General features: G+C 42.2%; 1 protein-coding gene and 1 long non-coding RNA gene across 4 annotated transcripts; one reads left to right on the plus strand and one right to left on the minus strand.

Annotated features, from left to right (window-relative positions):
- Nucleotides 1-17,627: 17,627 nt before the first annotated feature.
- On the plus strand, nucleotides 17,628-21,971 carry LOC141498344 (uncharacterized). Its single transcript, XR_012471614.1, has 3 exons — nucleotides 17,628-18,031; nucleotides 18,738-18,792; nucleotides 18,946-21,971. It is a non-coding gene; the product is annotated as an uncharacterized LOC141498344 (long non-coding RNA).
- Nucleotides 21,972-36,754: 14,783 nt separating this feature from the next.
- IRAK1 (interleukin 1 receptor associated kinase 1) lies at nucleotides 36,755-55,457 on the minus strand. Of its 3 annotated transcripts, XM_074208427.1 has the most exons (14): nucleotides 55,242-55,457; nucleotides 53,765-53,932; nucleotides 53,083-53,241; nucleotides 52,419-52,519; nucleotides 51,064-51,252; nucleotides 50,799-50,863; nucleotides 50,067-50,181; nucleotides 48,168-48,286; nucleotides 44,621-44,828; nucleotides 44,073-44,138; nucleotides 41,570-41,797; nucleotides 39,664-40,099; nucleotides 38,261-38,389; nucleotides 36,755-37,823 (listed from the first exon to the last, which is right to left on the minus strand). In XM_074208427.1, exons 1-14 carry the CDS (start codon nucleotides 55,375-55,377, stop codon nucleotides 37,762-37,764), a joined length of 2,181 nt encoding a protein of 726 aa, XP_074064528.1. In that variant the 5' UTR covers nucleotides 55,378-55,457; the 3' UTR covers nucleotides 36,755-37,761. The 3 variants fall into 3 exon arrangements, with proteins under 3 accessions (XP_074064528.1, XP_074064529.1, XP_074064530.1); XM_074208428.1 differs by lacking the exon at nucleotides 53,083-53,241; XM_074208429.1 differs by lacking the exons at nucleotides 52,419-52,519; nucleotides 53,083-53,241; nucleotides 55,242-55,457 and having other exon boundaries at nucleotides 53,765-55,050.
- Nucleotides 55,458-60,948: the final 5,491 nt, after the last annotated feature.

The following is a 60,948-nucleotide window of genomic DNA, read 5'->3' on the forward strand; positions in this document are numbered from 1 at the left end:
TTTCCTTGATTCTGGGCTGCCAGAGTGTTTCCCCCTCCCTCCCCCTTTCAGGAGAGCAAGTTACTTCAGGAAGAATTAGTAAAGTAATTGGGTTAAAAGGGATGTTATTTTGAAGTTAAAGAAACAGCAAATACCACCAAATATGTTAAACAATGAAATCATAGAAAGTAATGCTATTTTAATTTGAAAATAGGGAAAATAAATTTCAGAAAGACAAGAGAGTTATAGTGTATAATGTGTTTAGGTGTTATAATGTGGTTACCAAGATATGCCAGTATAGGGGAAACTAAATGTTAATCTTTTTTCAAAATGATATGGCATCATTAGAGCTTCAGGAGTTTATCGATATAGATTCATATATTGTTAGTTGTTACAGAAAATTATGGGACATGTAAGGATTGAAGAATAGAAGACCAACCCCCCCCCAGAAAGAATCTAGGATGGTCTCTCTATAAAAGTTATTCAGTTTATTCTATTTGAAGAAGGGGGGCAGGGAATATTCTAATTAGGCTAAGGAATTTTTGAATGACTATTTGCCTTTTCCAGGGTTTTAGCAGTTATAATCAAGAAATGATAACTATTAAAAGCTGGGGATGGAATCATATCTGTGGTTTATATAGCTGTATAAGCTATGTGACCCTAGTTCAGAATAGTATGAATTAAAATAAAGAAGAGCTAATGAAAAGGAATGGTGGGAATGTGAGTTGTATAGTTTGAGTAAGAAATTCTGAAAGTCCTAGAAAGAAAATCCAGACATAGAGACAATTGGGGTTTCTTTTAAACCATTTGTTAAGTATGGAAAGTGGTAAAAGTATGGAGACAGATGGTTTGAGCAGGGTTGACTTTTTACACCAAAGATGGATTTTGGGAACTTTGGAAAATAGTGTACAAATCATTATAAGAAAAGAAGAAAGCATAGAACTGTAAGTCTATAGGGAGATATCTGTTTATATGAGGTTGGAGTGATTTAAAAATTGGTCCTTTTTGCAATGTTTGGCAAGGAATTGATTGAAAAGTAATAAACCCCATACAGTGAAAAGTTTGATATGAAAGCAATTGCTAGGTAAATATTAATTTTATTATGTTATTATTGATCCTATAAAGTGCTAATGTAAAGAGACATGTAAATTAAATTAAGGGGTTCATAAAAATATGTTTGAGTTTGGATTCTGATGTTTTATGGCCCCTCCAGAGTCATGGGAGTCAGGACAGACCTGTGAGTTATGTGTTCTTAAGCTTTAGAATAACTAAACTACACTGATTGGGATGTAGTTCATATCATTGGGAAAAATCTGGAGTAAGTGAGTAATGATAAACAATAAAGGTAAAGAATCAGTACATATCGTTTTGATATCTCAAATTGTGGGGACTCTCCAATTCCCAGAACATAGAATGTTCTAATAATAAGAAATGTTGGTCAGTGAGGATAGAAAGCTCTTATAAGTGAGAACACTGAGAAGTTAGAATTGCGCTGATGAAGAATTTGCAAACTTTTTAGACTTTTGGAAAGAAAATGATTTAAGACTAATTTGAATATGACTTTTGGAATTTAAGAGAAGTATGAAGAAAATCTTGTAGTCATAAGAGGGATTTTTTGCAACAATTGGTCTGAATTCTTTGTATTTTAAAGTTTTAGAGAATAAAGAAAACATACATGTAATTGAAATATGCTGTGTACAATTAGTAAGCTTTGTATAAGAACAATTTAAGCTATACTTTTTGAGATTTTAAAATTGTTTTGTAATAACAAACGAATTGAAGTTTCACCTATCACATTTGTAAAGATTTTGTTAAGAAAAAAAAAACTAGAGAATACTTTGCCAATGAGTTATAATTCTCAAGGTCTTTTTGGCCCAGAAAATTTGTGAAAGGCTTTGTTTTTCACCTCATGTTTATGAAAGGGAATATTGATATGTGAGATCAATGTAGTTTATTTATTATCTGTTAAAAAGAGAAAATAATACATATAACTGTAACACTGTCATGGGTAATAAGTGTACATTGGGCTTTTGAAATTATTGTATAAAACTAACATTGATAGAGGACATTATTTTCTTTGAAAATAGAAGTGTATTTGGAAGAAGCGATAAAATAAGTTATGAAGCAAAATTCAGAAGAGGTTTGTGTGTAAAAGATTCTTAATTATAAGGTTAACTTTAAGAGAACCTGTTGTTTTATGTTGCTTTAAGAGAATGAGATGTCAGCATGTTATGTTTCATGTAGGTTAAGAATTTAATGTTGACATTATATCTTAACTGCCAGATACCCTTTCCAATGATATTGAATAAATGTGAGGGGCTTTGGTAAATGATTAGGAAATTACAAATTATGTAACCCTAGTTAGATGACTTATCAATAAGATTGAAAGGTGTTGTCAAACATGTGATCTGCTTTTGGAAATATAAACTATTTTACTGTAATGATGTCAAAGCTGGAATTAATGACTGCTAATGAGGGAAATTATCAAAGCATGACCCTCTGGCTTCCCTGAAAATTTTAAATGATGTGTTGGACCTTGCTCTAGATCTGTAGGTCCAGGTATAAATGTAATAATAGAAAGATTATTTTGTGAAATCTAGCTCTTAATGTGTTAAACTTATTACTGTTTTGTTAAATTTAGAGCCCTCAGCCCCTTAATTTCCAAACCCCATCCCCCCACCTGTCACCAGGTCCTGTCTGCTCCCCCTTGGAAGATTCCTTCCCTAGATCAAAAGGGGGGAATACAATAGCCGGGAAGGTAATGAACATTCCTAGACCTGGCTCCCCTTCCCCCTGAACCAGTCTACTCCGATCTCCGAAGATTCCTTTGCTGAATAAAAAGGGGAGAAGAGGGTAGCAGGAGGATGGTGGGGAATTGGCAGAAAAAGTCTTATCTCAAAAACAATAGAAAGACAGGAGAGCTCAAGTACTTAAGCCTCAAAGGGAAAGAGGACCCCTCCACAGGTGTGACGTGTGATTAGGAAAGAAAAAAAATCTAAGATCCAGGGGTTAAGAGACTCATTTATAGAAACGAAATCACATTTAATGAATATCTGCTGGCCATGAGGTCTGAGTGATGGTTCTCATTGTTTTCAAAGTTTCTGAACTAGAGTTTTGGGAAGTGTGCTGAGGGTTTTAAAAGAGGGCTATTAGTGTTGTAACATTCTGACAAAATTTGTACAGAATGGAAGTAATTATTTTTTTATTTTTATTTTATTTTATTTTTTTAAATTTATTTTTATTAAAGATATTATTTGAGTTTTACACTTTTCCCCCAATCTTAGTTCCCCCCCCCCACGGAAAGCAATCTATCAATCTTTACTTTGTTTCCATGTTTGTTGTACCTTGATCCAAATTGGGTGTGATGAGAGAGAAATCGTATCCTTAGAGAAGAGGTCTTAAGAGGTAACAAGATCAGACAATAAGATATCTGTTTTTTTTTCTAAATTAAAGGGAATAGTCCTCCACATCTCCTTATCTGGATACAGCTGGCACTCTCCTTTGCAGACAGCCCAAAATTGTTCCCGATTGTTGCACTGATGGAACGAGCAAGTCCATCAAGGTTGATCATCACCCCAATGTTGCTGTTAGGGTGTACAGTGTTCTTCTGGTTCTGCTCATCTCACTCAGCATCAGTTCATACAAATCTCTCCAGGCTTCCCTGAATTCCCATCCCTTCTGGTTTCTAATAGAACAACAGTGTTCCATGACATACATATACCACAGTTTGCTAAACCATTCCCCAATTGAAGGACATTTACTTGATTTCCAATTCTTTGTCACCACAAACAAGGCTGCTATAAATATTTTTTGTACAAGTGATGTTTTTACCCTTTTTCCTCATCTCTTCAGGATATAGACCCAGTAGTGGTATTGCTGGGTCAAAGGGTATGCACATTTTTTTGCCCTTTGGGCATAGTTCCAAATAGCTCTCTAGAAGGGTTGGATGAGTTCACAGCTCTACTCACAAAGTAATAGTGTCCCAGATTTCCTACAACCCTTCTAACAATGATCATTATCCTTTCTGCTCATATTGGCCAATCTGAAAGGTGTGAGGTGGTACCTCAGAGAAGCTTTAATTTGCATTTCTCTAATAATTAATGATTTAGAGCATTTTTTCATATGGCTATGGATTGCTTTGATCTCCTCATCTGTAAATTGCCTTTGCATATCCTTTGAACACTTGTCAATTGGGGAATGGCTTTTTGTTTTAAAAATATGACTCAGTTCTCTGTATATTTTAGAAATGAGTCATATGTCGGAATCATTAGTTGTAAAGATTGTTTCCCAGTTTACTACATTTCTTTTGATCTTGGTTACATTGGTTTTATCTGTGCAAAAGCTTTTTAGTTTAATGTAATCGAAATCAGAATGGGAGGAATTAAATAACCTTGATTGTTAAATTAGTTTGGGATTAAACTATTTTAACACTATTGTAATTTTTGCAAGGAGTTATGTGGTTTGGGATTTTAAACTATCGTAACACCTTTGGGTTAAAGAAAAATGGTATTGGGTTACTAAGAAGAGAAATACCTAGGTTATCAGGGAAGTTTACTGATGTCTTTTGGGGAAAAGCTCTAATTGGTTTTAATGTTAAGTTGAATAATGCTAACAACTGTATTTTTATTTTGGATAGAGTATTTGGAATGTGAGTGCTAGATTCTCTGTACAAGGTACTCTAAAGTTTTTATTAAACTAAGCTGTTGGGAAGTTAATTGAGTTGTAATTGCAGTGGGGTTTTAAATGTGTCATATGTATGAGATTGGATTCTGAGCATTTGGGTAAAGAGACAAAAGAGTAAAGCAGATGCAGGGTGGCTAGGTGGTGCAGTGAATAGAGCACCGGCCTTGGAGTCAGGAGTACCTGGATTCAAATCCCACCTCAGACACTTAATAATTACCTAGCTGTGTGGCCTTGGGCAAGCCACTTAACCCCATTGCCTTGAAAAATCTAAAAAAAAATATTAACAAAAAGAGCAAAGAACATGGGATATTCATTTTGCTCTTGTTCTAAGGGAAATGAGATGCTTAAATAAGAATCTTAATGTTTAATGTATATTAACAATGTATGTTTGAAGAAGTCAAGAATGTGGATTTCTCTCTTGGTAACTGCAGACAGCTGATGGAGGGCTCTGAACAAATTGCAATTGTGGGCCCTATTGTAAGGTAACTTATTGATGAATAAAATGTTTTTATCAGTTATGTGATGTTCTTTTGTAACTGCAAAGAGATAATATTTGCAATATTTAGCTATCAATTGTGAATATATTTTTTAAATACTGTATTGTTAAAGCCTGGGATTAATGTGATTGCTTTGAAGAGCAATAAGGAAAATATGAAAAAGTATGACCCTTTCTGGGATAGATCTGTGGGTTCATGAATAATGTAATAATGGAGGAATTGCTTTGTACAATCTAGTGATTTGTGTGTTACTCTGTTACTCACAGAAATTAATAACGCATGTTGGAAATTTAAAGCTACCTAAGATGTTTTAATGGTTTTAAGGAATTCTGAAAAGTAATTTGTATGTTAAGGGGCAGCTAGGTGGTGCAGAGGATAGAGTGCTGGCCCTGGAGTCAGCAGACCTGAGTTCAAGTCAGGCTTCGCTTAGTGATTGTCTGGCTGTGTGACCTTGAGCAAGTCACTTAACCTCAATTGCCTTGCCAAAACAAAAATAACTATTTGTATGCTGAGGATGGCTAGTAGGTAAATGAGTTTATATATTGTTTTCTTTGAAGCAAAAGCATGTAATATGAGAAAGATAAACACAAGATAATTCAAGATTTTTCTATGCAATCTCCTGGTCAAAGGCGACATTTATTTGTTGTAAGATAACAACAGGCTAGAAGGAGGTTTCTCTAGCCAAGGGGAATCTGATATACCATCTTTATATACAGATAGAGGAGAAATGATTTCAGACAAAGGGATATCTCTAGTAAGAGGTAGGAGACAGTCATAGTCAGAATACCTGGTTTTAGGCAAAGACCCAGGAAGGATAATCCAAGCTTTAGGTAGGGGGTTTCATTAATTGGGACTCCATTAAGATTATAATTGGAATTTAGTGAATTGTATTCACTGGAAGTTCTAACTAGATAAAACAACCATTTTAGATAGAAGGACTTTTAATTGAATTTCTCTTATGTCAGATACCAGGATGGTCAACAAAAAGGAAATGCTACTGGGTAAATGTCATGTTCTTGCAGTCAAGGAAGCCAAGGATGTCAGGTGACTGGGATGGGCAGCTAAAGGGGAGACTTCTGAGTATGGCTGAGGTTGGACCCCCTTTGAATTGATTTCCCCAAAATGACATTTGGATAATATCTTACCTGGAAGAATAAATCTGGCCTAAGACATTTGACTTACCCAAATGACCTCTGCCTGGACACTGACGTTCAATACTTATATCTGTAAAGGAATTTTCCTTTAATGTCCTGGATATTTATAGTTAGTTACTAAGCAAACTAGAAAAAGAAATTTTAGGTAAATTGGATCTAATAGCCAGAGATAGGTTAGGTGTGTTAGGTGTGTGGCTCTAACATCTGCTAACAGCTACATGTTAAGATAGGAATTAAATTTCTTTAATTTTTAGAAGGGATATTTAGGTAAGAAGAAGAAGAATGGGAAATTCTTAGGATAATTACAGTTTTAAGGCCTAGCTTAAGGAAAGGAATGTGAGTCAGATAAGTATATCAGGAAAAGGAAAATCAATGGTATATTTGAGAATATTTTGAAAAATTTCATTTTGGTTAAGGATGTTTGAGCCCTTATTATAATAAGAGCAAAGGCTAAGATTGTTTTATTTTTAAACCATACGCTGGATACTCTGAACACTAATGAAAGTTTATTGTGTTAAAGTGAAGTATGTGCATCAAAATGGCAATAAGGAAAAATATAAATTGCAATAAGCCCCAAAATCTCATTGTCTTGTGATGAAAATATGTGTTTTGATCTGAGTAAAATGTTAAGCAGTTTCTTTACCAGAAGACAAAGTCTCAACTAGTCACCTGAGCTGGAGAGGACTTTTTGGAACAGATTCAGAAGATGCAGAAGGACATCGGAGGTCTCCAGAAGAGAAGAGAAGAAAGGAGAGACACTGGACCAGTTTATCTCTACCATTTCTCACCAATGTTTACGTTGTATACTCAAGGGATCTGTGTTTGTAACCTCCCCTTGATAATGTAAGTGTGACACCCCTACTTATGCCCTTCTCCCTATGAAAAGGAGGAGAAGCAGGGTGCAGATGTTCTCCAGTGAAAGAAAAGGAGGGAGAGTATTGGGTGGTATGTTTATATCCTATCTAAGGAGAATCTGATCTCTTGATGTAGCTGGCCTGTACAACTTAAAGAGAAAAGTTGATTGAGATGTAATGATGATACCTGTATCCTTTCTAAAGATGTTTGTAGTTCATGCTTATCCAGGTTATGAAGATGGTAACTCAAGAGTTTGAATTATTTTGAAAAAAAGTGGGGAATGAAGTACGATATCAATGTTTGTGAAATTCCTGTATAGAAAGGGGTCCTTCGCCTCCTTCTGGGCCTTGAGAAATTCCTTAGAAATATAACTTTGGCTAGGTGCCTTTGGGTCTGAAAATAGTCTGATAGGACCCAAGGGGTCACAGATATACCATAAAATTGTCTAAAGATTTACAAAGCACCCTTGTTAGCCTAATTATCTTGCTTTATCTCTAAGATTCCTGCTTCCTCCCAGGACTGCCTCCCCTTCCCCAGATGCAGCTGGAACCATAAGATAGTAAATTTAACTCCCTGAAACCTGTGGGAAGCCAGTGAATCTTTGACTCCCTCCATCTCAGAAAATATGTTCAAACATTACACAAAGACCCTGACCCCTTCTCACCCCTATCTATATGGAATCCTATGTTTACATATGTATATGTCAACATAATATATCTAACTGCTGTCTTTGCTTCTCTGTATCCTGCTTGTTCTCAGTACCCCCCCCTCAAATCACTATAAAAACTCTATCCCCTGAACACTTATGTGCTGTCTGATTTGGGTACTCAATCCCCACAGTCCCCAGGAATAAAGATCTCCAACCTTATCAAATTCTGGTCTCTGTCTCGATCTTTGGGTACAACAAACAATGTAAAAATTAACAAATTGCTTTCTGCGGGGGGGGGGGGGGGAATAAGATTGGGGGGGAAATTGTAAAACTCAAAATCAATAAAATCTTTAATTTAAAAAAAAAGAAAAGTTCTTCTGACTTCAGGTCTGATGTTCTAACCACTTTATTCACCTAGCTTGGCTTTATTTGTGAATTCATTCTTTTGGGGAATGCTGAACAAATTGTCATGCATGAATGTCATAGAATATTATTATATGAAATGAAATATGTGAAGAATTAAAAGACCATGAAGACATATGAACTGACGAATGATACATATGTGAACCAGGCAGAGAATCAAGAAAATAATACAATGATGTTTTTTAAAAAAATAATACTATGTTATAATGACTTAGGCGTGGCTCTAGAGAAGTTAGAAATACCTCCCTTCCTTGCAGGGCTGGGAAACTAGATTTGGGAATATTGAACATATAATCAATGTCCTGGTTAGTTTTGCTCAATGTATTTGTTTGTTTTGTCTTTATAAGAAAAGATGACTCCTGGGGTACTCCAGGGCTGGGGAAGGATATATAAAGAAAAGGAATCAACAAAAATAAGATAACAATAAAAAACAAATCACTTAGGATTTTTTAGGAAGATTGTTTTAAATGATATTGTATCAGCTGAATTAGAAGCCAAAAGTTAGAAAATGCATAAAAGTCTACACATAAAGTGATAAAAACCTGACTAGACTAGGTGGTAGCAGTGAGACTGGAGGAGCAGTGGAGTCAAAGAGCACTGAATTTGCAACTGGAAATCTTGTGTTTGAATCCTGGCTCTATGACATACTAATCATTTCAATGGGGATATAATGTGACTGTAGAAGGGTTATTTAATTCAAGCCTCATGTTCCTCACCTGTGAAATGGAAATCAGAATAAATATTTCTCAGATTTGTTGTGAAAATTGTTGCATAAATGGACACAGCTAGTAAACCCAGAGACCTGCTCCCAGTTTGCTGCCCCTCCCCCAGCTTTTATTTCTTTCTCTTCTCTTCTCTTATTGCTATTGCTAGTATTTTCAGAACTATATCAAATAATAATAGGAAGAAAGGATAGTTGTGCTTTACTACTATGTTTATTGGAAAAGTTTTGAGTATTTCCCCTTTGCATCTGATGCTTACTTTTAGCTGTAGATATTTTTTATGATATTAAAAAAGTTCCTCTATGTCTGTACTTTGTAGAGTGTACTTATCAAAGACTGTTTCTCTCTTTATCAGTTGAAATAATCATGTGGTTTTGGATGTTTTGGTTTTTGATACTATTACGTCAATTGTTTTACTAACATTGAACCAACATTGTATCCTTGATATAAATCCAACTTGGTCATAATGAATGATTTCTTGGACAAATCGCTATAGTCTGTTTTATTTTTTATTTAAAATTTCTGGATCAGTAATCATTAATGATATTGACTTATGTTTTTCTTTTTTTATTTAAATTTTTTCTGTTCTCTCTGATTTAGGTATTAGGATTATATCTCATAAAAGAATTCTAATAGGGTGCTTTCTCAATTTTTAAGAACAAATTATAAAGTATGGAACTAATTGTTCTTTAAAAATTTGATAGAAGTATTTTTTGAATTCATGATGACCGGGAGTTTTTTCTTTGGTAGTTCCTTTACATCTAATTCAAGTTTCTTTTCTGAGATTGAATTATTTATTTATTTTAGTGGGGGTGTTTTTGCAAGGCAATGGGGTTAAGTGGCTTGCCCAAGGTCACACAGCTAGGTAATTATTAAGTGTCTGAGGTCAGATTTGAACTCAGGTACTCCTGACTCCAGGGCAGGTGCTCTATCCACTTAGTCACCTAGCTGCCCCCTGAGATTGGATTATTTAACAGCTCTAGCTGGTCTTCTGATAGTTTGGTTATTTTATATTTTTGAAGGTATTTCTCTATTTCTTTTCTGTTCTCATTTACATTAATATATAACTGTATATACTATGTTTTGATTATTATTTTATTTCTTCAGGGTTTATTGTGACTTCATCTTGCTCATTCCTATTTAATTGATTTGATTTTCTGTTCTTTTATTTTTTAATCAGATTAGCTAGCTAAAGGTTCTTGGTTCCAATTTACCTAGGCTTTGGATGTTGGAGTTTTGACTTTGTTATCTTTTTCTGAGTGTGTTTTGATCTTCCTTGTCACCTGGTCAGATTTTTTCTGTTGTTTGCACATTTTTTCCAGACTTTTTAATTGACTTTTAACTCTTTTCTAAAGTGGGGCTCTACTTCCAGGGTGAAGGGAGCACTGTCCCAAATTTCAGGAGTTTTGTGCAGTTGTTTTCAGAGATATTTCTAGGGACCTGTAAGTTTTCAGTTCTTCCAAGGCGATATGATCTAAGGAGAGGTCCTGGCCTCCTTTCTGGTCTGTGAGTGACTGCAATTACTGTCTTCTGTCATGGAAATGTGGTGAGGGTCCTCGATCCACTGTGGCTGCAAACTCGTGTGTGCTAGTGCTCCTCCTCACTGTGGGACTATAACCCAGATCTGAGTATGGGTAAAACAAGAGTCCTGTTCTCAGTGTTAGCAAAGAGACCTCTGTAATCTTCTGATCAGTTGTTCAACCCCTTTACTGTCTGTGGGCTGAGAGCTCCAGAAGCAGAAGTTATCACTACTGATTGAGTGGTTCTAAGGCCTGCTCTTGATTTGCTGCAATGGACTGTGTTCTACTCTCACCCAGGTGTGACTGACCTTTCCTGCTGAACTTCTAAATTGTTTTGGGATGGAAAACTATTTTACCCTTCCTTTTGTAGGTTCTGCTGCTTCAGGAGTTGTTTTATGGTATTATTTAGAGGTGTTTGGAAAGGTCTGAGGAAGAGCTCAGGTGAGTCACTGTCTCTTCACCATCTTGGCCTTACCTTCCCTGAAGCTATTTCTTTTTTTAAATTAATTTATTTATTTTGAATCTTACAAATTTTCCTCTAATCTCGATTCCCTCCCCCCACCCCCCACAGAATGCAGTCTTTACATTGTTTCCATAGTATACATTGATCTCAGTTGAATGTGATGAGAGAGAAGTCATATCCTTAAGGGAAAAAATAAAGTATAAGAGATAGCAAAATTATATAATAAGATTACTTGTTTTTAAAATTAAAGGTAATAGTCTTTGGTCTTTGTTTGAACTCCATAATTCTTTCTATGAACACAGATGACATTCTCCATCGAAGACACCCCCAAATTGTGCCTGATTGTTGTACTGATTGAATGAGCAAGTCCATTAAGTTTGATCATCACCCCCATGTTACTGTTAGGGTGTACAATGTTTGAAGTTGACTATTTCAAACCTAGTCTTCTGAATAAAAGAAATGGAAAATGCCTTTCAGGGTTTCTCTTTATCTTATCCATGGTGTTTCTCTCTTCAACTGGGAGATCACATGAGATTTAGGGGGTTGAAGGTCTCCAAAGGAGACAAAGTTCTAATAATTCTCTGGCATCCCAGTGATGTATAGGTTCTTCTGAACCAACTCCAAGTGAAGCCTTCAGTCACATCCTGGAATAACACTGATTCAACTTTTTTTTTTAATTAAAGATTTTATTTGAGTTTTTGAGTTTTACAATTTTCCCCCCAATCTTACTTCCCTCCCCCCACCCCCCCATGGAAAGCAATCTGTCAGTCTTTATTTTGTTTCCATGTTGTACATTGATCCAAATTGAGTGTCATGAGAGAGAAATCATATCCTGATTCAATTTTTCTTAAGACTCAGCCCCAGCTGGACACATTTTGGGTTTAGACCAATCTTCCACACCTACATATATATCTGTCCCGCTGTGTCCACCGTCACCTTTGGGATCCACCCAAATCCAACACTCTCTCCCTCCTTCTCCATCAGTGCAATCAATGCACACTCATTCCATTTCAATGTTGAACCTAAACTGCTAGGGGATTGGCCAGAGTCAGTCGCAGCCTAGAACATGTTTAACAAATAGTTTTTTCAGGGGAAGTGCTTATTCATAGCCATTAACCATCTAGCCATTGAGGAATGGCCTAAAATACTGTTTGATACAGACAAACCCATGATAGACAAAATTAAATAGTACACCTGTGCCCAGAGAATTCCAATCTAGACTCTTTAACCTGATTTTCAAGGTCTTCCCCAATCTGCTACCCACTATTCATTCTTGTCTTCCATTACTTTCCTTCTAAAACTATGCTTCAAACCAGTCTCCTGATTACAAATCCAGCAAATGTTGAATCCTTAATACTTACTTAGCACAGTGCCTAACACACAATAGGTACTTAATAAATGTTTACTATTGTTTACTGACCGTGCATTGCTCCCCTAGAAGGAACCTGATTAATATGAACAATGAATCTAGTCGAATGGTAGCATGCATTCAACTTCACACTCTTTGAAGTTATAATGATGTAAAATATGGTCACTTGCTCTAGACCTTTTGAATAATGCAAGCACTTCAGATGACTCATCACATTAACTGGGACATAGCTATATATGAATACTTTTGCTATTTACTCATGCCCCTTGCTTGGAATGCTTTCTTCTCCTTTGCTCATTTTCTTTTGTTCCTTCAAGAACTTTACTCAAGTTTCAATTCTTTCTTGCAGCAATAGTTAGAGGTCCTGGGTTTCTATCCTGGTTCTAATAGTTTACTACCTACCCATGTGACTTTGGAGCAAGTCACTTTCATTCTGTCTCAGTTTCTCAATTTTTTTTAGGTTTTTTTTAAGGTTTTTGCAAGGCAATGGGGTTAAGTGACTTGCCCAAGGTCACACAGTTATTAAGTGTTTTAATTCAAATTTGAACTCAGGTCCTCCTGACTTCAGGGCCCATGCTGTATCCACTGTGCCACCTAACTGCCCCTAATTGCTGCATTTTACAGAGGAGAAACTCCTCCTAGGGAGGGGAAGGGACTTGTCCAAAGTCACACATAGAACCCTAAATCTAGAACTGGAAGAGTTCTCAGAGACCCTTTGGTCCTACCACCTCCTTTTACAGAGGAAGAAACTGAAGCCTAGAAAGGGGAAAGGATTTGCTAAGGGTCACACTGCTACTGCCTGGGGCAGAATTTGAACCCGGGTCCAGAACATTCCCCACTATACTGCTAGGTGGAAAAATCCTTAGGTAAGTTCTTTTCTTTATTCAGGCTATTTATGCTTTGGAATGGCATAGTAAAAAGGCCTTAAAATGTGGCTGAGAGGGAGAAGTAGCAACATCCTTTTCTCAGCCACATTCCTTGAGAAAGTGTCTCTAGTCAGTGTCTCCACTTCTCTTTTCACTTCCTAGGTAGGGACTTCATCAGTCAACTGAAAGTGAATGTAGAGCCACCAGTGAACTCTGAATTGCCAAATCCAGTGGTTTTTTCTTAGTCTCTCATCCATCTTGATCTCTCAGCAGCCTTAGAAGCTATCATTGACCTTCCTTTTATGTATGAAATGAATAAGTATTCTTTCTCATTTTTCATGTTCAGGTCTGAGAAAAGTCCCCAATTATGGAACAGAGGCACTCGACACAATGGAGATGCAATAACAAGGGTTTATTAAATTAGCTCCAGCTAGGGTTCCGTCCTAGGACAGGGCTAGGATTCTGGAACCCTGAATAAAGTGAGGAGAGACCTTATATATTGTTCAGTAGGGGAGTTCCAAGCATCTGCTGGTTGTCTGGAGATAGTGTGGCGTGTAATCATTGAATGCAGGTCCTCGGGGAGGTTCCCCTGTTGCACGGTCAGATAGATGACCAGGCAGAAACTTAGGAGTAGAATTTAGGCAAAAGTTCACAGGTTTCCACACTCAGGATCTTACAGGCAATCAGGCAAAAGTTCACAGGTTTCCATACTCAGGGTCTTACAAGATCAATTCATTAAACAAAGGAAAAAGGCTCCAGAAGACCATGCCTTTAGCATTCTATTGTGATAATAACTAACATTAATAGTTCACATTTATCTTGCATAGTATGAAGGGGAGTTGTAGCTTGACTGGCCCTGAGAGAGAAGTCTAGTACAGACATGCTTCACTTCTAAGGTTACCTATTATTGGATTTACATATGTCCTATATCTCTAGGTGTGCATATTTTCTTACTCCTTGAGGGCAGGGACTATATTTGCCTTTCTTTGTAACCCTAGCATTTAGCACAATGCCTGTAACATAATAAAGACTTGAAAAAAATGAAAGATGCTTTTCAACTGGGGAATGGTTAAATAAGGTAATATATATGATTGTGAAGGAATTTTACTGTGATACAAGAAATGATGAGCGGGCTGATTTAGAAAAACAAGAAAGATCTGGATCTATGAAGTGACAAAGGCTACCTAGAATATGATTTTAACAAAAAAAAAACAGAATAATGTTCCTATATTTCTTATTCACTAAGTCTACAGTCAATCATGCATGAAAGGGAATGAAACTGAGTTCATAGAGGCTTTTTTTGGGGGGGGAACATATTTATTTTTTTTAAGGTTTTTTGTAAGCCAAATGGGGTTGAGTGGCTTACCCAAGGCCACACAGCTAGGTAATTATTAAGTGTCTGAGACCGGATTTGAACCCACGGTACTCCTGACTCCAGGGCAGGTGCTTTATCCATTATGCCACCTAGCCAAGCTGGAAACATATTTATGTATTGGAACAGTCAGAAGGCAGGGTCTTCAGTAGGTGAGATTTTTGGTACTTGTCCATCAAAGGAATTCCCTGATGTGTTTTCAGTCAAGTCCATCAAGGACTGGAAGGATTGTTATCAATAACTTCATTAACTTCAGAAATGGTCTTTCCTGGGGCAGCTAGATGGTGCAGTGAATAGAGCACCTGCCCTGGAGTCAGGAGTACCTGAGTTCAAATTCGACCTCAGACAATAATTACCTAGCTGTGTGGCCTTGGGCAAGCCACTTAACCCCATTGCCTTGCAAAAACCTTAAAAAAAAAAAAAAGGTCCTTCCTTATTCACAAAGCAGCGGGGTAGATCTTATCTTGATGGGATCTAGGGAGATAAGAAGGCTAGCTTTCTTAAAGACAAGGTTCTACCATCTATAAATACTAATTTGATCTGATTACCAGAAGGCATTACCTGAAAGGTGAATTTATAATCACTTGTGTTGCAGAAATATGTTAAAAATATGTGTATATAGGGGTGATGATCAACCTCAATGGACTTGCTCATTCCATGATTGCAACAACCAGGCACAATGTTGGGCTATCTGCAATAGAGAATACCATATGTATCCAGGAAAAGAATTGTGGAGTTTAAACAAAGACCAGAGTATTGCCTTAAATAAAAAAAAAACAAACCTGTTATATTATTATGTAATTTTTTGCTATCTCATAGTTTTTTTTTTTCGTAAGGATATGATTTTCTGTCTCATCATATTCAACTTAGGTCAATGTAAAGAGTAACAGATGGACTTTTGTGGGTTGTGGGGGGAGGGAAGTGAGATTAGGGGAAAAATTATAAAATTCAAAATAAATAAATTAATTAAAATTTAAAATTATATGTATATATATTTTTTAAAAGAGAAAAATTCATTATTCACTGAAGGAAGATGCTGTCTATCTCCAAAGAACTGACAAAGAGAAATATGCATAGCATGGTCTTACATATGTGTTCATATGTATATATATATATGTGTGTGTGTGTGTATATGTTTATGGATATGTATTGTATAATCTGATATTCTTTAATTTGGAATTATTTGATGTATATATTTCTGATCAGAAATTAGTCTCTTGGGGCGGCTAGGTGTAGTGGATAAAGCACAGGCCTTGGAGTCAGGAGTACCTGGGTTCAAATCCAGTCTCAGACACTTAATGATTACCTAGCTGTGTGGCCTTGGGCAAGCCACTCAACCCCATTTGCCTTGCAAAAACCAAAAAAAAAAAAAAAAGAAAAGAAATTAGTCTCTTAATCTTTAACTATTAGTTATAAAATGTCAGTCTGCTATGTAAGGCCTGTCTCCTACCATGTTGATTTGGTTTGTGTCAATACTATCTGGTCATGTCAGTGTTAGCAATGATAATTTTTTTATCTGCTCAATAAACCTCAAGATAAGAGAATCCTATTGTTATTTTAAATATTCACTCCAGCATAAGTGGAATTCTTATTAATAGGAATTTTAAGACAAATATTAGATTTGAGAGAAATCATTATAAAATCATGTCATGTATGTGAAATCTCATTGATTACTTAACTCAATTTTTATGATTCTTTGCCCTTTCTGTATAAAATATTCACAAAATTTTGTATCAGTGTTGGTATTCACAAGGATGCCATCTACCCATGGGTTTTGGTAAGTATTAGATTTCGTTTATAAAAGTAACTTTTTTGTTTTATTTTTACTTTAAGGAAAATATGATTAACAATGTATATATATATGTATGTATTTATGTATATGTGTTTAATTGTAGCCTTTTCTATGGTGTGGGGGGAGGAAAAAAATGAAATAAAAAGTACACAGCAGAGAACAAAGGAAAACATATATGGAAGCACTGAAAAATCGGGCTTCTTTGAAAATAAATTTACTGATAAGTTTTCATGAAATGGGAATTTGCTTTATATTCAATTTTTTCTTATTTTTGCTGTGTACATGGTAATGCTCTTTTTTTGTTTTGTATGTTTGAAATGAATGAAAAATAATAAAAATTATTTTGGTTGGACAAGAAGTTTAATTCAGCTGAAAACACAACTTTGGAGGTTGTAACATTTGGTTCATTATTCAGCTACTCAAAGTTTGCTCCCATTAAAAGCCGTGTGTGGGGGGTGGTGGCTAGGTGGTGCAGTGGATAGAGCACCGGCCCTGGAGTCAGGAGTACCCGGGTTCAAATCCAATGCTAGACACTTCATAATGACCTAGTTGTGTGGCCTTGGGCATGCTATTTAACCCCGTTTGCCTTGCAAAAAACAAAACAAAATGGGGAGAATAACCTTATTTGTACATCTCTTTTTTGCCTATTGGATAAGTCCCTGCCCGCCCCCAGCCCCTCAAAGCTGTCCTTTCTTCAGAAATGATGCCGGGTGTCCTATAAATAAATCATCCAGGGTCGGCTAGGTGGCGCAGTGGATAGAGCACCAGTCCTGCAGTCAGGAGTCCCTGAGTTCAAATCCGACCTCAGACACTTAATAATGACCTAGCTGTGTGGCCTTGGGCAAGTCACTTAACCCCACTGCCTTGCAAAAGCTAAAATATAAATAAATAAATAAAAATAAATTAAATCAATCAATCAATCATCCAGCAGTCTTTAAGGGCTTGCCACAGAATGTGTCAGATGCAATGCTGGGTGCTTGGAATACATAGGTCAAACATGTAACGGTCCCTGTTCTCAAGGGTTTGAGATTTGCTAGTTTCAGGAAAAGCTTTTCTATGTGTAATTCAGACTACGCATGTTAGAATTTACCACTCCCTTGCTAAAGGAAGGGAGCCTCTGCAAAATGGCTCAAGGCCCGACGACCCCCCAGGGTCACCCCCCCCATCGATGGCGCCCCCCCGTGCGTAAGGGATGTGTGTTCTGAAAACGCAGCTCCATATAGCCACAGCCTAGCTTTTACAAAGAGCTATTTCTTTCGGAAGTCATAATCCCAAATAGACAAACACACTTCCGCCTCTCACGTGGGAGACACCAAGTCCCTCCCCCTCGGCGCAGGCTGAGTCTGGAGGGAGGGGCAGGAAATTCGACAGTTCCCATGAGGCATCTCGGGGCTTCCGGGTTGGGCGGGGTTGGCCGCCACAAGCTCCGGCTGTCCTAGCTCCGAGACTGCCAGGGTTTGAATAGCAGAAAACAGAGTCACTCCGGCTCCTCTTCTTTTAGTCAGAGCAAGAGAGAAGGGAAGGAGTGCAGCAAGGAAATGAAATCTCTCCCTTCTCACTCGGGGAGACAGCGGAAGAGGGTGGAGAACAAGAGGCCAATAAAAAGGGGGAGAATTGGTCACGGCCGAAAGCAGCCAATCAGTGGGGCTGACCCCCACCACGTGGTGCGGGACGCAGCGGATTCTAGGTGAGCCAAACGGAGCATGCTCAACAGGCTTCTCAAGGAAACCTCCATGTTAGGAGAACCGGGCATGCGCAAATTTGCCTATGTTACATAAGGATAAAAATGTGTCGGGTTCACGATCAGGAACATGCTGGAGCCGCCTCAAAAAGGCTCTCAGGAGTTAAGTTTTCAGTGTGAACAATTAGAAATGAACAAATGTTGCAAATCGAGTTTGGTGGACGGTTTTGTCTATTGATGACTTAAGAAAGTGAGGGCAAAGTATTAAAAATGGAGTTTAAATTTAAAAGAGTATAGTTGACCCCCCCCCCCCCCCCCCCGCAGTGGGCTGGTTGTTTGCCAGCATCCTGTTGTCAAGGATCTCCAAATTGAATGATACCGATGCCCAGGAAGATGAACAGAATTTGAATATAACAGAAAGAATTGGGGTGGAGATGTAAATTGACTGGCAGTAAAGAATTATGGTTGTAACAGAACTAATTGTAATCATGGGTGGGGACCCTCCCCGTTTGGGACCCTCCCCGTTTTTTGTTTTTTTTTTTTTTTGCAAAGCAATGGTAGGTTAAGTGACTTGCCCAAGACCACACAGCTAGGTAGTTATTAAGTGTCTGAGATCAAATTTAAACTCAGGTCCTCCTGACTCCAAGGCTGGTGCTATATCCACTTATACAACTAGCTGCCCCACCCTCCCCATTCTTTTTTTTTTTTTTAGGTTTTTTTTGCAAGGCAAATGGAGTCAAGCAGCTTGCCCAAGGCCACACAGCAAGGTAATTATGAATTGTCTGAGACCTGGATTGGAACCCAGGTACTCCTGCCTCCAGTGCCAGTGCTTTATCACCCTCCCCATTCTTTAAGTATCATTGTTTAATGTAAAATTTTCATCCTGATCTCCTTGGGTTTTACTTTCTACCTAATTCCAGATCCAGTATAGGGGAAGGGAGTTCACCTTTTGCCCTCTGGATGAAAGGCAAGACAGAAAAACCTGAGCTGGACTCCAGTTCAGAGCCAGCAGTCTTCTCTCACCATGGCCCAGCCAAGGCTGCTTGGTTGTTCTTTTCTCTCTCTCTCTCTCTCTCTCTCTCTCTCTCTCTCTCTCTCTCTCTTTCTCTCTAGCCCTTCCTATGTAACCTTTTAAATAAATTTTCGTTTTATTTCCACCCATACTTTCCCAGTCTGAATAATGATTCCTTACAGGCAGAATCAAACCCAAGTAGCCATCAGCTACAATACCAAAAGAGATTCCAAATTTCTTAAAGGATGGCCTAGAAGAGCTGACTATTTCCTGTTTCAATGAATTAGGGAAAAAATCATATGGATTTGTTGAAGCTTAAATGGAGTTCCTCTTCAGCTTTTGTTGGTCCCAGGAAGATATTTCCTCTTTTTTTTTTTTTTAGATTTTTTCCTTTTTTTTTATTTTTTGCAAGGCAAATGGAGTTAAGTGGCTTGCCCAAGGCCACACAGCTAGGTAATTATTAAGTGTCTAAGGTCGGACTTGAACTCAGGTACTCCTGACTCCAAGGCCAGTGCTTTATCCACTATGCCACCTAGCTGCCCCTTTTTTAGATTTTTCAAGGCAATGGGGTTAAGTGGCTTGCCCAAGGCCATAAGGCTAGGTAATTATTGTGTCTGAGACCAGATTTGAACCCAGGTACTCCTGACTCCAAGGCCAGAGCTCTATCCACTGTGCAACCTACCCACCGCATGTTTCCTCTTCTTGACCAGGCCATAGAGGCATTCCAGACTCTTATTGAGTGACCAGCATCAAGAAGGGCCTTCCCTAAAATCATTAGTAAAGGCTTTCGGGGAGTAGCAGGAAATGCCCTCTCTACCAGCCTGTCTCAGTTTCCGGGACTGTCAGTTACTAAGCTTTCCTCTTGCCTTTTGAATCATGTTCATGAATGACCACACCTCCCCACACTGCCGACTCAGCACCCAGAGAGCCTTTCTTGTCTTGGTTTTGCACAATCTTCAGCTATGACATTTTCAATTTCACAAGATCAGCAGCCAGTTGGAACAGAGAGACCAAAACTGGGTGAGAGGCCCCTAGGACCCAGTCTGGAGGCAGGAATAGCTTTCTTGGCACCTAGTTGACAAAGACAGATAATCCAACCCTTTTCTCAACAGCAATATTTGACTTTAATTATTTTAATTGGGTAGGTGTGTTTTCATAGCTATGTGCCCTCATTCCCTCTTCCCTCCTCCCCAATTGGGAATTCCTTGAGGAAAAGGAGGGAAAGAAGGAATAAACTTCTGTTACATACCTATTTATCTACTAAGCACTTTATGATCTAAGCATTTTACAATAATTATCTCATTCAGTCCTTACAACATCCCTGGGACGGAAGTACTGTTATTCCCATTTTACAATTGAAGAAACAATGCAGGCAAAGGTAACATAACTTGTTCAGGGTCTCACAGCTATTAGTGTTTGAGGCTCAACTTGAGCTCACATCTTCCAAACTGCAGGCCCAGCACTCTCCACCTACTCCCAGCAGAATATTCTGAACCCTGAGGTCTATCCATACTTATTTTTGCCCAAGAGTCATAAGCAGCTTAAATTTTAATTCAGGACACATCTACTACTCTGGGTCAGCCAATGGGACTATTTTCTTCCACATTATATTCCTTTCTCAATCTACAAAGAGTCTGAGCTAGGGTATAAGAGACAATGGCAAGACCTATGTGCTTTCTTTTTTTCTTTTGCAAGGCAAATGGATTAAGTGGCTTACCCAAGGCCACACAACTAGGTAATTATTAAGTGTCTGAGGCTGGATTTGAACCCAGGTACTCCTGACTCCAGGGCTGGTGCTTTATCCACTTCAACACCTAGCCACCCCACCTATGTGCTTTCATAGGACCTCAAAGACCACCTAGCCCAGATGCAGAAACTGAGGCCCAGAGAAACTGATTTGTTCAAGGTCACACAGATAGTAAACAAGAGACCATGTTTTGAATCCTTTCCACTATGCCATGTGGCCTTGTAAAGAGAAGATGGGATATATTTTCCCGTTGAATTAAGGTCATTCATTGCAACAGTTCCAGTGAGGTTCTTAATACTTTAGAAGAGCTTTTAAGTTAAGAAAACCTAGTCAGTTTTTCCTACATATTTCATTTCCAACAGTTACAAACAAAGCCTACATTTACCAACTTTCCAAAGAAGTGATTATCTGCACTAGAGAAAGGAAAAGGGGAAAAATCCATGCACACAAGATCTCAGGAAACCTGGAGACTGGAGGGGTCCTCTGGGCCTTCAAATCTGTATCCAAATGGAAAGGGTGGAGGTGGAGGTTGCACCTCTGCAAGATAGCTCCCCAGCTTTCCCTTTTTGTACAAGAAAAGTCCCATTTCTGACATGTGTCAGGGATATTCCTTCCTACATTCCACAATGGTGACTGGTAAGTAGAAAGGTGTCATCTGTTACCCTTGCTTTCAGATTTACACTTTGGGATCTTTGAGCTCAGTAATTACTTGATGGGAATGAAGATCCTAGATATTAGATTCAAGGTCAGTTTACAAGGGAAATATGAAGGATCTTGTCTTTGGTTTTATATTCAATGGAACCATTTGGACTCTTGCATATCTATGAAGTTAGAATTGGGGAGATGGGAAAAACCTTCTCAGCTGATTTACGGGATCAAGGAAAAAAGAAGTTCAGAAGCAAGTAAAACCACCTATTTAGCTAAGATATTAGGAAAACTCTACCCATTTTATCTAGGATATTAGACAACTGATATGAGCACAGGTCTTCACAGGGAGTTCTGCCTCTAACTTACTTAGTCATTGCCAAGAGAAGGATACCAGGCTTGTCCTTGGAATGAGGATCAAAGGAGAAGATGATTAGTTTTTCCTCACTTGGGATTCTTCTACATAGTAATCATAGCTCAGATTCTATGATGTTTTGCTCTTTATTTTATTTTTTTTTGCAAGGCAATGGGGTTAAGTTGTGTGCCCAAGGCCACACAGCTAGGTAATTCTTAAGTGTCTGAGGCCGGATTTGAACTCAGGTACTCTTGATTCCAAGGCCAGTGCTCTATCCACTGCACCACCTAGCTGCCCCTGCTCTTTGTTCTTGAAGAGGACCATGACATCAGGGAAATGATACAATGACAGGTATGTGAATTGGATTTGAGTGAGGGGAGGTTGTGCTAAGCCATCAACTTCCCCTTCTCCTTCAGAGCCATCCAAATCCAGTGACCAGATATGAATCAGGACAACTGGATATGGCCCTAAATGGGAGGTGATCAGGGTTAAGCAAGTTTAACTTGTCCAAGGTCACATAGCTAGGAAATATCTAAGGCCTGATTTGAACTATGTCCTCATTATGACTATAGCTGTATATGAACGGGCGTCTGCAGATATATGTTCTCTAAGGGTCAATTCATTTGCTGCATCCCTCAAGAGGGAGGAGGACACTGGCAATTAAAAAATTCTGAGAAGCTAATATAACTTTATGTATATCATACAATACATCAGAGAAACCACAAACCAGGCATTGTGAAATGTATCATGGTAGTTATAGTTTAAGGGGCCCTGCAATACCATTTCTTCTGTAAGCAATGCCCAGGAAGTGTTGGGTCATCCATCACTAAGAGAAGGATTCTTCTTCCTCTTTTGCCCTCAGAAATGTTGAGAGTCAGTGAAGGGGATTCCAAGAGCAGCTCTGTCAATGAACCATAGCCTACATCTCACTATTACAATGGGATCTAACCTACACCACACCATCCATCTTGCTAAGTTTCTCCCTCAGTGGATCTTACTCAAGGTCACTTTTGAGTTGCATCAGCTAAGGTTCTCACTATGATTTCTATTGAATTTAAATATTAAAAAAAGATGAAGCTTTCTACATACAAATCAGAAATCCTCACAACTTACAGCATGCTCAGATCTCCCAACATAGAGGTACATGAAACATGTCCAAGTTGCCTAACATGGCTACCCTCTGCCTCCCATACCATGTGGGTGGGGTTAGCCTCTGATTCAGTATATTCTTTTTTTTTTCTTTTTTGTAAGGCAAAGGGGATTAAGTGGCTTGCCCAAGGCCACACAGCTAGGTAATTATTAAGTGTCTGAGACCGGATTTGAACCCAGGTACTACTGACTCCAGGGCTGGTGCTTTATACACTGTGCCACCTAGCCGTTCCCCCAACATGTTCTTTTTAAAACTATTTTACTTGTCTGGGTTTTTCAGTGACCTTTCTTTGATTCTTTTCTGTACATTTAAAAAAAATACCCTAATTGGGGGGAGGCTAGGTGGTGCAGTGGATAGAGTACCGGCCCTGGAGTCAGGAGTACCTGAGTTCAAATTCGGCCTCAGACACTTAATAATTACCTAGCTGTGTGGCCTTGGGCAAGCCACTTAACCCCATTGCCTTATAACCCTTTTTCCTTCCATCTCTTCTTTCCCCCTTTTATTTTGTCCATTTTAGCAACTCTATCACTAGTCCTCCTCTCTCTCAAATACTCCTCCTGCAAGTGAAAGAAAAATAAATTTATCATATCACATATTTTGTCAAGTCAAATAAGTTCCCACATTCATTTTTCTTGTGTGTTGGAGGTATGTTGGAGCCTGCTCAAATTGGTTAATGAGGGCTGATTGTTAAATGAGTATTTCCACCTTGAAATAATAAATCAAGGCTTGATTTATTATTTTGCTGATTTCTAGACTTAAGAAAGTAATAGAGAAAACATTAATAATGCTGATTAAATTTTAAAGTGTATTATACATATTTTTGAGGAGAGCAAGTTGTTAAACATTTATCACCACACCCCTATTCATTCTGCATCTCCAGTCCATCAACATCAGGAAATGGTAGCATGGTTCAACATTGGTCCCCTGAAATCATAGTGGGTCAACTTCATTGACTGATTTCATTGTCATAAGTCACGTCTTGAGAAGTTTCTCTAAAATTATATCTTTAGATGTCATTTCTTTAGAGCCAACTGGTACTTTTGTGAAGTTCTCTGTCCTTACTTCTAACTTCCTCTAAATTTCTTCACAGGTAGTTTATAGATGATTAAAGGGTTCTAACCTTGGTCCCAGGTTGTTGGCAATATCTTGACTAGGCTGGAGATAGTTTCAATCAATGCTGACAGTACAGAGATTCTTGCTGGGACTGGCCATCCCCATCAATCAATAAGCATTTGGGGGGGGTATTTTTTTTTGGTAAGGCAATGGGGTTAAGTGGCTTGCCCAAGGTCACACAGCTAGGTCATTATTGAGTGTCTAAGAGGATTTGAACTTAGGTCCTCCTGACTCCAGGGCTGGTGCTCTATCCACTTGGGCCACTTAGATGATCCTCAGTAAGCATTTTTAATAAATGCCCTAATGTGCCAGAAATTGTGCCATGTTATGGATTTTAGTGTTGACACCAGTAACTTCCTCAGGAAACTTCAGGCTTATTCTGATATACCCTAAATGTTTTGGGATCCTCATCACTTGGTCCAATGAGTCTTAGCCCTTTGATAGACATTTTTTTTTAGATTTTTCAAGGCAATGGGGTTAAGTGGCTTGCCCAAGGCCACACAGCTAGGTAATTATTAAGTGTCTGAGGTTGGATTTGAACCCAGGTACTCCTGACTCCAAGGCCAGTGCTCTATCCACTGCACCACCTAGCCGGCCCCGGACATTTTCTTTTAATGTTTCTCATCAAATGTTTGGAATGCAATGGTCACTTGAGATTTACTACATCAGTGTGTACAATATATATATATATATATATATATATATATATATTCTTCTCTGTTTTGTCTGCAAATGATCCCATGAGGCCAGATGGGAGAGACCCTAGGAACTGAGTGAGAGAGAAAGGTTTATTGTTTTCAGGGTCTTAGGAGACCTCAAATCCTGCCCCTGACCCTGTTTCTCAAAGCTATTTCCTTGAAATTCAGCTGATTCAGTCATCTACATTCCATCTAGGGATATGCTCGTAAATATTTAATAACCAGCTGTCCAGGAAAAAAGTATGCATGATATACTTTTAAAATTTAATCTCTATTTTTCCTATTTTCTCTTCGCTTTCTTATGATTGCTTTTTATTTGTCCATTTTTGAAGAAGACCATGATATCAGGGAGGTAATGCCATAACAAGCCCATGAATTGGATTTGAGTGAGAGGATACAGTGCTAGGTCACTAGCCTCACTTTCTCCTCCAGAATCATCTGGGTCCAGTAGCCAGATATGAATCAAGACAAGTGGAGATGGTCCTGAATGAGAGGCAATCAGGGTTAAGTGACTTGCCCAAGGTCACACAACTAATAAGTGTCTGAAGCTGAATTCGAACTCCTGTGCTTCTAACTCTAAGATCAGTGCTAAGATCTAGCTGCCCCCCCCCCAAGCTACCCTTTCTTATGACTAGACAATTAACAAAAGAATAATCAAGCCCTGATTGGTAGCATTTGCTGATTTTCAAGGTATAAATATTCAGGCTGAAAATTTAACAGTTGGCTCTTTGGTTCAAACTGGCTCTACCACACCACTGGTTCCATCATTGTGGGCTCATCTAGACAGAGTTGTAGCAGAAGACAGCTCTACCTCTTTGGCTATACTTTATTGGTTGACTTTTTTGTTGGTGGTGGTAAATTTTACCTCCAACTGAGGCAACTCTTGATCCTTTGTGTCTCCAAGTAGAGGTTTTTGGTCCATGAACTCCCTTCTCCTGTCTACCCATTATAAATTTCTTGCTTTTCTTTTCTAAGCTATTCATAGTTCAAGGGTTTTTTAAAATGAACTTTTAAGGTTAGTGAAAGTTGAATTTTCCTGACTTCAACCAAACATGTCCTCATTCTGTGTTTCTTAGCAACTGGTCACAATTCAGGTGTTTATTGGTTTTCATATAGAACCAGGAGTTGGAATAGTGATTACATTTCTAAGGAACTTCCAAGTGAGGAAAATTCTTCTACCAATGCAGGTAGGTACCTTCTCTGCAACTTCCAGTTTTAGAAAACTTTGTAGGGCTTTCTGAATGTTTAAGTGAGTTGTGACAGGGTCACATAGATAGCATGTGTTAGTAGCAGGACTGGAATTCAGGGCTACCCACCTTTCCATACTACTTCTATAGTACCCTATAATTGTGCTGACTTTTGCCTACTTCTATGTTTGTTGTGGCCAGCCAATTGTCCATCTCTGTCATGCCTTCATCTCATCCTTTCCTTTTGTGTTGAATGAATTCGTGGTACAGGATTTTGTATATACATAGAATCACTTAACACTTTCTATAACATTACATATTTTTTTTCTAGATCCGGTGGTTCTGTTCTCATATGTTTGGGCAGTTAATTGGCACAGTGATGGACTTGGAATCAGCAAAACCTAAGTTCAAGATGATAAACCTCTCTTAGACTCAGTTTCATCATCTGAAAAAATGAGTAACACCTACCTCATTGAAAGAATGATAGTGTCCTCTACAGTAATAAGGAAGTTAGTTTTGGGGACAAGATGAGTCATTTTCCACACACATATATATGATGTCTATAGGATATCTATTTTGAGATGGAAATGAAAGAATGGGGAGGTTAGGGTTGGAGAAGTAGATCTGAGAATCATCTGCATAGAGATAATAATTGGATCCATGTAAACTGATGGAGATCATCCAGTGAAGTAGTATGGAGGGAGAAAAGAACGAGGGCCCAGGATAGAACTTTGTGGGATCCCTGCAGGTAGCAGGTATGGTCTGGATGAAGATTCAACAAAAGAGACTGGAAAGGAGTACTGAGAGAAGTTGGGGGACCCATGCCATGAGTAAAAGCTGAAATGGCTGAGGAACAAAGTTTTGAGCTTCTGAGCATAGCAATTTACTAAGTAATGCATGCCAATTGCCCAGCAAATTGGGAGCAGGCCCCTTCCTCAGCTTTGGCACTGGACCCTGGATATAAGGAGAGACAGATTTTTACACAATAAAAAAATTAATTGGGGCAGTTAGGTGGCGCAGTGGATAGAGCACCGGTCCTGGAGTCAGGAATACCTGAGTTCAAATCCAGCCTCAGACACTTAATAATTACCTAGCTGTGTGGTCTTGGGCAAGCCACTTAACCCCATTGCCTTGCAAAAACCTAAAAAAATGAAAATAGATGGGTTGCTTGAGATGTTCAATATTAGAAAAAAAATGCCTTGCATCAATCTTTGGATCTGACTGGCTTTCTGGGCAGTACAACCTAAGTTCTAAGTTAAACAGTAATTAAGAGTAGTCCAGTTTCTTAGCCAGAGATAGGTTCAAACAATGCAATAAGGTTTTCTCGCAATTCTCACAATTGAATAGTTTTCTCACATGACAGAAATTGGACCAAATCCATAACTGAATAGAAAGGGAACTGAGTTAGCTTCAGAATTGAGTCACAATATGGAGTCATCAGTTCCCTCAATTAACCACTTGCTGTTTTAATTCCCTTAACAAGGAGACAGCAGTGTTACGAAAACCTAGAGAGAGATGGTTATTGACACTGTCAAAGGCTGCAAAGAAGTCAAGAAAGATGAGGATTGAGAAAAGGCCATTGGATCTGGCAATTAAGAGATCATTGAGAGGGGCAGCTAGGTGGTGTAGTGGACAGAGCACCAGCCTTGGAGTCAGGAGTACCTGGGTTCAAATCAGGTCTCAGACACTTAATAATTACCTAGCTGTGTAGCCCTGGGCAAGCCACTTGACCCCGTTGCCTAGTAAAAACCTAAAAAAAAATCTTTGAGGGGGCAGCTAGGTAGCATAGTGGATAGAACGCCAGCCTTAGAGTCAGGTGGACCTGAATTCAAATCTGGCCCCAGTCACTTAATAATTGCCTAGTTGCATGACCATGGACAAGTCACTTAACCCCACTGCCTTAAATAAAAAAGAATTAAAAAAAAAGAGAGATCATTGGTAACATTGGAGAAAGTTTAGTTGAAGGATGAGATCAAAATCCAGACTTCAGAGAGTTTAGAAGATGAGAGAAAAAGAAGTAGAGATACATATCTCCCTCTTGAAGAAAGAATATCTCTTCTTCAAAAGTTCTCCCACCAGTTCTATTCTTTGTGTGTCACACTGCATTCATCATTTCCACTACTAATCTGGAGTCACACACATAAAGCACATAAAATGCCCAAAGTTTGCCTAGGAGTGTAGGGGTTACACTGAATAGATTCCTACCTTGGACCTGATAATTAAACATTTATCAAGTTCCTAATATGTGTCAGGAACTGAGCTTGGCAGTAAGCCACAAAGCCAAAAATGAAATAGTTCCTGCCCTCAAAGTGCTTACATTTTTTCCCCTGTGGAATAGACATGTATATTTGTGTATATATGCACATGTATATGTAAATACAAAATAAATACTAGGGAATTTTTTTGGGGGGGTATACTAGCAGTTGAAAGGTTCAGAAAGGACTTCATGTTCAAGATGGTATTTAAACTAAATCTTGAAGTTAATCAGGGAATCTAAGAGATGGAGGTAAGGAAAGAAAGCGTTTTGGAAATGGCAAATACTCAGTGGTGCAAAGACACAGAGAGATGTCATGTGTCAACAATATTAAGAGACCCAGTTTGTTTGGCTAGGAGAACATAAGAAAGGGAGTGTAAATAGTATGACTGGAAAGGCTGGAGAGGGTCAGGCACCACTGCCTTTTAGTGCTAATCAGAAAAGAATATATTTGATCCTGGAAACAGTTGTAAGTCAATGGAGTTTATTGAGCAGTAGAATGATAGGGTCATACTTATGCTTTAGGAATTTAAATTTGGCAACTTTGTGGAGGATGGATTAGGGAAGGGAGAGATGGGAAGCAGGCAGATTAGTTAGGAAGCTAACACAATTGTCCTGGCAAATGCTGATCTGGGTATGAGCTACAGTGGTGACTGAAGAGTGGTGGTTCTATGATGGAGAAATATGGTGAATCTAGTCTCAGCATTATTTGCTAGTGAAGCATCATTTTCTGAGTTAAACAAGCTTCTTATTTTTTTCCAATCTGGGAAATTTTTCCATTGCCCATAAAGGCTTTTAGGGTTTTTTCAGAATTGATTCCTCCTCCTTCCTGGCTTGTCTTTGTCATGATTTCATCCTTCAGAAGGCAAAACAAAACCAACAAGGGGAAAAATGTTTTCTGGATCCAATTTTCACTAACAGGGAGGAACTGGTGAGGAGGGCAAATAGTCACTACATCCTAGATTTTGTGATAAAGAGGTGAAATCTAGGCATAGTCTGACATGCACTCTAGATTTGGGAGACAAGATTTTGAAGGGCTCTGAGGGAAAAAAGGCAGCATCCTACGAGTCAAATGCTACAGAGGAAGTCAGACCAGGAGGGATGGAAGATGCTCAAGAATGAAATTCTCAAGGAACAAATGGAAACAAATCCAATGGGGAGGGAAAAAAAGAGATGTCTAAAGAAACTGATGTGGATAGACATGGAGCTCCCCAATCAACTTAGATTTTTTTTATCATCTTATATTTTAAAAGAAAATGTACAAAAGATGTCCACAAAGCCATAACAGAGGATAAATAAATGAATATGTCATAGTCCTCAAAAAACAATGCAAAGACTTACTCAGAATGGACTGATTCAGCTGGCGATGCTTCTAAACTAAGGACAACAAAAAGATTGTCCTTTTTTGTTTTGTTTTGAGAAAAAAGAGGCTCAAAAATGGTCTTTGTTTGGGGGAGAATGGAACAATAATAACTAGCCAGCTAGATGTTATGGTGAATAGATTGTTAGACTTGGGAGTCAGGACAGACCTGAATTCAGAACTTCCCTCAGACTTTCGCTAGTTGTATGACCTTGTGCTAGTCACTTGTCTAAGCCTCAGTTTCCTCATCTGGTAATAATTCTCATCAAGTAATAGTAGAACCTACTTCACAGTGTTGTGAGGATTGAATGAGATTTTATATATATATATACATATAATATACATGTATATAATATGTATATATATATATATATATATATATATAATGTATTTATTTATTTGTAGAGTGTGCTTTAAAAATCTTAGCTGTTATTCTGCCAGCTTTTACAAGAGTGAGAAGAGTAGGATCTATTATGTTTCAGATGAGCTCAAAAAAGCAGGGGAAACAATCATGATTTCAACAGTAAAAATAGACCTGATAAGTTGTTCATCCTTCAATGAAGAGGACTAAAAATATCATGAGAGTGCTGTTTTGACTTGCATATGAATTGGGTTTAAGTGAGGCAGAACTATGCAAAGTTATCAGCCTTTCTTTTTCCTTGCATAGTCACCGGAGTCCAGGGTCAAGGCAAAAAGTCAAGATGACAAGCAATGGCCCCATCAAGAAACAACAAACAAGGGGTAGCTAGGTGGCACAGTGGATAGAGCACTGGCCCTGGAATCAGGATCTGGGTTCAAATCTAGCCTCAGATACTTAATAATTACCTAGTTGTGTGGCCTTGGGCAAGCCACTTAGCCCCATTGACTAGCAAAAACTAAAAAAAAAAAGAAACAACAAACAGAACAAAAGAATGAAAACAATAGAGGACATTGTGAAATAAAAATACTAACTGAAAAATAGATTCAGGAGAGATAATTTAAAAAAATTTTGTACTACTTGAAAGCTATGATAAAAAAGAGCCTAGATAATTATTTTTCAAGAAATTATCAAGGAAAACCATCTTGATATCATAGCACTGAGGATAAAATATACATTAAAAGAATCCATCAATAACTCCTGAAAGAGATCCCCAAATGAAAACTCCCAGGAATATTATGGCCAAAATCCAGAGCTCTCCGGTCAAGGAGAAAATATTACAAGCAGCCAGAAAGAAACAATTTAAATATCACGGAGCCACAGTCAGGAAATCATAAGATTTAACAGGCTTTACATTAAAAGAGTTGAGGCTTGGAATATGATATTCCAAAGGGCAAAGGAGCTTGGGTGACAACCAAGAATCACCTCCCCAGCAAAACTGAGTATAAGCCTTCAGGGGAAAGTATAGTTATTTAATGAAATACCAGACTTTCAAGCATTCCATGTTGAAAAACACAGTGCTAAATAGAAAATTTGACTTTTGTTTTTTTTAGGTTTTTGTAAGGCAAACGGGGTTAAGTGGCTTGCCCAAGGCCACACAGCTAGGTAATTATTAAGTGTCTGAGACTGGATTTGAACCCAGGTACTCCTGACTCCAGGGCCAGTGCTTTATCCACTATACCACCTAGCTGACCGAAAATTTGACTTTTTTTTTTTTTTGGATTTTTGCAAGGTAAATGGGGCTAAGTGGCTTGCCAAAGGCCACACAGCTAGGCAATTATTAAGTGTCTGAGACCAGATTTGAACCCAGGTACTCCTGACTCCAAGGCCAGTGCCTTATCCACTACGCCACCTAGCCGCCCCTGGATTACATTTTAAGTTTGACTTTCAAATAGAAGATTCAAGACAGGCAAAATATGGCAAACAAGAAAGAGAAATCATAAGGGTTTCAATAAAGTTAAACTGTTTATATTTCTACATGGGAAGATATACTAAGAACTTTACTAAGCTAGTTAGTATTCATAGAGGGCACAGATGTGAGTTGAAAATGATGGAATGATTACCTTAAAAAAGATAAAATTAAGGGGTGAGAAAGAGGAATGCTTTGGGAGAAGGGGTAAGGAAGAGATAGAATGGGGCAAATCATCTTACATAAAAAGGTAAGCAAAAGCTTTTTCAGTGAAGGGGAAGATGGCCGAAGTGGGGAGGGAGCATATGAACCTTACTGTTATTGAGATTGACTCAAAGAAGGAATAGCCTACAAACTCATTTGGATATAGAAATCAATTTTACCCTATAGGACAGTAGAAGGGGAAGGGAATAAGAGAAGGCGGATTGGGGTAGTCAGAAGCTAAACATTTTTGAGGATGTATAGGGTGAAAGGAGAAAAAGAGTAGGATCAACAGAGGGGGAAAATAAAATGGACGGAAATAACTGGAAAATTTTTATAGCAGATTTGTCTAATAAAGAAATCATTTCTCAACTATAGAGAGAATTGATCGAATTTATAAAAATAAGAGCCATTCCCAATTGATAAGTAGTCAAAAATATGAACAGGCTGTTTTCAAAGTAATGAAAGCTAACTTTTGTCATATTAAAAAATCATCAGCTGATATAGAGAAACTATATTATGATTCCAAAGGCTGTATAATGAATCAATAACAATACTTATATATGTACTGTATGATGTGGCATCAAAAGAACTTTCAGGGCACTGTACAAGCTACATGTGCACTGATGGGGTCCTGTCTCTTGCTGTAACACTGGCACATTGAATTTCCTGGGTGCTGAGCTGGGTCCAGGCTTTGCTTCCTCCTAGTGAGATGTGTCACCACTCTGAGTTTCTACAAGGACTCAGCAATCCTAACATTGTAGCACTTGTTTAATCCTAATTTTCAACAGTAACAATAAAAAGGAAGAATAGGGTGTATAAACTATAGGCTAGTGAATTTGATTTCAATTCCTAGGAAAATCCTAGAAGGGATCATTAAAAGGATGAGTGGTGAACATTTAGAAAGGGAAGTCATTGTCACAAAACATAGACCATGCCAGACCTGCCAGACAAACTTCATTTCCTCTTTTGATAGGATGACTAAAGTAGTAGAGGGTAATACTGGGGAAGCTGTTTGGCCAGATTTTAGCAAAGCCTTTGATCTTTTTTTATTTGGTCTTTTTTTTAATAAGACAGTGGGGATAAATGACTTGCCCAAAGTCACACAGGTAGTAAATATCGTGTTTGGAGGCTAGATTTGAACTCATGTCTTCCTGACTCCAGAACCTAGCTGCCTAAAATCTTTGATCTCATCCACTGTCTTACCCAGACAATAAGACAACCACGTGAATTCAGGATTGACTGAACAACTGGAGTGAGAGTGGTCGGTAATGTCTGATGCCAAGATGGCAGGTTTCCCCTGGAGTGTCCCAGGGATCTGTGTTGGTCATGGGCAAATCATTATTATGGAGGCATAGAGTGCCTGTTCATCAAGTTTGCAGATGTCACATAATTTGGAGGGCTAACTAAGCCACTGAATGAGATCTTCACAGGCTGGAATTCAATGGAGATAAGTGTAGTCTTGCACTTGGGTATGAAAAAAATACATTTCATAAATATAAGATAGGAGAAGTATAGTTAAGATAGCAATTATTCTGAAATAGCACTTGGGGGCAGCATGATGTGGCAGCTAAAAGAGTTAATGCAATTTGGGGCTTTATGATGAGGCACCAAGCTTTTATGAAGGGGTACTTTTATGAAGGGGTAGGTGACTGTTCCACTGTCCTTTGCTTCCCTAGCATAATGTGGTCAATTCTAGGCATCATGGTGTGAGAAGGCTATTTCTAAGCTGGAGAGTTCATGTCACATGAATATCAATTGAAAAGATTTATTTGGGGGGTTTGGGCTGAAGAAGAGAGGGTTCAGGGAGGACAATAAAGTGGTGTTCAAATATTTTTAGGGTTGTCACATGGAGATAGGAGCAGACTTGTTCTGAATGGCCTGGAGAAGAAGGGAGACAGACCCAAGAACATGGGTAAAAAGTTGGAAAGAGGAATATTTAAGTTTGATGTCGAGAAAAAAAGAGCAATTCTAGTTATCTGAAAGTGGGACCAGCCACTCCTGGAAACATCAGGCTCTTCCTCCTTGGAGATTTTCAAACAGAGGCTAGATGGACCAATTGTGGAGAATGTTATAATGGGAATTTTTCTCTAGCAATGGCTTGACTAGATGGTTGTTGAGGTCCCTCTCCAACTGTCAAATTCTGTAATTTCTCATGGGGGAGTAGGTGTTGGTTGGTGATCAATTTCCAGGTACTGTCACCTACTATGTTAGTAGTTTTTGAAATGTGTCAGAAAAACTCACAAAAACATACGGAGTGTCAGTTCCCAGGCTGACCCTTTTTACAGATGCATCCTGGATCACTCTGCTCAAAATCTTTTACAACTCTTTCCTTTATTTCAATCTCTACATATACCCCCAAGGTTTAGGATAGTAAAACAAAGGTCTCTCCCTGTCTCTTTTACATACATACATAATATGTATACACACACTCACATTCACATACATGAGGTTTAGGATAATAAAACAAATGTCTCTGTATCTCATACACACACACACAAACAAGGTTTAGGATAGTAAAACAAATGTCTGTCTCTCTCTTGCATGCGCACACACACACAAAGTTTAAGATAACACCCAAAGGGCAACAAAACTGTGCATACCCTTTGATCCATTATACCACTACTGGGCCTATACCCTGAAGAGATGATGAAAAAGGGTAAAAACATCACTGGTACAAAAATATTCCTAGCAGCCGTTTGTAGTGGCAAAAAATTGGAAATCAAGTAAATGTCCATCAATTGGGGAATGGCTTAGCAAACTGTGGTATATGTATGTCATGGAACACTAATGCACTATTAGAAACCAGGAGGGATGGGAATTCAGGGAAGCCTGGAGGGACTTGCATGGACTGATGCTGAGTGAAATGAGCAGAACCAGAAAAAGTTGTACACCCTAACAGCAACATGGGGGTAATGATCAACCTTGATGTATTCGCTCATTCCATCAGTGCAATAACCAGGGACAGTTTGGGGTTGTCTGCAATGGAGAATACCATCTGTATCCAGAGAAACAACTGTGGAGTTTGAACAAAGACCAAAGACTATTACCTTTAATTTAGGAAAAACCCCTGATATCTTATTGCCTGATTTTGCTATCTCATACTTTGTTTCTTCCTTAGGGATATGATTTCTCTGTCATCACATTCAATTTGAATCAATGTATACCATGGAAACAATGTAAAGACTGGCAAACTGCCTTCTGTGGGGGGTGGGGGGAGTGAAGTAAGATTAGGGGAAAAATTACAAAACTCAAAATAAATAAAATCTTTAAAAAAGTTTAAGATAGTAAAACATGTCTCTCTTACACATACACAAGATTTAAGATAGTAAGACAAATGTCTCTTGTCTTTCTCTTGCATACACACACACAAGGTTTACAATAGTAAAACAAATGTCTCTTACACACATACAAGGTTTAAGATAGTAAAACAAATGTCTCTCTTACACACACAAGGTTTAGGATAGTAAAATGTCTCTGTGTCTCTGTTACACACACACACACACACACTGCAGAGAACTTGCTCAAGAGGAAATCCAGAATGAGAAGACAATTAAACAAAATATACCAGACAAGAAACCTTATATGTACATGTCCCACCCCTCAGTGGAGTTACAGTTCATTTTTTGTGTACTGGCCCATATTCAGTAGATTGCCCATCTGCAGTTCCGCAAGCCTTATTTATACCTAGGCCAAGGGCTACAACAGCAGGAATGAGTTCTTCCTTGGAAAGAATCCTGAAACCTGCCAAGGTTATTTACAGAGTTTACCTTGTGCTTAACTTATACCAGATGCAACCTGAGGGTTGTGTCACTCATCATCCTTTTAAAAAACTAATTCTGGGACCCTGAAGAGTAACACTCTCCATATGAGAAATGATGCCAATGCATGATTGTCTAAAACCTTTGACAAAGATACCTCAGCCATATAGACTAGTGTAAATGATAGGATCTATCCTAAAGGACCCTGATCTTTACCTCTTCTCCTCCAGCCCCAGATGGATGACTATAGGATATATTAAGGTATGATAGTCACTCACTAGGGAGAAAAATTAAAACTCGTTTAAGATTCATCTTCTGATTTGTGATGGAAACCACCATCTACATCCAGAGAGAACTATGGAGTTTGAATGCAAACCAAAGTTTACTGTTTTCACTTTTTTAAAATGTGTTTTTCCTTCTCATGTTTTTTCCCTTTTGTTCTGATTTTTCTTTCATAACTAATATAGATATGTTTAACATAGTTGTACATATATAACCTATATCAGATTACTTGCTGTCAAGGAGAGGAGGAAAGAGAGGGAGGTAGAAAAATCTGGAACTCAAAACTTTACAAAAAATGAATGTTGAAAACTGTCTTTGCATGTAATTGGAAAAAATAAAAATAATGCAAAATAGGGGCAGCTAGGTTGTGCAGTGGTTAGAGCACCAGCCCTGGCCTCAGGAGTACCTGAGTTCAAATCTGGCCTCAGTCAATAATTACCTAGCTGTGTGGCCTTGGGCAAGCCACTTAACCCCCTTTGCCTTGCAAAAAAAAATAATATAAAATAAAGATTCATCTTCTAACCCTCTCCTCTCCGATGTTATCTGGTAGTTGATCTTAGTTGCCAAAGTCAATGGCCTTTTCTCAACCCTCAACCTCCTTGGCCTCTCTTCAGCCTTTAGCACTGTTGATCACCCATTTTCCTTTTTGCAAGGTTAAGTGACTTGCTGAAGGTCACACCACTAGGTAATTATTAAGTGTCTGAGGTCACATTTGAACTCAGCTCCTCCTGACTCCAGGGATGGTGCTGTATCCACTGCACCACCTAGCTGCCCCCATCACCTTCTCTTTGAAATCAGTTTTGGCAGGTTGGTGTCTGAAGACCAGCAAAGATCAGTATCTCAAACATTTCTAGCCACGTGACCCTGGGCAAGTCACTTTGCCCCATCTGAGTCTGTTTGCTCACATGTGAAACAAAGGGGGTTGGACTTAATGGTCTCTAGGGTCTATATGAATGATCCTGTTTCAGACTGTCCACAGAGGGAAGGCAGCATTTGGTTGTAGTTACCAGGGAAGCCCACTCAGTAAATGGTTGGGGAACTGAAGAGGAACAGATGAAAAGTAGAGGCCTCTTTGACTGGGCTAGAGATCAGAAGTTCCCAAGATCTTCAGAGAGTCCCCCAAAGTAACCAGCCAGAGTTAAAAAATAGACATAAGACTTTATTGCTCAAGGGTAACATGGGTGTCAGATACCTAGCTTTGTCCAGAGTGGGCCAGCCTGGGGCCTGTAGTGACTACTAGATGCCAGCTGCAAAGCCTGGCTCCTCAGGTCACAGAGGTACGTTGTATGCCAGTCTCAGGCTACTCAGTTAGAAGGAAGGCAGGGGATTTGGCCCCATGTCCATAACCAGCGCCTTTGTTCCCTCCCCCCTCCTCCAGCAGGACCCCTGTGGAGAGTTGGAACTAAGCTGACCCCAGCCAAGGGGCAGCAGGGCCTTCCTGCATTTAGAGTTATTGGCATTTGCTGCCCAGCTTCCACATCCCAGGGGTGATGACCAAAAGGCCCAGCAGGGTTAAAGTGAAGCTGTGGCCAGCTCTCAGGCCTCACTGCTGTTAGGCATCATCACTTCCTACTCTGCTGCCTGGTTTGGGAGCCTCTTAATTCCCTGAAGGGAAAGGGGGGGCCCAGTGGAGGAGTGTTTGAGTGGGAGTGTACCACTGACCTGTCTCTTAGGTCTGCTTCTTTATGAAAGGGGGTTAACTGTCTTCTAATTTTTTCAGGCTAGATCTTGCTAAGGAAATATGGAGTGGTTCCTGTCTGGCCTCCAGGGGAGAAGGCAGAAACCGTTAGCACTAGGGAAGCTGTTCATCTGTCCCTGCCTTGGTTTCTCTCCTCCTACCCAGCTGCTGACTGGAAGTCAAATGAGGAGTCTGGCTTCTCAACAATTTGGGGCAGACAGACAGAGCACAACTGCTTCCCACCTGAGACAGTGGTGAGCTAACCCTCTAGAGGCAAGCTTTTTCTCCTCAGGGGCAGGTCCAATGCAGGGCTAATGTCCCCATGGGGGAGGGTACCCTTGGGCAATGTGCCCACCTCTCCCACAGTAGCTTGCTTCAGCCATGGTCCTGCCACCCAGAGATGAGTGTTCTTGCACTTCCATGAGAACTTTGACTTCCATTTCTGGGTATGTGTCCATATGAGCAAATCAGCTCTGATATTCATCACTTTCCTCAGGTCCCTGCCTGTTTCCTTGGTCCAGTCTTAAACCTAAGGAGGGAAAAGGCAGTTGGGCTCAGAGAGTAAACTTCTAGCTCCCTATCCCTGTTAAAGAGACTAAGCCAGAGGCTACGGAGGTGAGAGAGCCAATGAAAGACTGGAGAGAACCTCTGAGTGTTTGTTTGGTGCAATGACTGGATCTAACCAGGCCTCATATAAAGGTCCTCTGTGGTAAGGAGAGGATCCTAAGCAAGGCACTCAAGGGAGAGGCCAAAGGACAGGCTAAATACACATGAGAAGGAAAGATGAGACAGGGAAGAGGACAAAATCTGCAAGAGGAAACCAAATCAGTTCCTTTTCCCACTAATCAAAGCAAAAAAGCAAGAAAACAAGGTCAAAGGACTCCCTGGTGAGCAGGTTAGCTTGGCCCAGTCATTGGGGGGGGGGGGGGCAGGGCAGGGAGAAGGGTGAGAGTAGAAGGGTGCTACCTGGGGAGGAGCTGGAGGAAAGGAGCTCCATGCTGTTGAGCACACCATTTTCATACAGGGCCAGTTTTTGGACAAACTTCTGCCGAACAGGGTTAATGATGATCTGAGGCCTTGAAGAGGTGACACTCTCTAGTTCAGAAAAAAGCCCCCACCCAGCGACAGAATCAGCAAGGAGCCCAGGTCAGACAGCAAGAACCAGATGCAAACAGCAGCTCCTCTGACTCATTAAAATATGGGAATGCCATCTCTCTTGCCATCCCCTCCTTACTGCCTACAAACATGCCCGTCTCCCTCATTCTGAAAAACCCTCATTTGATACTTCCAGCCCAGTTAACTAAGCATTCTGTAACTCTTCTGCCCTTTGTAGCTAAAGTACTCCAAAAGGCCATGTACCTAGGTGCCTCTACTTTCTCTCCCCTTACTCTCTTCTTAATCCTCTACAAATCTGGCTTCTGATCTTCTGATGATTCCACCAAAACTGCTGTCTCCAAAGTTATTGATGATCTTATCAGCCAAAGCAAATGGTCTTTTCTCAAACTTCATTTTCCTTGACCTCTCTGCAGTCTTTAGCACTGTTGAGCACTTTCTTCTTCTTAAATTTTTATTTATTTTAGGCTTTTTTTTTTTTTGGCAAGGCTCCGGGTTAAATGGCTTGCCCAAGGCCACACATCTGGGTAATTATTAAGTGTATGAGGCCAGATTTAAACTCAGGTCCTCCTGACTCCAGGGCTGCTGCTCTATCCACTGTGCCACCTAGCCCCCTTCTCCCCCCACTCCAGTCCACTCTTATTTAGATGTCAACTTGATCTTCCTAAAGTATATATGACAATATTCCCCCTCCCTCCAATTCAATAAACTCTAGTGGCTTCCTATTATTTCCAGGCTCAAGCTCCCCTTCTCAATATTTCCAGTCTTCTTATCACCCCCCCCCCCCCATACATAGAACAAGACCCTCCATATCTCAACTCCAGGCCATGGCTGGGAGCTTCCCTGGCCAGCTCCCATGCCTGGAATGCTCTTTCTTCCCTGACTTCCTTCAAGTCCCACTACATCCCATCTTTACAGGAAGTCTTGACCAAACCCCTGAATTCAAGTCCCTTCCCTCTCAATTGTTTCCTCCTGCCTAGGGTTGCTTTGCTTGCTGTCTCCCCCATTAGACTGGGCTTCTAGAAGGCAGGGACTGTCCCCAGGCTATAAAAATTAGCCTAGGGCCTGAGGTCCCTTCCAGCTAGAGGGCCTGGATCCTTAGTCTTCAATTATATGACTTTACAGGGGACTCTATCTCTTAAGTATGGGAAAGAGCTTTATACCAGACTAAAGCCAGAGACCTTCAGCCACCAGAGCCAAGAGAACTCTCCTATCCCATGCACTGGTCAGCTTTCAGGATGGAGTCCCTGGGTTACCTTCAGAACTGTTCTGTCCCTGCTCCAAGCTGCCTGTCTTGGTGTGACTCTTCCAGCTTTCTCCTGGAGCTGCTTCCGGTGGGCAGGGTGGCTGCCAGAGAGAACACAAGACCTGAGCCGCTGCTCTGTCCCCTGGGCCGTCAGGCAGACTTGGCACTGAAGGCAAATCTTGGTTTAAATTCAACGAGTTGAGAGCATTGTAGAGGCCGGGTGTGCTCTCGTCACTCTCCACAGGCTGGTTGGGCTGATTCCCGAGCTGCTTGGAGTCCTGAGCAGGGCCTTTGGCTTGGGACTGTAGCAGAGGCATTCCAGCCTCAGGCACTGGGTTTGGGGTGAACATATAAGAGTTCTCCTGAGGTGAGGCTGGGCCTCTGCTGCCAGCCTCTCTCTCTGACAGCCCTGCTGAGGCCTGGAGTTTCTCTAGACTTTCATATACCTGCAAAGAACAGAGGATCCTAGATTTAAAGCTGAGAGGCAGACTAGTTCAAATCCTTATTTTACAGAGGAGGAAACTGAGACCCAGGATCATAGACTAATCTCCTCATTATATAGAAGAGGAAATGGAGGCTCAATAACAGAAAGTGTTTGGTCCAAGGTCACCGAGGCAATAAATGGCAGAGCTGAGTTATAAACCCTGATAGGCTCAACTCCACAAGCAATACCCTTTTGGTCTTGTTCAATTGTTTTTCAGTCATGTCTGACTCTCTGTGACCCCAGTGGGGATTTTCTTGGCAGAGCTGCTGGAGTGATTTGCCATTTCCTTCTCCAGCTCATTTTACAAATGAGGAAACTGAGGCAGACAGAGCAAAAGGACTTACTTACCTAGGGTCACACAGCTAGTAAGTATCTTAGGCTGAATTTGAACTTAGTCTTGTTGACTCCAGACCCAGCACTCTCTCTAGCCACTGAGCCACCTACCTTGTTGGAACAGTGCCCTATTCACTGTTATTAAAACATACTCTATTTTTTTGGGTTGTGAAAAGGGTGGGAATCAGACAGACTACACTTTTGTTTTTGTTGTTTAGATTTTTGTTAGGCAATGGGGTTAAGTGGCTTGTCCAAGGCCACACAACTAGGCAATTATTAAGTGTCTGAGGCTGGATTTGAACTCAGGTACTCCTGACTCCAGGGCCGGTGCTTTATCCACTGCACCACCTAGCCCCAAGATTAGACTCTTAATTGAGGCCTTACTGGCCACCCTAGTTCCTCATTTTCTTTAGACTGGGCCTCAGGCTGCTGCTGCTTCCGGCTCCCTGAAAAAGGCAGACAAGGCAGGGGCCCACCACCAACCTGCTTCAGATGACCTTCCCCCCCAACTTTCCCCTTCTCAATCAGTGGCTAGAGGTGTCTTGGGTCAAGCTGGTACATTTTCAGAAGGAAATGTCTCCATTACAACAGATTCAATACTTCTGAGAGTAGTCACCTGGGTATACCATATTACCAGACTAACGTGGGCTTTCTATGAAAGGTCTGATTTTGGAAATGGTAGAAAGGAGGGGGGGCTCTATGCAGAAATGAGAAGTGTGAAGGATCCTGTCTCTGATATCAACTGCTTGTATGACCTTGGACTAGCCCTTTCCCATCCTTGGCCTCAGTTTCCTTCTCTGTAAAGTATGGGAATTGGACTATCTGGTTGTAGAGGTTCCTTCTAGCACTGAATCTAAGATCACAGGATCTTACTCAGGTGGCAACAGGGTGAATGAGGAAGGATAGAGTATGCCTAAAAAAATAACCGACAGTGTACAGCAGGGGGTGCACCCAAGGCAGGCCCTGAGGAGCCTGTGAAATGAGATCTCCCCCAGCCTTCTCATTTCTGCAACAACTGGCAAAAAATGTCTAAGAAATGTCTAATATTATCACCTGACCATTGTCCTTGGGCCTCCCTCAACTCCAGAGGCTGCTATACCTTCGTCATGGGAGGCCTCTTCTTGCCCCGACGGTGCAGGCAGCGGCAGGCCAGTCGGCCGAGCTCCTGGCCCAGCCCGGGAAGACACTTTCCAGGCCTGGAGTCTGCATACTTTGCATAAAGCTGAGAGCCAATCTGGGCCGCCCAGGCATCCAAGTCTGCTCCCGCCCCTGTTGCCATCCCTTTGTGGGGAGCCAGAGTTTCTTCTTCTTCTTCAACCAAATCCTTCTGTGGGACCAAAAGTGGGGCTTACCCAAAGGCCCTTCTGAGAGCCAGCACTGACGTTTTCCATTGCTGTCACTTAGCCCCCTTCCTTCCTGCCTTCTTTCTCTAGTTCCTTCTTTACAGGGATGCAGGGTTTTTTTTCCCCAGCTATTCAACTACCCAGCAATGGTTCTGACTATTCCATTAAATAACTATAAATCTAGACCCAGTCCTAGCTTTTCCTCAAGTTGTTAATGTCTGAGGATTTTTGGTTGGCCAAACTTTGTTAACCATTTGAGCCTCCCCCCCCCCCCCCCCCCCAGCATTAGAACAGCACATCTTAGTGGCTTTATCAGGAGTCTTTTGTAAACTGAAAGGGAGGACAGAGATATTTTGGCAGTGGACTTAGTCTGGGGAGACTGGGTTCAAATCCTGCATCTGATATTAACGGATGCTGTGGCTTTTATCAAGTCATTTAGCTTGTCTTCTCATGTGGAATATTGGGGAGGGTGGTTTTACAGTGATCAGGTTGTACAAAATGAAATGGTAGACATAAAGAACATTGAGAGTCTAGAGAACATCTCAAAAAGGGTGATCATGTTGCTGAAGTGTCTAGAGTCTTTGTTATATGAGCCCTAATCAGGAAGACCTAGGTTCAAACCTCATTTTGGACCCCGGCCAGTTAGGTGACCTTGGGTAAGACACCTCAACTTTATGGATTTGTTTCTTCCTCTCTCAAACAAGGGTCTCTGAGACCCCATCCAATTCCAGATCTGGGACCAAAAGACTCTTGTGCTGGATGGGAAGAACTCAATGCCCATGGACGGTCCTTCCATAGCAAAGATTCTGGAAAATTCAGAGAAAGCACAAAGCTTTGGTCACCAAATCACTCAAGGAAAAATCACTGTGGTGACCAGACAGAAGGTTCATCAGTTGGGAGCTGGTTCCTTTCCCATTTTATAGATAACAAAACTGAGGTTAAATGATTTGCCCAGGGTCACCCAAAGGGTACCTGCCCTGGAAGACTGTTGTGGAGTTCCAATGAGATAATAGCCATATTATGCAAATCTCTGAGCTCTCCAGGCATGTTCCTTATTATTACCTAAGGTTTACAAAATGCTGTAGCTAGTCTGTCAGAGCTGGGAGGGATCTTGGGTGCGGTGGGTGGGTGGGGGTGTCCAATTCAATCTAAGCCTCTGCCTGGAAATCTCCAATGTGGGGCAGCCCACTTCCTCCCTGGGGCTAGCTCTTATTGGGCTCTGATTACTATTTCCCTCAATTTGCCAATATTTCAGAGACCTACCTGCAGAGCTCTAATTGTTAAGAAATCGTCTTCAAATCAAGCTCCTGGTTCTGCCCTGTGGGGACAACCCTCTTTTCCTGTACCAGTCCTTCAAATACTGAGTGGGGGGGTAGGGTCCTTCCCGCCCCCCCCCCCCCCACCCCATATCTTCTATTCTCTAGGCTACACATGCCTGGTTCATTTCATCAGTCTCCACATAACAAAGACTCCAGGCTCTTCAGCAACCTGGTCATCCTTCCTGGGATGTTCTTTATTTCTACCATTTCATTTTGGCCTCACCACAGCCTGGTCACTGTAAAACCCTCCCCAATATTCCAGATGAAAAAAAGAGCTAAAATGACTTGCTAAAAAAAACCACAGAGTTCGTTAATATCAGATACAGGATTTGAATCCAGGTCTCTCTAGTCTAAAGTCCACTGCCAAAATGTCTGTATAAGTAGGTTCCTCCCTTTCACTTTACAAGATGGGTTTCAGTATCATAAAAAGGAAATCTCACTCCAAGCAGCAGGGACTAATCTCACAAAAACCCAGGAGGTAGGCTAAACTACAAATAGGCTCAGGGGGATTCCTGGGAAATCTTACATGATCCCTGACAGGTGGTCAGGGGGCCCAGAGATAATCAGCAGTGAGCATGGATTGGATGGCCTCCTCCACCTCAGGGGCCCAAAGTGATGGACCACTTCAGTCTTTCAACCACAATAACAAAAAACCCTCTCAGGATGGAATCTATCTTTTAGCTCTTACTGTAGGACTCTGTCCAGCTGGCTGACTCCACCCTAGACTGGTTTGTGAGAAACAAAAGCCCTTTGAACTTTCAGGAGGTGAGACAGGTTCCCCTTTGAAAGTCATTGAGAAAGTCAAAAGGGAAACCTTCCTGGGCCTAGCATAGTCACAAAAGCATCCATCCAACTGGCAGGAGCTTCTACCTGCCTCTCAGGGTTTCCCCCCATCTGTCACAGGGGACTCCTCCCTCCCTAGTGGTTCCTTGTGACTCACCAGGTACTTGGTTTTAGCCCCATCTGTTTCAATGGCTCGACATCCAGTCAAGATTTCCAATAGTACCTGAGGAGTAAATAGAATGGTCTTAACGAACAAGATCCAGGATGGCCTCCTCCATATATTCATGCTAGGGCTGAGACATGGTAGAAAGGTAGGTGGTAACAACCTTGTGTCTGGCAGTGATCTGGGGGTTGGCTAGCTCATCTGTCTTCTCAGTTGAGAAAGGGGATGGACAAGGGAAGAGAACCACTAGTGCTCTCACCACTATGTCTCAAGGCCTAATCTCTCTGTGCTGAGTCCTGCTGGCTCATATCCATCCATGTGGCTAGTACCCTCCAACCTCCAATGTGTGAGCAAAGCCATGGAGGGAGGACCTCAACCTTCCTTAGGAGTTTAGCATTCTGCAAATCTAGTCTTTAGCTCTCCACCCTGCCCACCCCCCCACCCTTTCCCTTTCACCTTTAATCAGGCTATTCCTGTTTGCTACATAAGAGGCCCATTCAGGGTTCCTCCCTACCCCTCCCCTCCAGGGGCTAGACTCTTACCACACCAAAACTAAAGGTGTCAATCTCCACTGTCAGCTTCCCTGTCTTGACATATTCTTCTGGTAGGTAGGCCAAGGTGCCCCGAACAGTCTGAGTTCGGGCCAAGGAACTGCTCTTTCCGGAGGCAGCCCCCGAGTAGCGGCTGAAACGGGCCAGGCCAAAGTCTCCTAGTTTGGGCATCAACTTCTCATCAAGGAGGATATTAGAACTGGGGGGAGGGAGGAGGAAAAAAGATCCAAAGGAAAGTGAGACTGTCCTTGCTGTCCATCCCAAGCCACAGCCCTATTTGGGACTAGGTCTAGCAACAACTGCCTGAAGGCACTGGGGATGTTTGGGCTGGAGAGGATAAGATTCAGAGGGAACATCCCAGCCTCATCAAGGCAATAATCTGTCCAAGCAGGAGATGAAAGGTCCAGGTGGAAGAATTGTTCTTTTTTTAGTTTTTGCAAGACAATGGGGTTAAGTGGCTTGCCCAAGGCCACACAGCTAGGTAATTATTAAGTGTCTGAGGCTGTATTTGAACTCAGGTACTCCTGACTCCAGGGCCAGTACTCTATTCACTGCGCCACCTAGCCGCCCCCAGGAAGAATTGTTCTTGTTTGGTTTTGTTTTTACATTTGAATTTTTTAACATTGAGGTTTGCAGAAAACAGAGGATCTCTTAGGATCCATGAACTTATTGACTTTATAAGCACTGGAGTCCATCTGTAAATACTGAGGAAATGGAGCAGTGGATGTCAAATAGGAAGAGGTCTCGGTATCTAACCCCTTCATTCACGAAACAACTGAGGCCCAGAGAGCATCATAAGATCTCCCAAGGAAGGGACCTTGGCCTTGTAGTCTAACCCCCTCATTTTACAAGGGAAGAAACCGAGGCCCAGGGAAGGGAATGTGGCTTAAACTGTGGGTGGTCAAAATACTTTAAGGTGGACTTTGGAATGCCTACTGTCCTCTGCCACTTACATCTTTGAGTATGTATAAGCAAACAAGGTTTAGTGCAAAGAAAACTGAATTAGGAGTGTTGAGTTTTAGTCTAAGCTTTTCTATTATAGTTCTGTACCCTTGGTAAATTGCTTAACTTCTCTAGGGTTTAGAATCCTCAAATTAAATGAGGCTAGATAAAATGATATCTGAGACCCCTTCTAAATCTACAATCTGGGTTCAAATCCCAGCTTTTGTCTTTTATTCCTTGTGGTACTGGGCAAGTATCCTCTTCTCTCTGGGTCCCAAGTTTCCTTCCCTGTAGCAAGAGGGAGTTTTACTAGCTGGTCTCTGAGGTTCCTCTCAGCTCTAGATCTCTGATTCTTTGTGTGACTTTCCCTCTCTGAGTCTCATTTCCTCTACAGTTAAATAAGGGATGATGGGCAATATGGCCCCTGAGGTTTCTTTTAGCTCTGGATCTAGAATTCCATGTGTAACCATGAACAAATCACTCCTCCACTGTTTCCTCATGTGCAAAATGAGAGGGTTAGATGACATAGCCTCTGAGGTCCCCTATGGCCCCCAATCCTAGAGGGTAGACCTGGGAGCAGTGGAAAGAAGTTTATAAAGAGGCCACTGGATTCTGACCACCTATCCCACAGGAGAAGGGATGATCTTTAAACAAAAGCTGCCTTACCCACTTATTGGAAACTAATGTTCAGGTCTGAGTCATACCACATGACCTTGGCCATCCCTTTCCAATTTTGCTTTGGGAACAATCAAGCATGTGGGCTCTCTGGCCCAGCTGGTCACAGCATGAGCTAGTCAGAGACTTAGTCCCCTGTATGAGCCAGTTAGCTCTGTTTTGTTTCCCAGAATGCATCTGAAACGCAGCCAATTTCCACCCAAATGCATGTTGTCATTGGGAAGAGGGACCAAATTGGGAAGTATGGTTGTCTTTCACAGTTTGTCCATTTCTGCTCTTAGGGATACTCCCAAAGCTTGTCTCTGACAGGTAGGGATTCTTTGTAAATGAAGAGGGCTTATTCCTGATTTATTGATTTTGCCTTCTACCCATCCTTTTCTGATTCCAATGGAAGATTTCAAAACATGAACTCCTAGACAGGATGAATAAGCCAAGTAATTATTTTGTACCACCTTCCCATCTTCCCAGTGGCCTGAACTTAAGGTTTTTTTGCAAGGCAAACAGGGTTAAGTGGCTTGCCCAAGGCCACACAGCTAGGTAATTATCAAGTGTCTGAGACCGGATTTGAACCCAGGTACTCCTGACTATAAGCTGGTGCTTTATCTATTGTGCCACTTCCGCGCCACCTACCCACCCCCTCACCTTTCACTCTTCCTCCACCCCTAGATGCTATCACTGCCAACTCTCCTTTCATAACCTTAGGAGAGGTCCTCTTAACCTCTCTCTTGGACTATTTCTGGTATCTTCCTCTTATTTTTTGCCCTCTTCTAATGTTTTTTTGTTCTTCATTTCCAAAGAAGACCATGACATCAGGGAGGTGATGCCATGACAAGCACATGAATTAGATGTGAGGGGCGCTGTGCTAAGTCACCAGCCTCACTTTCTCCTCTACAGTCATTTGAGTCCAGTGGCCAGAGATGAGTCGGGATGACTGGAGATGGCCTTGTATGTGAGGCAATCAAGGTTAAGTGACTTTCCCAAGGTCACACAGCAAGTAACATTCAAGTGTCTGAGGCTGGATTCGAACTCCAACTGACTCCAAGGCCAGTGATCTATGTACTGTGCCAAAGCTTGTCCCCATCTTTCTTCTATCTTGCTTGATATACTGTAGGTGCTAAGTAATGATTGACTGACCAATAATAGAAACTGTCCACTGGTATTACCAGACTCACAGTGACACTGGCTCCTAGAAGGTCCTCCCTGCCTAGAAGTCTGTTGCTAATAATAACCTGCCCTGACCCCTACTCAGGGTCATACATATTTCCAAAGTAACCGAGCTAAGATTTGAGCCTTTAGCTTGCTGAATCCAAATCTAGTGTTGTCCATGTCACACCACACTGTCTCTCCAACAGTGGACTTAGAATTCTGAGAATGTTCCCATGAGAGAACTGCTCCCTTCCTGGGTTCTCAAATCTTTTCTCCATACTGAGTCAGAAGAATTCCCTTTGGCCTCGACCTCTAGTCTCTACCCAGCCAGAGTTATCTCCCTTTGGTGGGAAATAAGTACCAGCTGGACCTTGGAAATGCCCTGCTCAAGAACCTTTAGTGACGCCCTATTCATCTCTGGGATCAAATACAAACCAATCTGTTAGATGCTGTAAGCTCTCCAAAAGCTGACTCCCTACCTCTGCCTCACAGAATGCCCAGTTCCAGCACCACCTACTATACTTACTCTTTCCCCACCACCAGCTACTAGGACCCCTCCCCCTATTCTCTGAATATTTTATATGTACTTATATGTATCTGCTTCCCCTAATGGAAAATAAGTTGCTTGAGGGCAGGGTCTGTTCCATTATTGTCTCTATATCCTCAGTAGTGACTACAGTGCTTAGTCTACAATAGGCATTTAATACGTGCTTAATAATTTGATAGGCTCTTTTCCCTTAACATTCCCTCTTCCCTGTCCCCTCTCTCTTCTCACCTTTTAACATCTCCATGAATGAGGCTAGGATTGTCCTGGTGTAGGAACTGGATAGCCCGTGCTGTGCCAAGCAAGATATCTATTCGTTGAGCCCAAGAGAGAAGGGAAGGGTTCTGGCTCTAGGAAGATAAAGACAGGTTAGGATGGGAAAGCAGTAGCTCTCACATGTCTACCAGCTTGGCCAAGTCAGTTTCTATTTCTGGGCTTCACCTTCTCCATTTGGAAAATGGGGCTCTACAGAGGGCTAAGTTACAGCAAGGTTATGAAAAGATAAAAGATAAAAACTCAGGAAACCCATATTGGCAAGGGAGACCAAATTCTCCTTCTCACCCAGTCTTATATTGATTCTTCCTCTCCTTTCTTATCCCCCCTTCCTCTCCTCTCTTATCCCCCATTCTCTTTTCAGCGGGCTTGGGGCTAGACTAGGAGGTCCTCTTCCCCATTTTCAGGAGGAAGAATTCTCAAGATCTCTTGGCAAGCCAGGGAAGCTATTACTTTTTCTCCAGAGGTTTTACACCTCAGTTCTCTGTGACAATCACAGATGAAACTACAACATAAGGTGCAAGTGACTTTTGGAGCTCCACTTTAACAAGGTCTGCAGCAGTGGGATGTTAAGGAACCACAAATGGAAATGCAGAGCTAGAAAGTTTCCCGGATTTCCCTGCCTGCCTTTCTTCTGGGTTCTGTTTAAGTTTTATGTATCTCAGGGCTGTTTAACATATAAAGTCCTTTGCCATCTGGCTCCAGCCTATCTTTCCAGGTTGATTGTACATGATTGCTTCTCAAACTGGCCATCTCCCATCTTCATGGTCAATCATTTCATTTGTATACTCTGCCCTCTTCCTGACTCTTTTTTACTTCTCAACTTTTTATCTTTGGATCTGTTGTTTCCCTATAGTAGAACTGGGAATACTATAGGAGAATACATAGTAGAATGTATGCTCTGGTCAAAGATATGACCCAATGGCTTTCAAAAGAAGAGATAAAAAATTATAGTTACATTAAAAAAAAGTGCCAAATCACTAATAATGAGTAATACAAATCAAAACAAGATGATTTTTCCCTTCAGGCCCATCAAATTGGCTAAGCTGGACAAAAGATGGAAATAGTGTTGGAAGGACTTTGGAAAGAGAGACACAATAATTACTTTGTTAATGACTTGGTCTAACCATTCTGGAAAGCAATTTGGAATTATGCTAAATAAGTGATTAAAGCTGCCCACATCCTTTTACCCAGACATCCTACTGCTAGGCATAAACCTCTAAGGAGATCAAGAGGTCTCAAACTGTGATACATTAATGTCATGGACTATTTCTACTCTGTAAAAAGTGATGAATATAAATTCAAGGAAGCATGAGAAGGCCAGTACAAACTGAAGCAGAAGGGACTAAGCTGAATTAAGAAAGCAATGACTATGATGACATAAATGAAAAGAACAACCCCCCCCCCAGTTTTCTGAACTGAAACTCAGTCTCCTCAATCCAGTGTGACTATTGGGTAAATTGAATAATCAAGTTTGGCCCTGGAGAATGTTTAGAAAATGTACCTCTGTCTCTTCATTGCAGAGGCTGGGGGACTAAGGGTGTAGAATACTACATATTTGGTCAGTGTGTTGATGAGTTTTGCTGATTTTTCTTTCCCATTTCCTTTTTAGTCTTTGTAAAAAAGGGATGGCTAAATGGGGATGGGAATCTTCAGAAATCAAGGTGATGTAACTAAAGACGTAATCCTTTTGAGTATTGGGGTTATTTGTTAATATTTCCAAAACTTGGCATGGTGATGAGCACTGCTGCATGGACCTGGGTTTCACCTAGCTTCTGGTAGCCCAATGGCAAGGATCATGTCTGGGAAGCTGTTTGACTAATAAAAGTCGACATTACCCAGTTATTGGAGACCTACCTGAGAGTGGAGCTGGTCCTCCAGGGAACCATTGGGCAGAAAGACATAGACTAGACAATAGATGTTGTCCTGAATGCAGTAGCCAGCAAAGTCCACAATGTTTGGGTGTCGGAACCTAGTTGAGAAAGGACGGGCCAGAAGCCGTGGAAGAAGATGATTCAAAATAGGCACCCTGATTATTGCTATCTCTCTACCTCAATTCAAGATACACAAACCATAGAGCCATTCCATTTCCAAATAGGAACAAAGAACCTAGGTCTTGGAGTCAGGAGGGTTGGGGTCTCACCCTGGTTTTGCCTCCTCCTGTAAAATTTTGGATGATTACAATGACAACAGTTAAGTGTTATATAGTACTTTAAGATGCTATCATTGAATCCATACAACAACCCCACAATATTCCATTTTACATATGAGAAACCTGAGGCCAAGAAAGATCAGTGATCCCCTCTAGGGTCATATAGCTAGCAAGGGTCAGACAGGATTTGAACCCAGGTCTTTCCGACCTTACCAAGTCCAGCCCTCTCTGTCTGATGCCACACTGAACCTCGGGTTCCTCCCCTCTAAAATCACAGATCTGAACTAGATTATTATTGACACCCCTTCCAGTGACCAGGACCAGTGAACTAACTCCTGGTCCTCCTTCTACCTAAGCTCATGACTCTCCTTCCTTCCCCCTGATTGTCCAACTCCCCCAGGTTATTCAAGCTCAAGGTGGGGGCTTTCAATGCTCACCGAGACAACTTTTCCACTTCGGTGCCAAAGCTTGTCTTTATGGTGTTCCATTCCAGCTCAGCATCCTGTAGCCAGGGTTAGAAGAAGGAGCTTTAAGCAGCCTCCCCATGTCTGGCCGCCCCCCTCTCCAGAGTTATGTTATGGACTTGGGTTTGAGGGGGCTGCCAGATCCCTTGGCTCCATTTGGCATAGCTTTGGCCCTCTTTCCCCCCCCCCCCCAACCTTGATCCCACTACTCTTGGAACATCCCTGTCCTAACTCTTACCTCCTTGAGCCTTTTAACAGCATAGGAAGTGTTTCTCATCACAGCCCGGTACACACAGCCGAAGCCTCCTTCGCCGATCTTCAGCTCCTCAGAGAAGTTGCGGGTACCTTGGGTGATCTCAAGGAGGGGCCAACGGAAGGGGGGTGGGTTGGCACACTCCACTGGGGAGATTTTGTTCTCTTCTCCTTGCTGCAACAGGAGATCCCCCCCCCACACACCCCCAGGCTAGGTTAGGTTGGAGCATGCAGAGCTCACTGTCTCCCTCTGCCCATTGGCCTCAGGCATACCACCAGGCCATTCCCAGGGGCCTGCTTTTTTCTGTACAGAAACCCAACTCTGACCAGACATTGTGTGGAAGCTAGTGTCTCTGCTCTGGCCTTCATAGTTGAGGGGAGGAGAGAAGACTCACTTGTGGACAAGAGGAAGAATTATCCAGCAGGCAATGGTGAGGAGTAGGCTTTTTGAAGAAGCCCTGGGGTTAGAGAAGGCCAACCCTAGTCCCCAGAATCCTCTCTTACCCTGTTTCAATTCACTTTGACAAATGATCACAGAATGATTTCTCCACGCATTCCTATGCAAAGCACATGGGAGGTCCCTGCCATCTTGGTGAGCTTGTCCCAGATCCCACAGCCTCTGTACCTTAAATCCTCCCTACCTCCACAAAGGCCCTTCAAGCTTTGGATGATTTGCTTTGCTTCCTGCTACCCATCCTTTTTTTTCCCCCCATATTGGTTCCCTCCTGAGATTCTCATGGTAGACTCAATTTCGCCATCTCTTAAAGGAGGGGGTAAGACACTAAAGTCCCTTATAACTCCAGCTCTGTGTATATGTTGTTTTTCTTAGTGGAATGTAAGTTCCTCGAGGGGAGGCTGGGTTTCAGAACCTTCTCAGAGTATGTACTAAATGCTTTTTAGACCCTTGGGTCTCAATGTAAGCTCACTGAGGTCACATAGAGCTTTCTGTCAATTGTGTCTTTGAATCCCCAGCCTTCATCCCAAGGTAGGCCTTCTAGTCCAACTCCTTCATTTTACATAGGAGGAAACTGGAGACCCAGGGAGGGGAAGTGACTTGCCCCAGATTACAGGGGTAGGAAGTGACAGAGCTGGGATTTGAACCAAGGGCCTCTGCCTCAACACACAGGGCCTCTTTCCAATGTACATACTGCCTCTAATATCTCTGTTGAATTGGAATGAACTGTCCGTCTGTCTCCTGGACGTTCTCTTTCTTCCCTACTGGATGAGGGGGGGGGTCTCCCTGAGGGTGGGAGCCTCCTCTTTCCAGTCTCTTCCCCCAGTGCCTAGGTAAGGGCTCTGCCCAGTCGGGGCACTCGGGGCAGAATGAGGGAACACACATACCTTTGTGGAAGAAGAGGACGTGTTAGAGCGGAGTGGCCCAACACCTTGGGGTGCAGGGCTCGGACTAGGGCTGGGGAAGGGCCAGGAGTCTGAGGGGAAACCTGGAAGAGTGTGGTGAGGGGAAGAAAGTAAAACATGATCGGGTTATCCCAGACCCAACTTGGCCACCCCTCTCCCCTCCACCCCATCAGGATGGCCCAGGGGCTTCTGCCTCTTCTTAGGGGCTAGATGGCTAGAGGAATGATTGCTTCCTAGGACACTCCCTGAGCAGGCAGTGTACCAGTCACAAGCCCTTTTTGCTTGAAGCAAAAGTCAAAAAGAAATCTAATGTGAATTTTTCTACTTGTTTACAAAAGGATCTGACCTTACAGAAAGATCTCCCTGAAGTCGGCTCCTGGGGTTCACCTCAAAGAGAATCCACTGTTCAGAAATCTTCAGTACACAGAGCTTTCTAGGGAAACAGCTGGGTGTACTAAGCCCAAGACAGAGATCTGGGGATCCTATCCTTTCTTTTTCAGGACAGGTTTAACCCTAAGCTCAGGATCTGATCCCCCTCCCCAACTTGTCCGCACCAGCTGACCCAGGGGATATTGAGGGGGCAATGTTTCACTCCTCTCCTTGAAGAAGCTCTAGATTCCCTGTCTTCAAGTACAGTTCCCATTACCTGGGGAAGGAAAGGTTGAGGCAGACTGTGGGCCCCTTTGAGGCCTGGGTTCCTCTTCCTTGCGGGTGCTAGTGGGTTTTAGGTGAGGAGGGGGCCATGGAGGGGTGGGTGTACAGGCTAATGAGGCAGCAATTGGCAATGAGGGGGGCTCGGGGTCCCCTAAAAGTATAGGGAGGGAAGGAAAAGACAGATATTGTTATAAAAGCAAGAATGACAGTAGTGAATGATATGGGCTATGTGTGTGGGGGGGATAGTATGCTTTCCTCCTGTACTCCATCACCTTTTTGGGAACAAAGGGAGGAACACACAATTGCTTCCCTTCACAAGGGTGGAGGGAGGGAGATCCTCTCTGGGTGGGTACGTGGGGAGAAGAGTGCTATTTCTGGGAGCCCAGCTGGGGCATGGTTGGGGTGTGGGAGGCAGGGGGAAAGTCCCTTGGACTTCAGGGCCTGAGGCTAGGGCTAGTTTTTTGAATTGAAACTGAGTCTCTTTTGGGGCTGTCTCCCCAATCCAACAATTCTTTAGTGAATCCAGACCCTGGACAGGGGGAGCTGTAGGGCATTACTGGGGATTTATACAGAAGGAAGGGTAGGGGTCTGTCTGTTCAAGAATTGGTAGACTACACAGGACTGGATTGTGGTTATGTATGTGGGGAGGATTGGGGTGGGCAGGAAAGACTCACAGCTGGTGATGATGTCTCGGGCTCGAAACAGTTGTAGGTGAGTGAGAATGTGGATGAGGTCAATAACTCGGGCATTTTTATTAATCCAAGGCCACATGATTCTGGCTGTTCGTTCAGGAGAACGTTCCTGAAGTCGAAGTTCTGTCTGGTCCTGAACAATGAGGGAGGCTGCCAAGCAAGAAAGGGGGTAAGCCCCCACTGCATTTCAGTCAAAGTGGTCTGGGGCATCTTGTGAGGATGGAGCCAGGTTGGAGCTTGGCTGTTGGCTTTGGTGCCATCCCATCCGTTCAGCTTCTTTCTGGGCCCCAGTCCTGGCCCTGACATAAAGTCAAGCATACTGTAGCCCCTGCCCCTTGGAGAAGGAACCCTGGATTTGGAGTCTAACAAGTGGTGTTTTAATAACTGTTCTGCCACTAATTTCACTGTGTGAACAAGGGCAAATCACTTCATGTCTGCCTGTCTTAGGAAAATGTGGGAGCTGTTTTAAATAACTCCCAGTCTCTTTCAGTTCTCAATGCTATTTGGACCCAGAGCACAAGTCAGTTGCAAGAAAGAATCTGAAAAGTTTCTGGGAACAAACTGGAGGGAGACTAAAGCATCCTGGCTTCTGAGTTCTTGTCATCTCCCTTTCAGTCTCCCCACCATCTTTCCTTTTCTCACATGGAATCCTGGCTTCTTTTCCTCTTGACCTCATTTACTCTTTCTGGGAAAGGGGGTGGGGCAATAGGGGAAGCAGACTCTTGGCTTCTTGGATCCTACCAACTGTACTGCATGGCTGAGTTTGGCACAGGGCCAAGGCAATAGATGGTAGAGTGGTCAAGGGAAGCTATTTATTTAAACCTTTACCTCAGTTTCCCCAGCTTAATTCCCTGCTCCCTCTTACACTATGAAGTAAATAAGTTTAGCATCCTGCTATACTACCTCCATGAGGAAGCGGTAGCCTGTGGGCAGCCAGTGCCTGAGCTGTGCCAATCTCTAGTGGCTCCAAGCTTGAAGCTCTTTTCTACCTGTCCCTATGGGAAAGTACTATTCTCTTCTGGGCCACTTGTCTGGGTCTCAGTTTCCCCCTCTATCAAGGGAGGGGCTTAGACTAGATGTCCTAAAAGAAAGGTGGTGGGAGACTGGCTAAGGTGCCCCCAGCCCTGGCCTCCCTAGCAGCTCATGGCATAGGCCAGGTGTGAGGGAATAAGGAAGGGGTGGGCGCAGTGTCAGAGGCCACAGCAGGTGGCCTATCTTCCCAGCATGGCATTCTCCCTTCTCTCCCAGGCGGGTCACACAGGGAGAAGGGCACGGGAGGAGGGGAGGGAAAGAAAAGGAGGCGGGGGGGGGGGCGGCCCCGGGGGAGGTGCCCGGGCCTGACTGGGGGAGGGTGCCTGCGCTTCCCGCCTGGCCACTTCCCCTCTCCTGGGGCCGGCCCCGGCCCCGGCGCGAGTCCCTGGCGCTGCGCCCCCCCCCCCCCCCCCCCCCGCCTCCTCACCGAACTTGCACCAGTCGCTCGACTCCAGGGAATCCATCACTTGGTAGAAGCGGCACATGAGCCAGGCCGGCACCTCGTAGACGAATCGCTGGGCAGCGGAGTCCCCAGGCCTCCCCGCGGCTGCCCCCTCGGCCATCGTCCTCCCGCGCGGCTGGGGCCGGGGCCAAGGCGGGGGCCAGCCAGGGAGCGGACGGGCCCGGGGGCTCCTAGAGTGGCCAGCCCAGGCGAGCCTATGAAAAATGAGTCACTTCCCCTTTAAATGGATCCCTTTAAACGGCTAGCTGCTGGGGGGGGGCGGGGATGGGGAGAGGAGGCGGGGAGGGAGGAATGTCTCCCTCCTCCTCCGGCGGCCGCCACGTCGGGTGAGGCTGGGGGCGGGACCTCGCCTGGGAAAGCGGCCGGCTCTCGCGCGCCCCTCCCCCGCGCGCCCCTCCCCCGCCCTCCCGGACTGCCTGGCAGCGGCCTTCCGGCCCTGGGCCTCGGGGCCAGGCTAGGGCCGCCCCGCTCGCCATCACAAGCCGCAGGCGCTCGGGCAGGGGCCGGCGCCAAAGCAGCCAGGTGCGGCTGGCTGCCGGGGCCCTGCCACTAACCCTCGGTGGCCCTCGGGCCAGTCCGGGCCTCCTCCGCGGCGCCGCAGCTGTTTGTGCAAAGTGACGCGGTTGGCATCCCTTGCCTCCCGCAGAGAGCCGAAGAGCTTAGCACGCAGAGACACTTTGGGAGGCCCAGCCAGGGCGGGAATGAGCTTTCCTGCCAGGCACACAGTGACTAGGAAGACTTTTTGCCGGTTACTTTTTGTTCACTTAAGAAGCAGGGGGGGAGGTCACGTTGTCCATCAACATTTCAAAAAAAGAGGTTTAGCTTAGACCACAGATTCTTCTTTCTCTCTCATCTGTCTCGGCCTCTAACATCACAGATTCTGGAACCCAGGGCCCCTTGCTAGGCTACTGAAATCTACGGACCCTTTGTTAAATCTGGTTTTTTTTTTTAAGGTTTTTGCAAGGCAAATGGGGCTAAGTAGCTTGCCCAAGGCCACACAGCTAGGTCATTATTAAGTGTCTGAGACTGGATTTGAACCCAGGTACTCCTGACTCCAGGGCCAGTGCTCTATCCACTCTGCCACCTAGCCACCCTAAATCTGGTTTTAAAGGACATCAAGTGAACCCCTAGGATGCCAGGTAAACCTGATTAGACGGAAATGCTGATCAGGATACAAAAACTTACCTAACCACTTAATGGATACACTCCAAGCTAAGAACACCTGAAGCTGATCCCTGAGCCTTCTATACTTAGAACATTTGGGAACTAAGGGTTCCAAGCTACACTGACTTACAATTCTGGGACTGCCCAGACCCTGGCAGCTTGAGCAGCTTGGAGGTAGCCAAACTCAATCACTAGCAGCTGTTTAATGTGGGACGAACATTGCTGTATCTACATGATTGGCTCCAAAGCCTGACACATAAAAAGGCTAGAAAACACACTTTGCAAGTGCAGGGCTGACTTCAGGTATTACACACCCCCTGGCCTTCCTTTCTTCATTATTATTATTATTATTATTTTTAGGTTTTTACAAGGCAAATGGGGTTAAGTGGCTTGCCCAAGGCCACACGGTTAGGTAATTATTAAGTGTCTGAGACCAGATTTGAACCCAGGTACTCCTGACTTCAGGGCCGGTGCTTTATCAACTGTGCCACCTAGCCGCCCCCCCTTTCTTCATTTAAAAAAAAGTGACATTAGGAATCTTCTGAGTGACCAGATCTAAACTGGGAAACGCAGTGGAATTATTTAAAGGACCCTTTTCCACCCCATCAGCCTTAAGACCTTAGACTAAAGGGACTGAACAGTGAGCAGTGCACTTGTTGGAAGATAGTATCTACCCCTGTCCAATGACAGCCCCCACTCTACTGGGCTTCAAGCCCTGTTCCATATGCACTACTATTAACAGACAAATCAGGGGGTGGATCCCCATTCCCTGACTTCCATTTCTCATCATTTCCTTAAGTTCACATCATCTCTCCCATAAATATCTATTGGGCAGTGGGGGAAATGATTTACTATGTATTCCAAAAGCATGTTATACTTTGTGGAGAAGGTGAACACAATCTTAATTTTCAGAAAATGAAAATGTCAAAGTCATCTAAACTCAGTTGTAACTCAAAACTCCACTATCTGGTCCCAATGAATGTTTCCATCCTTGATCCAATTTAGAATACTGGACCTGGAGTCAGAAAATCTACAGATGTAACCCAATGGGTTCTTCCTAGTCCTGTAGTCTCAGTCAATTCACCCCCCTCTAATTTTCCCATTTGTAAATGGAGGTGGCACAGAAGGATCTTTTCATTGTGCAATTCTGTTAAATCCTCTGCTTTGATGAAGTTATTCAGTCTCCTCAGTCAACTTCACCTTGGGTAAGGGTTTTTTACATACTTCACTCCCACCCCCACCCACATCCTCTCCTCAGTCTCCTTCAACTCCAAAGACCCAAAGTGTGTATTGATCATCAGTTCCTAGAGAACAAGGTCCCACCATTTTGGGTTGTGCTCAGATGGAGAGTGTACTCCTATTTCCCTTCCCCTCCAACCTTTTTGGGGTCTGAGCAAGTCACATGGGAGGGGAAAGCTTAGTGAAGAACAGCCAAAAGAACATTCTAGAAAGAGTTTGGAAAGGGGGAAAGAGAAACCAGTAATCTCCAGGTTAGGGTCAGGTTGAGTCTCCCCATTGCCTGCCCTGGAAGAGGGGGGGAAACAGCTTATCAGTGTGGTTCAGCTGGCAACTAGGTCAGACAACCACAACACACAGTGGGGAGGAGTGGGGAGGGGCAGATAGCACCCAGGTCAAGAAACCATTCCCCTTGAAGCTTACAGAAAACAAGGGTGGGTAGGAGTCATACCTCATATTTGGCCCATAAAAATTAGCAGTGGGACCCATTCAGGTGCCCCCAACCCTGAAAACTGCCCATCCTCCTGACCTAGCAGATTCACTGAGTGGGCCAATTTGATCTTTCTGGCAGGAAGGGCAGTAGGGTGGGAGGGGAAAAACCTAAGGTAGTTGAATTTGTTATAAAAGGGTTAGGGCAGTAGGAGGAACAGGAAATTACTGAGGAGACAATGGAAAAGAGGACAAGTAGATGCTTGGGGGGGGCAAGGACTGACTCCTGAGTCCTTGAAGAAATGGAGGTCTGGACCAAAGCAGAGACAGGGAATGAGGGCAAACACACCACACTCTCCCTCCTTGACAAGCCTAAGTTTCTGAATCTGTAAACCAGGGATAATTGTAGCTTTTACCTACCTCCTAGGGTCATGGTGCTACTAAAATGAGATGATTATCAGGAAAATACTGGACAAATCTAAAAGTACCAAACATGGTAAAGTGGCAGAACAGACTCCTCCAGAACCAGCTTGAAGTTTGCAGCATTTTCTTCATCAGAATGACAGAGACTAAGGGGCTTTGGGTTTTTTTGTGCCTAGTTCTGAATAGGGAGTTGCAACCATTGGGTTAAGGGGCAAGTCTGTGATTTCTTGGTAAGCATTTATTAGGTAATCACCATGAGCCTGGCCCTATAATAAACTGAAGATAGGCAGAAACACTCCAAATTAAAAGTGTACTTTCTAATGGGGTAGATGCAATACACATAGTGAGGTGCATCTGGGGTGGATAGCAGGTGATCTTGGAATAGCTAAAGTTTGAACTTGAATCCAGTCTTGCGTAAAGCCAGGGATTACAAAATTAGATGATGGGTGTAAGGAGCAGCTAAAAAGTCAGTTTAGGAGCTGCAGAGGGTTGTAGTGGGTCCTTCCTTGGCCATTGCTAGTGTGAAAGGTTGCTGCCCGCCCTTGCTCTCTGAAAGGCTGGGACTTTCTCTCCAGGGACCCATCTTTTTTTTTTTTTTTTTTTTTTTGCAAGGCAATGGGATTAAGTGACTTGCCCAAGGTCAGACAGCTAAGTCATTATAAAGTGTTTGAGGACAGATTTGAACTCAGGTCCTCCTGACTTCAAAGCCAGTGCTCTATCTACTGCATCATCTAGCTGCCCCCCATCTATCTTCTTGACACCATCCTCTCCCCCCATCCACTACACTGTGCTATCTGCTTCACAGTAGGCACCAAGCACTATGAAGTGGCATACCCAGATACACCACCTTGATATCTGCTGCATTTTCTTCATTAGAATGGCAAGAGACCATAACGCTTTGGATTTGGGGTTTATTTTTGTTGTTGCTAACCTTGTACCACAAAGCTTTGCTCTCCATCAGGACTAGCCAAGAGAGGGTGATAAAGATAAGTTTCTTTTAAGCTCTATGGCTTGAGTTCTCCTGGGGCTCTTGGCCAGTTGGGATGCTGTCTAACTCAGTAATCAGAGGCTAACTTTTCCCCAAAGTACCTCACTGCACCCACATTGGTTCTGACAGGTTTCTGTTCATTTTCTTTTGGACTGGTTGTGTATTTTCAGAGAATGCACGTGTGTAACAAGGGAGGGCAAATCCTTACATTAAACAATGTCTCCACCTCAAACTGCACCCCTTGAATCTCATTACATCCCCTTTCTCCCCAGAGCTGGTTCTTTTGATCATCCCCTCTTCTTAATGTTCCAGTTCTCCTTATCCATTGCTTCCTTCCCTAAATATGCCTAGATGGTCCCCATTTTTTTTTGTTTTTTTGCAAGGCATTGGGGTTAAATGGCATGCCCAAGGCCACACAGCTAGGTCATTAAGTGTCTGAGTCTGGACTTGAACTCAGGTCCTCCTGACTCCAGGGCCAGTGCTCTATCCATTGTGCCACCTAGCCGTCCTGATGGTCCCCATTTTAAAAAACAAATCAAAACTCTCAAACCAAGAACCCTTCACTTAATAACAAGAGGATTGTAAGGCAGCCCACTGTCGGTGACTTCAGAATTCCGGTCACACCACATGATTCCAGAGGACAGGTGATGAGACATGTTATCCCTCTCCTGACATGGGGAGGGGAGGGAAACAGCAGACTGAGGCATGGATTCTTTTGAATATCAAAATAGGAATTTGTTTTGTTATTCCTTTTTTTATGGGGGGAGGAGGAGGGTTAGAAGGAAGAGGTGGGTTTTGGGTAACTGAAAAAGACACTGTCTGACCTTCTTTCTCTTCTTTACCTGACTGGCTTTCCCAATTTTCTTTAATCTCTAGGCCTTTCCTTTCAATCTCCCCTCCCCCTTTTATCTTGAATCTATCCTGTTTGAATGTATTGTAATTTATATTTACACTTTGAACTCCTCTAAGGCCAGGGACTGGTTTTTTTTTTGGTGTGTGTGTGTGGGGCAGCTTTCTTTGTGTCCCCAGCATTTCATACACTGACTAGTACATATCAATACATGTTAATTGATGGTCTTTTCCTTTACCTTTTCATTTTCCATCTGCTCCTCAGCCCCTTGAAATCCAGCTTCCCTTTTTCTCACTGATCTCCTTAAATTGAAAATCTTCAGCTCTTAGCCTTTTTGACAACTCTACAACACTGAACACCATCAAACATCCCATCTTCCTAGATAGTTTCCTCTCCCAGTTTTCTGGACGCTGCTCTCTCCTGGTCCTTCCAGTTGCCTCGGTCCCTTTGCCCTTATGCCATCCCTAGGATCCTATCCTGGGCTCTCTTCTCTTTCTACACTTGAGATCTCTTCAGTTCCCATCCATTCACCTATCACTTCTATTCAGATGACTCAGATCTATATATCTACCCTTTCTAGT

Source organism: Macrotis lagotis, chromosome X, assembly GCF_037893015.1.
Source record: "Macrotis lagotis isolate mMagLag1 chromosome X, bilby.v1.9.chrom.fasta, whole genome shotgun sequence".
In the NCBI taxonomy this organism is placed as follows: Eukaryota; Metazoa; Chordata; class Mammalia; order Peramelemorphia; family Peramelidae; genus Macrotis; species Macrotis lagotis.

Bases quoted from the DNA above. Each gene is read 5' to 3' on its own strand.
- IRAK1 (XM_074208427.1), bottom strand. From the start codon at position 55,377: ATGGCCGAGGGGGCAGCCGCGGGGAGGCCTGGGGACTCCGCTGCCCAG. The intron at 52,520-53,082 runs GTAATGGGAACT...ACACTCTTCCAG, and splicing joins CTCAACCTTTCCTTCCCCAG to GTTTCCCCTCAGACTCCTGG. The intron at 44,139-44,620 runs GTAAGAGTCTAG...TTTACTCCTCAG, and splicing joins ACACCTTTAGTTTTGGTGTG to GTACTATTGGAAATCTTGAC.